We start from the raw sequence: 72,089 nt of genomic DNA, 5'->3' as shown, positions 1-72,089 counted from the left end.
ATACGTTACATAACAAAGACTTCCCAATCAAAGGTTACTACAGGTCAATAACCGATAATAACACATCGCACAAGAATTTTACAATCAAAACAACACGCTCGGTCAAGACACAAAGCAGCCCGTCGCGAGGCCCGGCACATTGATTGTGACATACACTCTCCCTTAGAATATTGTTGCAAACAATATAACAACACAATCAATAACAAAAAAACAACAGCAACAACAACAAAAGCACGTTATCCAACACAGTGGTATACAGCTGAGCAACTGTCAAGTTAATCAATGTTTATTCGACTCATATAATCGGCTACAATGTTGTCCTTGCCCGGAATGTCTTCAATGCGATAGTCGTACACTTGCAGTGCCAAAGCCCAACGCATTATCCGATCGTTTTGAAATTCGGCGTGGGAAAGGAAAGTTAATGGCTTATGATCCGTTTGCAAAACAAATGGTTTTCCCATCAGAAACAGACGGAATTTGTTAATGCCCCAAATTATTGCAAGGCATTCCTTTTCTATCGTTGAGTATTTCTGTTCGGCATTGGTCAGCTTCTTACTGGCATAGGTAACTGGATACAGTTTGTCATTGTGTCTCTGCATCATCACTGCTCCAATACCAACGTTTGATGCATCGGTTCGCACGATGAATTCCTTATCATGGTTGGGCAATTTCAGAATTGGTCTTTGCAGAAGACTTTCCTGTAGTATTCGATAAGTTTCCTCTTGTTCTTCTTTCCACATTACGTTGTTTGGCATCCCCTTCTTGGTTAGATCACTTAGAGGTGCAGCAATTGTAGCAAAAGATGGAATATGATCCCTGTAATAATTTAGCAAGCCAAAGAAAGAAAGCACCTCCTTTTTAGTCTTGGGAATTTTTGCATCACGAATTTTCTTTAGGTTATCTTCATTTGGCGTAATCCAATCATATCCTACTCTATGACCCAAAAATTCCACATCCTTGGTCGTAACAACGCATTTTGACGGGCGGGCTGTTAAATTAGCGACACGAAGGTGCCCAAACAGTTCGTCGAGTGTCCGCACATGTGTGTCCCAATCTTTAGTGTGTATAATCAAATCGTCAATGTAACTTTCCACATTATCCATTCCGGATAGAATCCTTTTGATTGTGCGCACTAACGTCGCCCCAGAGTTTTTCATACCAAACGGCATTCGAATGAACTCATAGATTGCATCTGATGCAACAAAAGCAGTCTTGGGAATATCCTTTTCTTCCACTGGGGTCTGTCAATAGCCCTTACTTAAATCAATTTTCGTGAAATATCTACCTTTACCCAAGCGTTGAAATAAACCTTCGGCCGTGGTCATCGGTTCTGGATGTCCGAATGTAATTTTATTAAGCTTTCGATAGTCGACGCAGATCCGATTGGATCCATCTTTCTTTTTCAAGATAACAATCGGTGAAGCATATGGGGATGTCGACCTTCGAATGATTCCTTGCTGTTCCATTTCTTCCATTTCTTTCTTCAAATTTCCTCGAACAGCGTATGACAAAGAATAAGGTTCAGAACGAATTGGTATATCATTGGTCGCGTTGATTTGATGGCTAGTGACTTTTTTTTTCAGGTAGATCTGAAAATAGCCCCTTATGTTTCCTCAGTAACTTATTAATTTCTTCCCTTCGTACGTCTGGTAGTTTGGATTCAATAACCACATCGTTGACATTCTCTCTTCTATGGCAATTTCCTAACTCTAGTAACTCATCATCATCGACACTATAATCTTCGTTATCTTGATGTTCCATTTAATCCCGCTAATGTTGCAATGGGCTCTGGCACTTGTAAAGAATCTTGGAACATCTGTTTCTTGCTTCTCACATCTTCATCTCGATCAAAGTACAGCTTCAAAAGATTAGCATGATACGATTTTAGCTTGTTACGAACAGAAACCGGAAAGTCATTTTCTCTGACCTTCTTTTTAATCTGGTAAGGGCCTTTCCATTGCATCAACAATTTGTTGTTGTCACTTGGCAGCAAAATCAGCACCTTATCCCCTTCCTTCAAGTTTTTCTTTGTCGTTTTCTGGTTAAAATAATTTTTATGTTTTATTTGGCTTTTCTCTAGCTCCTCCTTGGCAATCTACATAGCTTCTTCTAGACGTTCCTTAAGTTCCAAAACATATTGATAGCTAGTTTTTACTTCTGAAGAATCGGATTCATTGGTTCAGAATTCCCTTAGAATCTTCATTGGTCCTCTAACGGTCCTCCCATACAATAGCTCAAAAGGGTAGAATCCAGTTGATTCTTGGGGTACCTCTCTGTATGCGAACAGCAAGGGATTAACAAATCGGTGCCACTGTCCAGACTGTTCGCTGCAAAGCCTCCTTAACATTTTTTTTAGTGTTCCATAAAAACGTTCCACCAATCCATTACACATGGGATGGTATGGAGTAGTCCTGAGCGACTTAATGAAGAGTAAACGAGACACCTCTTTCATGCAATCAGAAACAAATTGTGTCTCTAAGTTGCTCAAGACCTCCTCAGGTATACCCAGCCTATTGTAAATATCAATCAAAGCCTCAGCTACAGTTTCAGTATCTATCCTTTTCAATGGTACAGCTTCTGGATACCTTGTGGCGTAGTCGACTAGGGTCAGAATGTAACGATGAACATCATCACTAACGGGAGCAATCGGTCCTATCAAATCGATTGCAACTCGTTTAAAAGGTAGATCAATTATCGGCATCTTCCCTAAAGGAGCTCTTCCAAAACTCCCCTTCGAAACTGTTTTCTGGCATATATCACAAGATCTACAGAAGCTGAAGCTAACAACGTCACTATGCACTCCTGGCCAAAAGACATTGGTATTGATTCGATCTTCCGTTTTCTTTACACGCATATGTCCACCAAAAATGGAGTCATGAGCAATCACCATCACTTGTTTTCTCAATTCTTTTGGCACTACAATTTGGCTCCATACTTCTCCAGTGTCAAATCTTTTACGTTTTCGACAAAGGATTTTTCTACACTTCTCATAGTGAACTTCAAAATTTCCTCTTTTAATTGGGTCTTTCATACTAACAAATTTCTTCAGAGTCAGGTCGTTTTTTTGAATCTCAGCCAATTTATTTCTCGTAACGGTTAATTTGGATTGTACCTCAGCTACCTTTAGAGGCTTTACATTATCTTCCCTCTTCCTTGCCTGTGCCCTCGTAACTGCGGCGGCAGATATACCCCACTCCGGATCAGGTTCACCAGGTGCCCTTGCTTCATCCACATTACCAATCACTAGATCAAGCAAAGGCCTTTCTAAACACAAGGATTCCACAATTCTGGTAAGGTAAGGAGTATCGATATGCACTCTTGCTAAATGTCCTTGAATTAGAGTGTGATCAATTGCCCTGGTACGATTCGTTTTACCAGTCAACTGATCCTCACTGACTAAGCTTCTTTTAATAATTATACCGTACATCCAGTGTCCTGTAAAACCTTTACCTCCTTATTTCCCACTTTCCCATCCACTATGGGCGAATTAGTGTCAATTTGTTTTACTTCACATATATCCTCCATTTTCTTTTGTGACCAACCACCACTCCCATCTGGCATCTCCTCTTCTGGCAATAGTCTTCGAATTTGCATAGCACATCCCACTTGGTGAGCTACAGTACCGGTCACGTTCCTCAACGGCTGATGTGTAGTTTGTGAACGCGGTTTGTCTCTGCATGCCTTCGTTTCATGCCCATATCTACTGCAAAAGTTGCACCACTTTCGTCCATCCCTAGATTTAATTCGACAATCAATAGACTTGTGACCTATCCCATTACATTTAAAGCAATGTATGTCGCTGGTAGAAAGGCTCTTGTGAAAACTACTTGTATGACCTTTATCGATATTACCGTACGTCGAAATGGTTCTTTATGCGCCAATTTCTTGCCATGAGCAACCAAGTAGGCTACTGTTCCGCCACACTGGCTATGTCTTCTAGAGTCTTTGGACTTCTCTCTATTAAATAAACAGAAAGACCTTTGAACACGATTCTGTAAATTGCTCCTTAACAATAAGGTTTGCCAACCCGTCCAATGATTGATCAGCCCCAGAAAGTTCAAACCATTTTAACAAAAGGTTTCTTAAACGTTCAATAAATTGACCTGGGCTTTCGTGTCGTTCAGGCCTTGCCTCACAGAATCTTTAACAGAATCCATGCTCGGTAAAATTGTATCGCTTTAACAGAGCTAACTTCAATCTTTTGTAGTCCATGGCCTCTTCTTGTGAAAGTCTTGAATATACATCAAGAGCTTGTCCCGATAACAACATGCTTAACTGGGTAGCCCATGTCGACTTTTCCAATTTGGCTATTACAGCATATCTTTCAAATCTTAACAATTAATTATCTAACTCATCTTTTTCATCAACAAATGATGGCAAATCTGGACGTCTAACTTGCGCCACAATAACATCTCGAACATCTCGAACATTGTCGTTAGTAGAATTAGATCGCTCACCAATGACCAGTTTTTGTTTTTCTAAATCAAGTTTTAACTTTTCCAATTCATATTGCGCTTTTCTTTCTTCAGCTTCTGCTTCGCGTTGTGCCCGTTTCTCTTCAGCTTTAAGTTCTGATTTCCTTACTTCATGTTCTGCTCTTCTTTCTTCTTTTTCATCAGCTTCTCGCTGAGCTTTTTGATCCATTATCTTGCGATACTCTTCCATCACAAACTGAGACTTCTCATTCAGTGGCGCCGCCAGACCTTCAACATTGGGAGGGTAAAATATTGACAGTGCAAGACAGTAGCGTAGTCAGGAATTTTGAAAGGAGGGGTGTTGAAGGCCGGTGGGTGAAGCCCGATGGCGTGTTCGCCGAAGGCGACACTTAGCGGCGGGGGCTCTGGGGGGCCTTCCCCAGAAATTTTTGAAAATTTCTTTTCAGTTTGGTGCATTCTGAGAGCATTTTCAACAAAATTGTGGGTATGAATATTCCTGTAAAATGGTGCTGTCCGGTGAATTTCGCTATAGTGATATATTTCGCTATAGAATTTCGCTATAGAATTTCGCTATAGTAATAGCATCTTCAGCTTATTCAAATATAATTATTATTACAGTACTAACAAGCTTCACTGAGTAAAAACAAGCTTCACTGAAAGTAAAAACAATCAATTAAAACGCCAACCACAGCCAGCTAAATCTGCTGATTTTACATCGATTCAACGTTGTAGGGCGTTGAGTCGATGTAAAAAATGCACGATCTTGCTCGCGGGGACGCAAATCTTCCAATTTAAAAGCAATAAGCAATGCAATATCCTTAGAAATAAAAGAAAAAATTTTTACTACAAGTGAAACGTATTTTAACGTCTAATAAACGTAGGAATATGTTTACTTTAGTTGCATTATTTCGTCATACTGCAGTTTTTGCATCTTAATATGTATATAATATGATTGCTCGCTCATTGTGTGTTTTAAACTTTATATTGCGCTTGAAATCTTCGTAGATAGGATAAAGAAACTTTAATAAAAAATCATTTAACACCGGTTCAATAGAATAAACTTTAACTAATATTAACAGGACTATAACATATACCAAGCTGTTGAAAACTCGACTGGGAAAGCAAAATGTGGCATCCTTAGCTTCTGAACACTCCAGCCAGAAATATTCATCAAACCACTGGTTACTTACTGAATTAATTTAGTAGACTTCGTTGAGTTAAATCTACATTATATCCTTGAAACATTGAATGACCCACTGCTGTATGCACTGCCACCACTCAAGAACCATGCAAGAGCAAATCTGCTGAACAGCCGGTAACAATTTTTACGTGACAGTCAGCAGGAGAAGTACGTGAATAGAATCACAAAATGGTAAAAAAAACAGCAGCAAGAAGAGCAAGTTTAAAATAAGAGAAAGTTTTTACCCCCCCCCCCCCCCCTTGCACCTTGAGTTGACTTTAGGTTGGGATCCAAATATTGAAAAAATAATAACAATATGTAATAATATAAAAAAATTAAAAAGATGATGCCAAAACATTCGGGGGGCAGATGCCCCGCCTGCCCCACCTCTGCCGGCGCCACTGTTCTCATTGCCACTCAGCCCCATTCGTTCAGCCGTGCTCCGTAAGTCTTCGATCAATCTCATTTTTGATCGTATCCGCCATCTGCTAGGATGGGTAGGCAATCCGTCTGGGTGGGACGCAGGCATCCAGTCACAGTACGCAATGCGTCGTTGATGGCGGTGTCCATCTGGTAGGTATGAGAACTACGACAACAGACCGGTGCGCAGTACTCAGCGGTGGAGTGAACAAGGGCTAGGGTAGCTGTGCAAAGAGTTTTAGCACCAGCTCCCCAACCGGAACCCGCCAATCGCCTCAAAAGTGCGACGCGTGTAGATAGTTTTTTGCGCAGTGATTCCAAGTGCCGGCGGTACGTGAGTGACCTGTCCAGGGTTATGCCGAGGTATGTAGATTCGGCACAGTAGGGCAGGCGTTCTCCATCAATGTTGATGATTATCTCAGACTGTGCCTCCCGGTTGTTAAGGTGGAAGGCCGCCGACACTGTCTTTGACTTGCTGAGCTGTAGCTTCCATTTCTGGAGGTATGCTGATAGTGTTTGCATGTCTTGGCTGAGGTTCCTCTCCACTGACTTCCAGTTTCCTGCTGAGTGCAGGAGTGCCAGGTCGTCTGCATAAGCATATTTTCTGGAGATGGTAGGGGGCAAGTCGTAGGTATATATGTTGAACAGGAGAGGAGCCAAGACTGAGCCCTGTGGGACGCCATTTTTAAGTCGGCGTAGTCTGCTTCGACGACCGCTACCGGTTGTGAGGGTAAAACTGAGGTTTTGCACAAGCTCCATCATCATATGGACCATGTGTCTGTCAGGGAGCAGACGGAGTAACTTGCAGGTAAGGCCGCTGTGCCATACGGTATCATAGGCAGCCGTGAGATCAACAAACACGGCGCCAGCCTTCTTCTTAGCAGAGAAGCTGTCCTCAATGTCTTGGGTCATAAGTGTGACCTGATCTACGGTTGATCGTCCGTGTCGGAAACCAGCTTGTTCACGGGGGAGCTGCGGATCTATTATTGGTTCGACACGGGCGTAGATGAGTCTCTCGAGGATCTTGAAGGGGATGCAGAGCAGTGAGATTGGACAGTAACTATTCGGGTCCCCTGGGGGCTTTTTCGGCTTAGGAACTGCAACCACAAGGGCTCTTCTCCAGATTCTGAGAATTCTCAGGTAGCGCAACAGCAGGAAAGGAAGTCTTTTAACCATGACTTTAAGGAGACAGCAGCATGGAGTATCAACTCCGGGCATAGGTGGTCAGGGCCCGGGGCTTTACCTGGCTTTATGTGCTGGAGAGCGGCGGAAAATTTTTCCGGGGTGAACTCACCCGAGATGTTGTCACAGAGGTCCGTCATTTCTTGTAAGACGGATCTATCTCATTCACGGTCTCTCGATTTGTATTTCCCGTTCTCCACAAGTTGTGAGGCAATGGAATTTGCTGAAACGCAACATTGTTGACGAGAGGCACGTGATCTGCCAGTTAGGTTGTTCAGTGTACTCCATGCTATGCGGCTGGAGTGCGTGAAGTCGATTGATTCAACGGCTTCTGTCCAGCGCTCTTTCCTCTTTGAGTCCAGCCTTGGCAGCAGAGCTGTGGCTGAGCTGTTGGTGTCATTGCCCTGGGGGGCGTGGAGAAAGTCGGAGTAGAGGCTTTCGCACTCCTTATCCCAGCACGGTATATAGGTCTTTCGTCGGCCGCGGGGATGGATTGTTTTGCCGCTGATGTTATTGCATCACAAAAGTCCTGGTAGGCTTCTTCCACGTTGTTGGTGTGAGGGGATGGGAGATACTGTGTGGCTTCATTGGTGAGGAGGCTATAGTACTCCCAGTTAGCCATTCTGAAGTTCCATCGCTTAACAAGCTTGCTCGGGACAGGCATTATGAGCGTTGGAGCCGTGGTAATCGAGGTTCGATGTTGGGATCTGGGGAACTTCTCTAGTACACGTCTGTCCGGTTGGCAATTATCGGGGTCATCACTTGCGAAAGCCAGATCGGGGTTTGTACCAGTGTTCCAGCGTCCGGAGAAGAAGCTCGCTGCACCCTTGGGATCGTGCAGTAGGGTGAGGTTGTTATTGGCTGACCATGAGGCCAGGCTTTCTCCGTCGGTGTTGGTGGTGTTGTAGCCCCAGTCAACGTGGTGGCAATTAAAATCGCCAGCATAGAGGCTCCATTGGGGGAACACTGGGATGGCTGTTGGTGTTAAGCGTGAGGGTGGTGGCTTATAGACATTGATGATGCGATAGCCTGATATGTCTATGTATTGTATAGCCACTCTATCTCCGATTGGGCACTGGACTGGTCTATTGGCGTCCAGCTCAGTTGCTCATGGACAAATGTGGCAAGGCCGTGTTTCCTGCTGATGGTTGCGCCTACGAGTGTGAAGTTGGGTAATACCAACTTATCTGCAGATGTGCAGTTGGTCTCCTGGAGGAGAATAACGAGGGCCTGATGTTTTGTGGCCAGATACTCGGTGATGCTGAGCTTGCTGGCCGTAATGCCCTCGGTGTTCAGCTGCAGTACGGTGGGTCGTCGGTACTTTTCGACAGAAGAGCTGCCGCGCCCTGAGAAGGGCGTTTCTCTATCTACCCTGCGCTGTACTCGGACCTGGTTTGCTCGAGTGTGACAAGCTTCGCTTCGCATATATATTTTTTTTCTTGAAGATATGGTACTGACAGGAGGGACCACGAGAAGGTGCTTGTTCTTACCCCCCTCTCTCTCTCTGCACATGGAAAAGCTTTTCTTAAAGCATACTTTGTATTGTGACTTTATTTCAAATCAGGACACTTAAACCCAACGTATTCGTTTTTGTCACTTGGAAACTTCGATGTAATGGCCGAATCGACGCATGACATCAGAGGCACACTGATTGATCTACCAAGATAACCCCAGATCCACCGAACAAACTGTCTGTAGGAAATGTGCTTATAGCATCTGTAGAAACAACTTTTGGTTATATGTACTCTTGTATCTCCAAAATCCTAATAAAATAAAAAGCATCAGTCAGCTACCAGAATTGCATAAAGTAGCAGTCACATTCATTGTGACAATATTCTAACTGTACCTTTCGCAACATGGCAGACATCACACACATGTTCAACTTCTGGCATGTGATCCCGCATACATGCAATGATTTGTGGATGGCGGTCAGTAACGAGAAGTTTCACCCGCACATCAAAGCCACATCTCTCAAAGAAATCCATACATTTAACTAGCCCAGCCTTTTCCATCGCATTGCTGCCACCACATACATTGCTCTGCAACAACATTAAACATATCAATTTTGCACAATCTGCTTTTATCTACTCTTAGCGGGAAACGCAATGGCCGCGAGTGTTGTATGTGCCGATTCGATAGGAGACGGCCATGGCCGCAAATTTTTCTTGACTTTGCAATGGGAAGCATGTACATTGTACAGCCAAATACAACTTGTATTGTTTCATTGAATTTCCTATAGGTTCTGCTTTCTTTCAGAAATAGCTAAGCATCAATAAATCATCATTACGTTGCTGGTTTCTGGCCGAAGTTGGCCTGTCTACGAGCAGTTTTGAGAAAAGTACCCATATTTCAAATCAGTCGCGTTTGTACATTGATTCAACGTCTGTATGTTCACACTGAAACGACCATTTATTAGGTTTTAATGAACTGAGAAACGAAGTAAATCTGCAAAACACAAGCCAATAATATAAAACGAACAAAGTAAGTTAGTCTCACACGATCAGAACTTAAAGTAACAAAAGTCCCTTTAACTGAACACTCCAAGAAAAGCTCTTATGAAAATAGGTTTGCTGAGATTGAATGAGCCGAGAGGCGCGAGCAGAGAAAACAATCAATGAAAAGCGCGCTGAGCAGAGAAACTATAACGTACAAACATACGTAAAATAAACGTAAATTTGTTATAAGATACACTGGCTTTTTAATGAGTCATGTAAAAGAAGCTGGATTTGCTATCTAAAGTATAAAATGTACTGGCTGAAATCCATACCTGAAGAAGTTGCAAATCCACTATTTTATTCAATCTTGTGTCCATGATTGTGTATGTGCCGTACTTCCCACAATGTCCAGGAGAATCGACCCTTCCATCTCCCGCTAACATGAGGTCAATACCATCACCTTCCACTTGTTGAAGTACAGTATTTTGCTCTTCTCGCCACATGCGATAAATAGCTCTTCCGTGATTTTGGTAGACCTAATATGTGCCATTTTGTCGAAAATGACTTTTTTGCATTTTTCTACGTTTAAAGACTTCATGCATCTCCTGACAAAAAATTGTGCCCTGTAGTATAGTTTTCGAGATAATTGGTGGGTAAAACCTAACATATTCTAATCTGTGCAAGAATAATTTTCTGAAACCTAACATATTCATCTACTCCAATCACGTAACAGGATATCGTCACGTGACAGCCATAATTTCAAAAGCAATTGCAGCAGGCTATTTCACAACATCTTACATCTCTTAGAGTTGCGTGAAGCGGATTTAAAAGCGTTTGATAAAGTAGATTGGGCGAAAATGTTGTCAAGCACTCAGTAAGCTTAATTATGTAGGCTAGCCTAAAAATGTCCATCCGAACACACTAGCTTTTCTTTTCATTAAATGCCGTATCATTTACGTCTCGCCGATCAGTTTGATTTTTCGTAGCCTACTGGTGTACTGATGGCTTAGTTGACTTTACGGTACGCTAAATCAGGGGTCCGCAAATAGTGGGTCGCGACCCAAATTTGGGTCGCGAGACCATTCACAGTGGGTCGCAAAACGGTTTAAAATTACCATAATATAACTTGTATGGCAAAAATAAATACATTCATATAGTTTTTGATGTGCTGAGTTTCGTACAATTTGGTAGGCTACAAGAAAATTTATACTTTCGATTGTAGTAGGCTACAGTAGTTAAGCCCACGGTTATATTTATAGCCTGGAAGACAGCTTGAGCCAGGGCATGAAAACTCTCTCAGCTTATCTCCCGAACTGGCGACTGAAACTTAGCGAAAACAAAACTTTGGCGGCAGCTTTCCACCTATACAATCGGGAAGCTGATCGTGAGCTACATGTTTAGAACAATGGAAAACCTCTGACCTTCTGCCCCGAACCAGAATACCTTGGGGTGACACTAGACAGATCGTACACATACCTGATACCTCCACCATTTGGTGTCACTGCGCAAGAAAATGACATCCCACGCTGCACTACTCAAGCGCCTGGCAGGCCACAGCTGGGGGGCGAGGGCTGACACTTTGCGTATAGCAGCCTTAGCCCTTGTCTACTCTTCAGCAGAGTAGGCTACTGTGCACCTGTTTGATGCTGCAGTGCACACTGCCATAACATCGGCACTGCCATAAACAGCGCCCTGCGCTCAGTTACCGGATGCCTGCGTCCCACACCATTGGATAATTTTGCCATTCTCGCTGGCATCCAACCTTCTGAGCTTCGTCGCGAAGAAGCCACTTTGTTTCTTGGCCGACGGGCACTAAAGCCTAACCATCTTCTCCACCACAAGATCTCTGCTTCCTCAAACCAGCACCCCAGTCGACTGAAGTCAAGACAACCATTCGTGCCAGCCGTTCAACTTCTGATCAACGCAGCAGATGAACTTCATCTCTGCGGCTACTTGAGCGGACTATAAATGGAATTCTGAAAGGAAGTCAAGTACCACCGGACTTCATTCGTTCATCCCTAACGCCGACACATGCCCCATCGGCCTGACACTACAAAGACAAGCATGCGTGCACCTCAACCGTCTTCGTAGGCTACGGGCGTCGGGTTTTTCCGGTCAACCATGCGCCATTGGGAAATTGGCCTCTTCCTCCTCCTGTGAATGTGGTGCCGAGGAACAGACTGCAGACCACATCATCAATAACTGTACCATCTTCAAGGCACCTAACGGAGTGGAAGGTCTGCGTGTCATGGATGATGAAACTAAATACTGGCTGCTCTCTAGTAGCCTTCCAGTGTAGTCCGGGAACATCTTGAGTCTGGGCTGGTAAAAGGATAGAGTAGACCCTCGGCCCCAGAGGCTTGCACGACGACGAAGCGCACGGTTAATAGGTCCACCCGCTTATTAAGCCCAATTTGGTCCATTCCGGAATTACTGAAGGTATAGTAGTGGTAGAAAATTGTCTCCCGCAACCAAAGTCGTCCGGTCCCGATGTAGCCTTAATAAGTGGGGACGACCGTATTGGAATTGATATTAATTTACAAAGTGTTTTGCTCAAAATTATATGCTTCCGAAACGTTTGGGTCGCGAAGACTTCGAACGATTGCTTTTTGGGTCGCACCAAAAAGTATTTGCGGACCCCTGCGCTAAATAACTTAGCTTGCATATGATTATTAAGATTTTAAAGTGCCTCTGACAGGTAAATAAATTCGCTAAATTTACGTAAGATACCAAAAAGATGACACTAACAAACTTCCCTGACCAGCAAATCGTAAAAAATATCAACAAGCTACTAAGTTACACGCTTGCAAACTTTGGTTGACATCGGCGAATCTGGCAATCATTCAATTGAGAAAATAAAAACGGCAACAACGCTGTGACGTCACAGTAAGTGGGAAGGATACATTCTTTCTCTGTGATGACTTGGTAAAGTATGGTACGGCTACTGCAAAACGTGAATGTGTGGGGCTCTGTTGGTCTAAAGCATGTGCAAATTAAGAATTACTGAAATGAAAAAGTGAACTTATTATTACTATCAGGTTTCGATCAAATAGGTTGAGTGTACGTTTATCAAACAGCATCTCAATTCAATTGAAATTGCAGTTTCATAGGGCTACAATTTTCATACTTTTTTATTTGTCCTAATCTGGCTATAGCCATTTGCAGTGTAACAACAGTATCTCACAAGCAGTACCTTTAATTTATGGTTGAGACAATGCCTACAAATTGCTGTTCATGTGACATTGTCAGTGACAAAGACCGTGTGCTTTCTTTTCCCACTTTCCCACAAAACAAGGTAGGCTACTGAGAAGAAAATGATCAAAGCTTTCTTCAAGTGTTCGAAAGTGGGATGGGCCATACAAAACTAGTCGTATATGTTCACTTTACTGAAGATGATTTTGTTAATAGCCTACCACTAAAGTAAAAATGCCTACAGGCATGTGTAGGAGTGTATAGCCTACTACAAGGTGATGCTCTCGGAAGCAACAATCGGATTGTGATGCCGTCATGCATTGTTTGGCGAATCCGAAACAATTTTCCAGATCCAGATGGCCATTACACAGGATTTCAATGGCCAACTGAAGGCACATTATGAGAGAGAAAGAGAACTTTTATTTATTTTTGAATAGTGATGATGAATTAAATATGAATGATGATTCGTACGATTTATTCATTTTTCACTTAAAGTATATTTTAGGTTTTGTAGGAACGTATCCAGTACAGTTTTATTAAACTGCAAAAAACAATAAATCTTCGAAAAAAGCAACCGCTTGTACCAACTCCGACCAAACTGTGATCCACCTATTACATCTAAGAAGAGTTTGTTTCATCCGTTGCTAACGACGTCCACTTAGGATGACGTAATACCACCAAAGTCGTCCCAGAGCAGTGAAATATGGAGTTTCGCCTGTGGTGGCGCTGCGGAGCAGTCGTTTGATTAAATTACGCCCTAACCAGTCGAGCTACGAGGTTAAGATTAAAAAGTTTGCTATGTGTAATTCTGCGCTAGGAAATGCTTTAAAAAGTTACTATACTTGGATCCAACCTGTCAGGGGCACTTTAAAGCAGAGGCTCGGGAATACGCTACTCAGTGTGTAAGTGTGTTTGGTCATTTTTAATCAACCGTCCCAGATGCTGTGCAGCCAATGAGCCAATGTAGTATGGTAGCCTTAAATCAGGGGTGACGAACCTTTTTGCGGTCGCGGGCCACTTTGTCAATTACACATGAGTTATAGGGCCACACAACTTAGCGGTTGTCAAAATTCTATGACGTCATAGATTGGAATCGACCAAAAATACAAGGTGAAGTTGGTGAATAGTGTTAACAACTTTGCCTTATAGCTTTCCTATTTTCTAACTTTAAACCTTGAAAGTTAGTGTTTAGGGTAAGAAAATAGCAAAGGAAAGGTGTACCAGTGAATGCATAAAACAGCTTTGAGATATCTTTTCTTTAATGCATGAGCGATTGTCAAATCGCTTTGCGGGCCTCACAAAACTTTGACGTGCTGCATGCGGCCCGCAGGTTCGTCACCTCTGCCTTAAATGAAGGCATGGTTTTAAGTAGGCTACCAGCAACTAACTTTGAGTCAGCGATAGCCTTTAACCTAGCAGGCTTTTGTGATATCAGCAAAGTCATCTAGAGATTACAGTGATGAAATGATACAGAGTTCTGGGAGTACTTTAGGTACCGGTACTTCAGTACCGGTACTTTAGGTTTGATTTAGGCTTACAAAGCCAACATAGTGTGGTCAAAGTCAACATTTAGCTTATATGAGGCTTTATCATACAAAAACATAACATTAAATAAGCCAATAAGGCGGTTAAAGTCAACATCGAGAGTATATATTAGGTTTTATCATACAAACCTAATACTTTTTTTATAACTAGTTATCTGGCAAAACCAAATATAAGCCATATTTTAATAAACAAACAAAAACCTGGCTCAAATTTCATTCTTAAAAATTTTGTTTGGTTGTCCTCTCCAGCCTTCCAAAAGTCAACTTCGAGTGTTTTACCTTGTTAATTTTACAGCTATAAACACAAAAAGTCGTTTATCTCGAAAACTTGAAAATGGGGATATTAGGTTGTGACAAATCACGGGAGAGCTGGTTGGACATATTTTTTAGACAGGTTATAGAAGGTAGTAGTTGAAATACTCTGAACATTCAGGTAGCAAGCATCCTCAGTGTTTTGACGTACGATAAGCCGTTACCAAAGATGGAACCCACAGCCAGAAGTAATACACTTCCTGCTGGGATCTGTCCCATCATTGGCTGATTTGACCAGACTCTGAAATAGTTGCACTCAGGCATAGAGCAAACTTCTGTTATGGTTATGCAATGCATGTCCCACAACCAGCAACAGTTGCATTTGTAGCAGTTTGGCAGACTGGACAAATCTTGAACAATTCCATCAGCTGTGTAACAACTAGCAAATCCAATGTAGCCTACTTCTTCTCGTCAATTGGAGAAGTGTTTGACGAGGAACTGGAAGATCTAAATACTGCAAGTGAACTATTTTAGATTATTTTAGAGCAACACCAATGTATTGGTGAGTTGGTGACAGCAAGAAATATAACTCAAACTGCACAAAAACTTCTTATCAATGACATTATTTAAAGAAAAGATTGAGCCATGAACCCTTCCGCTTACTGTATGTGTGTGTTTCCATACATCAGGATTCAGGAAGCATTTATAAAATATCTATAACAGATAACAGTATCATTGTTTACAAACTTACCCCGGCTTTTCACTACGTTCATTGGTAGACACCTCCGAAAATGTATATATTTATTGATAAATTTGGATCGTGCATTTCATTATCTTCAAAAGATATGTCTTGCAAAACCATTCTTGTTTTTTTGGGAGTGGAAGTAAGGTAATCTGATGGAATTAGTTCTCTTTCTTGCAAGTTACAGGTCACACCTACAGATTGTGTTGATACCAGGGCATTAGCCTGAGTTGCTGCAATAAACATATTTCAAATCAAGCAAAGCAACTTTTACAGTATTATTTGGCATCACTTCTCTTTCCAATGCTATTAAAATGTACACTACTGTTATTTCATAACATGTTATATTATAGAGTTAAAGTTTCTTACCTTTCGCCGCACTCATTGGCTTCAAGGCAGCTTGGCATCCTTTTGATGAACAAACACGGAAATCTAACACGTCATATTGTGTTGCAGCATCACAAGTAACCGTTTCTGTTTGGTATGATACATTAGAATACTGGGACAACTATAAACAGAAGAATGCACAATAGCACATTACAAACAGAACAACAGTAACAAATAAAACCCACATTCATACACTAAACATTCCTGCAATTGAGTGTGTTCAGCTTCTTGATTGTCAACACTAGTGCAAGCCAGTGGGTGCAACCTAATTCGTACCCTGAAAAGATCTAGAGAAAAAATAAAAAAGCCGAAGTCGCTGATCGGAGTTTCCTCAAACAAACAAACAAACAAACTGAAAAGATCGAGAGAAAAAATAGGTGGTCGATATATTCAGATCCTGGGTATTTCAGCATCACGTAGTGGGCTTCGATTGATTTTTGACGATAGCCAGTTATGCCATTCAATGTAAGGGTTTTATCCTTTCTGTCGTCAAAGTAAAGGCCTTCAACTATTGTGCCGAGCGAACTGGGCGCGAAGTGACTCGTCTCTAAACGGAGCAGTTTTCGTGCACGAACGAGCTTGTTTTTGTCGACTATCATCGTCGGATTGAAATCATCCTTTGTGTCTAGTAATGTTGCGGTTGCGAGGGCAGCTGCTGCTAGACTCGGAATTCCATACCTTTCCGCCTCACGCGCAACTTTATGCAGATCGAAAGTACATTGCTTCTGCTCTTCTTCGAGTTCATCTCTGCCGATCGAGCACTCTGAAAGGAAGTGCCTTCTGGGAGTTTCTTCTGTATTGTCGTCATCCGAGTCGTGAGTAGCCTACATTCTTCGCGTTTTTCGGCTCATTTTCTCGCTTCTCTCTCGAAAGCAGTTGCTCCTTCTGCTCGTCCGCCTTCTCAGATTTCACTGCCTCCCAATCCAATGAAACCAATGCGTGCTCCGCGTTGGTCCTTAACGAAATCAACCTCACGTGAGTGCAGCAACTTGTCGTCAACAACGTCGAAAAGAGTGTGGAGGCAAAGACTGGCCTTCACTGAAGTTTTCCATTCAGCCTTCTTTCTCGCCGTGAGAATTTTATTCTTCATCTTAACCATGGCCCATTCCTTCAGAATCTTCTTAACACGTAATGATCGGTTATAGGCAAATTGTTCGTAAACAATTGTTCGTAAACTGTTGTTCGTAAAATAAAATCCGTAAAACAATTCTTCGTAAAGCATTTCTTCGTATACATCAAATTTCAACTGCATGCACTAAAAAATGCTTTAGGAAGAGTTGTTTTACGAAGAATTAATTTTACGAACAATTGTTTTACGAACAATTGCTTACGAACAATTGTTTTACGAACAACTGTTTACGAAAAAACGTCGGACACCTAATGATCGCCACTGTGGCGAAATCGTAGATATTTGTTTAGTCGCCAATGCTTCCGCCAATTAGCGCAGCTCCATTTCCTTCTTGTAATCTCCGGTGTCCTCTTTCTTCATGATTTTCGTCTTTCACTGGGCCGTAGCTTCGGAGAAGGTCACCACTAGTGGGGGGGAGTTTATATCCCAGAAATTGCGTAATTTACTGCTTATTTGGACTGTGTTGTGCACAGGCCCGGGTTTAGGGGGAGAAAAGAATGCGGTTGCCCTGGACCCCCTTTTGAAGGGCCTTCCGACTTGAAAAAATGTGACTTTGTGTGATAATTATTTTCTCTCAGCCTTTGAAATTTCTGCAAGATTTTTCAAGGTTAATTTTGACTCACAAGGTGGCGACTGAGCTTGGCGTAAAGGCATTATCAACGGTGTGGGTGATTTTCAAGTTACCTTGTAAAGTTTTACGCGCCCGCGCAAAAAAAACTTTTTTGCACGGGCTCTCCGATCTAAGAGTGCCCTGCCTCCATCAGTTAAACTAGCCCCTGGTTGTGCACCGTCTTCCTGGCGTTCAATTAAAATGTGGTTTTCGACTTCGCCATGTACTCGACGAACCTCCAAAGAAACTCGAGTTGCTAAGCGATCTGTTTCCGAAGGCCCTCCCTACTGTACATTGATTGTGACAGTTGTCTTGCGCAATCTTAAAATTTACCGAAACGCAAAACTTACTATCTCCATCTAGCGGTTGCTGTTTTGAACTTTTATTTGTCACATAGCGCTAGAGTATTACTTCTCGATTCCATTGATGTTTCACTGGTCATTATAGCCTCACCAGAAGAGAATTTATAGCAAAGTTAGTGCAGAAGGTCAGAAAGTTTTCAATTTGATTTGGGAAAAGTTTTTGGGCCTAGGTCAAACATTTGCTGATTGTTGAGATCTGAAAAGCGATTTTTGTCTAATTTTTAGTGCCGAAATAGTGCTAGCAATTGTCTTACCTGTGCCATTTCAGTTTTTAAGTTTAAAGGGCCATTCAAGTCCATTTTCAAAAGTAAGCGGAGAGTTAAAATGCATAAACTAGATATTACTAGATATTCAAGAACATGTTTTACTTGTTTTTATGAAAAAAAAACTTTTTGTTCAAACGCAATCTTGAAAAAAGTATCGATTTTTCAATTCGAACACACGCCGTATGAAGCAATGTCGAAATAAAAATGTTCCTCGGGTGACGTCATACGCGTACTGCTGCTGGGCAAATATTTTGCTTGTTTGAGGTAAGGCATGCGTTTGCAGCAGTGGATAAGATTATTTCAAGTTACTGTACAATTGAAGTTCAAATTTAGTTTATTGTAGGCTTGGTGATAGCTTATATCATTTTACAGACTAGGCCTACACTAAACTTTTTAGTGGACGTTTAACTAAACATTTTGGGCTAGACCTTGCATTGTTTGCAGGAAACAAACAAATGCCATTACCTTCCATCAGTGCCACAGTACCGTATACTGTATAGTTTTGATGGTATTTAACAACAAGAGGTTCCGACAATCAAGGGTTGCAGAGATTTGCATTTATTTTTTACTTCATGATTAGTCAGTGCTACATCCTGTGCTGTGTGCACGATAGGCCTACCTACCAGTCTCAGTATTTACTAATGTATTTCAATTTGTGATTGTGTATTGCCTAGACAATTAAGTAGGCCTATCTAAATATGCATTCTTTCCCATTACTGTGTGAGTAGACTAAGCTAAACCTGTTACAATTCGGTACTCATCATGCCAAATCGGTGTGTTGTATATGACTGTTCAGTGTTCATCTGGCAGTTCTTCTACTGATAAAATTTCTTTGTTCCATTTTCCAAAAAATCGTACCATAAAAAAGAAATGGAACAAGTTTGTAAACACCACAAGAGTGTGGCCAGGATCAACAGAGCCAGCACAATATGTCGACCCATTTCAAGGAAACAGATTTTCAAAATCTTTTTTAATTTGACATTGGTCATGCCACACGTCTCAATTTAAACCGTAATGCATGCCCTTCAAATTTTCCAAACAAAAACATTTCAACAACTTTGCAACCGTTGGATTCAAAGTCCAGTGGAGAGACAGCTCCACAGCAAAATTCCACTTTATCGATGCGACCGGCTGCTAGGAAGCGTCAAGTTCTTGAGGTAATTTTAAGCTAACAATTATATTACTACATGTTTGTTATAAAATACCGTACATAAGTAGCGAAGAAGCATCCTTGAGAAATGGTTTTCCATAAATTTACAATATGTATGCTGCTTGCTGGTATAGCGATTCCCAGCTACATGCAGTTTTAAAACGTCCCATGTATAATTCACCAAGTGCATTAACAAAAAAAGTCCTTCATATATATATTGTTGTTTTCTTTTTCAGTTACTGGCAAGGGATGCACCCAAATTCGTACCTTGAACAATTCCTACCCTGAAAAGGTCGAGAGAAAAAATGTAAAAAAAGCCGAAGTCGCTGATCGGAGTTTCCGCAAACAAACAAAAACTCTTAGGATCATTACCGGAAATTTAAAAATGTTTGTGAAAACTCCAATCAACCCTAAGCTAACCCTACCATTTTTAAAATGTTTGCGGAAACTGCGATCAGCGACTTCGGCTTTTTTTACATTTTTTCTCTCGACTTTTTCAGGGTAGGAATTGTTCAAGGTACGAATTTCGGTGCATCCCTAGCCAGTAACTGAAAAAGAAAACAACAATATATTATGAAGGACTTTTTTTGTTAATGCACTTGGTGAATTATACATGGGACGTTTTAAAACTGCATGTAGCTGGAAATCACTATAACGTTAACGATACTCTGGGACAAACTTTCGCTTGCATGATTTTCGTAAATGTTCTGAGTGGATTTAGGATTTCCATTGACCTATCGTCTTAGGTTTCCACACAAGCTTTACATGCAATATGTGGAGCCCATGATTTGTCCTGATCACCCAGGCGCATTTTAAAGTATGCAAGATATCGTGGCCGTGGCCGAGGCCGAGTGGTTAGCGCGTTAGTGGTTATCTGCATGTTCGACTCCAGCCACCCGCGCTTGCTGTTGTTTCTCTGGGCAAGAAACTTTACGATAATTGCGTCTACCCAGTGATCGATTTCGAGTAATGGGTAGTACCAAATTTAAGTCATAAGAAGAGTAGACAACCGGAAACAGACATTGCCGTCGGCTGCAGCGTGGGTCAGGTGTCTGTCGGAAGGCGTACACCGATGCATAGCGCTCAAGTCCGCTTTCCCGCAATGCAGGATAAAGATAAACAAAACAAACAAACATGCTTGTTTCACAAAACTTGTTATGGTTTGCCTTTGGTTAGGAACAGTATAACTGCTACATAACAAAAAACATCCGGGTTATTTTCACACTTTCTCCTTGAAGATGCCATCCTGCTACTTATTCACACCACAAACAGAATTAACACCTTGCTATAATATGAAAAAATCTGAATATATGAAAATTCAAATAAGAATGAGTTATAGACAAGTTTCACATAAGCTTTAACTTCTACGTTCAGCAGTAGCTATGGCGAACTCTTCACAAAACGTAAAAGATAAAACCGATGTTATATATCAACAAGTGGAGTGGTACTAAACACTCAGGCGAAAGTGAATGTAACCCTGCCTGTGAGGGGTGATTTATGGACAGTTCTTAAAAGGTACATAAGTTGGATGGTCTACCACAGATAGATGGTCCACTAGCCAGATGGTCTAGATGACCTTTTCGACCAGTGGACTATCTAGCTAGGGGGCCTTCTGAGTAGGGTACCTTCTGAAGATAGGTCGGTCACTCCAATGATCATGGTGTCATCATACCTCTCTAAATGTTACAAAATAAAATCATTTCCATGATTTTGACAAATTTTCCAATACTGTTGGCTGATAAGGTCTTTATAAAACGGTAACAGTAAGAGAAAATTCAGCTAAAAAGCCAATAACATAAGAAAAAATATCATGCAAAAATCTCAAAAACCTGATGTGATGGGTAAAATCTGGTGTGATTTCTGAAATCAACAGCCTCAATACACCCCAAATCACATCTTACATTGCAGACACAATTGTTTTTATCTTTTTTGTTGGCCTGTGTTATTATTCGCATTTGTACCTCTAGCGTCCCATTTCTTGTGTTTCGAATCCATCTTCTTGGTTGAATGTATTGTCCTAAAACTTCTGGCCTTTTATATATTTCATCTTTTTTGACATATTGTCCATAATTTAATATTAAATTGTTGTATTGGGAAATTTTTTTTTCAAATTTAATACTTGTTTTATTTTTCATTTGGAGCGCTTACGTCATTAAACAACTATCCAATCCAAAGAACGAAAAATTAAAGCCAAATCAATCTGTAAAATGAAAAACCAAAGCAATCGAAATAAACTTTTTTTCAGTGCAGTGAAGAGATCTCTAAGATCGAAACAGTTGGCCTCTGTCTGCAGTTAGTATTTAGTATAAAGCCTTATTAGGCGCTTTTCAATCATCAAAAAGAGTTTTATAGTCACTTAATTTTCCCTTTGTGTGGAGCTGGCCTACATGTGCTTGAGAGGTTGCTAATCTTTGGTTTTCATTTGTTGATTAGTAATCATCTTTGTGGATCAAGCACAGATCAAGCACATTCCACAGCTTGATATGAGTCCTGGCCCCAGTATGGCAATCAAGATTATTGTGACCCACATCCACTATACCATATTTTTAAGCTCGCGTTTTTGTAGTCAGGAGTTACAAAATCATGGGGTGCCCGGTTTATGCCGTTTATAATACCTATTCATCTTTGTGGATCCTTTTCCTGCTTTATGAGCCAATCCGATAGATGTTTAAATAATAGACTCCTCTTTTTCTTTCCATTTTAATCCTGAAAAATAACTAATCGTTTGGCACTTTGGGTTTCACGTAGTTTTTTGGAAAAAAAATTATTAGATAATTTTAAAAACATGCAAGAGATGTTGTTAACAGAGCAGTGTTAAATTGTTCAATATTGACCTAATAAAATAAACCATAGAAATCGTTTTTTCAGATGCCTCAACTATGTTGGAGTACCGAACTCAGTCAACTGCAGCAATCCTAGCTCTTCTATTCTGATAAATGAAATGTGTCATCTCAAACCAAAGTGCGATATCCGATTGGACTACAGGATATTAGGAGGTGCTTGTCCTGGAGAGCGTAAATATCTCAACATTACGTACAGATGCCTTTCGCAAAGTGGTGAATATGATTTTTGATAATAATGAGGCCTTGTTGCTATAATTATTATTACCATTTCTTGTTGCTATAGAGACGTCAGATATAAGCTATACAGCCCTAGCAATTAAATATTTTAAATTTAAGTTGCAGCATAGACATTACAATGCAGCTTTAAATTGCACAGGCCAGCTGTTCATAGCTGACGTCTGTAAAGTCAGCGACATCGACTTCACTTACTACTTGTAAATAGCCTTGTAAATAAAAATATAGCCTACAGCTTACACTACAGCCTTGTAAATAAAATTTTTAAATATTATCTCTTAACCCTTTCGCTGCTATAGGTATGTCTAGTTCCTGTGCTAAGCCCTTTTTTAGGAAAAAATATGCATTTTCAAATGAATGTGCAAAAAGTACTACAAGAGCTTTTTTGAAAATTTCTTTTGTGTATTCGTTTTTAAAAAAGGTTGGACTAATAAAAACAGGCAAAATTTTAGAGTTTTGCGCAGTTAGATTGTCACGTGACGTCATGGCAGCCATTTTGGATTTTTTCATTTTTGTGAAATTGTGAAGAAAACGTTTTTTTTTGTAATGAAATGTAGTTAGAAAGTCTTTTTTCTTACTAAATATGGATAAAGATACACAAAACGAAAAAAATCAATTACTGAATAACATTTAAAAAATGAAACTGGTAAAAAAAGTAATAAATTAGAAAAAAAAAATTTAGAAAAAAGTATGCATTTCATAATGAATGTGAAAAAAATAAGCTCTTATTAAAGCTTTTTGAAAATTTTTTTTTGTTTTAGATTTAAAAAAAGGTTGAACTAATAAAAAAAAGGAAAATTTTAAAATTTTACACAGATAGATTGTCACGTGACTTCGTGGCAGCCATTTTAGGTGCTTCAATTTTTAGAAAAACTGTAAAAAAAAGTTTTTTTCTAGTAAAATGTTGTTGGAATGTCTTGTTGTTTACTGAAAATGGATAAAAATAAACAAAACGGACAAAAAGAACCATAGGATACCATGTAAAAAATGAAAGATAGCCTACATTGAAAAATAGTTATAGTTTGTAGGCTACATAGTGATTGTAGTCTTCTATCACATAGGCTAATGCTTTTCAATAAATGTTTTTGCTTTCTTTCACAGTACAAACTTCAGGCTGTTGAGTTTGGTGAGAGCAAAATTTAGACATTTACTCGTAGGCTATACGTCTAATGAATCTCTGTTTTTTTCATCAGGTGCAGCCAGGCCCGGATTTAGGGAGGGGGCAGAGGGTGTAGGTTAGGGTGGAGTGAAAAAAACTTTTTTTTTAAATTCAAAAAAAGGGGGGTCTAGATCCCTGACAAATTGGCAAAAAACAACAACAAAACTGGTTTCGGGGAGTTGCACCTCCTATTGGCCGTGCTACCCCCCATTTTATGGGGGAGTACCCCCAAATTTCTCAAATCGGCTGTAACTTTGGAACTGCTGGTGCTAGGAACATGAGTTTGGTATCAAATGATGCAGAATCATCATATTTCTATCTGCTCTAAGAGGACTTTTTGCCTTAATCTCACTAGAAAAAAAGTTATGACAAAAAATGTATATTTTACCATGTTTTGGACAAAAACGGTAGCGCAGGCACAAGGTAATGGGTAAATGTGTACTGCATATGCACTATGCAGGTTACAGATAACTTGGATACTTTGGCTTATTTTATTTGCAATAAATATACAGCATAGTATGCATAATATATGGTATGATACACATGACATAAAGAATACAAGGGTTAATTGAGAGCATGTTGGCAGTGGCAACCATGGTCTAACGGTACAGTAGTGTGACTGCGGACTGGTAATACAAAATAGTGCTCATGTCATGTATACACACACTTGCAAGTAACAACTTTACTGCATGAGGTGGGGGTTACTAACTGGACACCTGTTCAAAGTGTAGGTGCATAAAACATGACATATAGAGCATATACTGTAATTGGTGATGGGTAGACTGTGATCTGCCAAGAAATCATTGTCAAGGAAATACCAGCACACAGATTGATATGATCCATACTGCTGCACGTGCTAGGCCACCAGTACTACGTTGAGACTTCAACCAAAATGGTGAACATGTCAATCTTGTGGGAATTCCTTCTTGCTGTTGAATTCTTTCATAAGTTGATGAGGTTGCACCTTCTGACGAATCAGCCAATACCTTCATCCAAAAGCTACAACAGATTCTTGCTTCAGTCACAAGCTTGACATGATGCTCCACCACTTGGATGTGGCAAGGATAATCGAGCCGCAGAGGTTAGCCAATGACATTGTCAAGCTGTTGATCTGTTAGCGATCTCATGATAGGTGGCTCAGACTTATGAACTAAGCCAAGCTTCACAAGTTGGTGGTATGATTTTGCTTTAGTAGCTATGGCACAAGTAATCTGCGTATTGCAGGTGGCACCGCTGGTGAAATTTCCTTTCTCAGCTTTTGATTTTCATCTTCTGCTTGTTGTGAGCAGCCAACATTATTCTTGCTTTGCTTTTTCTGTTCTTGTGAACGTAACGGATGGATTTGTTGGACTGCTTCTCTTTATAATTGGCAGTCTTCATCACCTAGCATACCAACAATGACATTTTCAGGGTGATAAAAAATGCATTGCGTTCCAAAACCTTCCAGAAATCTCTTTTACTTCTTGGTTTGGGAAGGACAGATTTCTTTGCAACATGTTGAAGAAGTTTTTTGACTCATCAGATAATGAATTGTGGTGTTTTATTTTAAACTAAGATGTGAAGCAAACCTTGGTGCAGTACTCAGACAAGATCATGAAACTTTTTAAAGGGTTGATCGCAGATGTGTATTTACTAAGTAGCCTACAAGCAAGTGTTTGCCACCTTGAATGACATAATTACCCGACTGACAAAAATTGCAAGTCTTCATCAACATGCCCAAGCAGAAGAGCTCAACATATTCTGTAGCCATAATACTAGTCAGAACTAAGGTTATCGATCACACTGTTGGGCAACACAGAAAATTTGGAATTGATTTGATTTGGACAATTTTCTATGCAGAAACGCTGGCTCCCAATTCCTTTCCTATGATTCCAGAAAAAGATGAAGGGTTATTTGTTGTCCCATCTAAGTTTGTAAATATATGTCGCAGAGGGAGATCGTTGCAATGCAGAAAGCCAATAACCCACTGCACTTGTCTTTTGAATTGCTCTTTCAGATGACGAAGTGCTCCATGTTCAATTGTTCATTTCCAGTCATTGCAGCAGTACTATCGTTTCCAACGAGTGCGAGCTTGTCATGAAGTTCAGTATCTGCAATTTCCTGCAGCACACTTTTGCTACAGATAAGCCAGTAGGCTACCATCCATTGCACATGCAGCAGTATGGATCATATCAAACCTGTGTGCTGGTATTTCCTTGACAATGATTTCATGGCAGATCACAGTCTACCCATCACCAATTACGTCTACCAACTACAGTATATGCTCTATATGTCATGTTTTATGCACCTACACTTTGAACAGGTGTCCAGTTAGTAACCCCCACCTCATGCAGTAAAGTTATTACTTGCAAGTGTTTGTATACATGACATGAGCACTATTTTGTATTACCAGTCAGCAGTCACACTACTGTACCGTTAGACCATGGTTGTCACTGCCAACATGCTCTCAATTAACCCTTGTATTCTATATGTCATGTGTATCATACCATATATTATGCATACTATGCTGTATATTTATTGCAAATTCAATAAGCAAAAGTATCCAAGTTATCTGTAACCTGCATAGTGCATATGCAGTACACATTTACCCATTACCTTGTGCCTGCGCTACCGTTTTTGTCCAAAACATGGTAAAATATACATTTTTTGCCATAACTTTTTTTCTAGTGAGATTAAGGCAAAAAGTCCTCTTAGAGCAGATCGAAATATGATGATTCTGCATCATTTGATACCAAACTCATGTTCCTAGCACCAGCAGTTCCAAAGTTACAGCCGATTTGAGAAATTTGGGGGTACTCCCCCATAAAATGGGGGGTAGCACGGCCAATAGGGGGTGCAACTCCCCGAAACCAGTTTTGTTGTTGTTTTTTGCCAATTTGTCAGGGATCTAGACCCCCCTTTTTTTGAATTTCAAAAAAAAGTTTTTTTCACTCCACCCTAGTGTAGGTGCCCCGGGCCCCCCTTTTGAAGGGACCCCCGACGTAGAAAAAAATGTAATTTTGTGTTATTATTTTTTTTTCGGCCTTTGAAGTTTCAGCAAATTGCTGTGCAGTGCTGGATTACTGCTACTGTACACGTAGAGGTGGTTTTTCGCGCCGACGGAGCTAAAAAAATTTTTGCACGGGGCCCCCCCGATCTAAAAGTGCCTCCGGCTCCCCATCAGCTAAAGCCGGCCCTGGGTGCAGCTACAGAATAATCCAATTTTATGTGGTAAACCCTAAAACAATCTTTATCTGCATGCAGGCCTGGCTGGCTTGGACAGTCAGGGCAAACTTGGGCGGACCATAAATGCGGCTACTTGGGCGGACCATAAATGGCATTCTGAATGGAAGTCAAGCGCCACCAGACTCTATTCGTTCAGCCCCGACGCCGACACACGCCCCATCGGCCTAAGGCTACCAAGACAGGCATGGGTGCGCCTCAACCGTCTTCGAACTGGCGTCGGGCTTTTCCGCTCAACCATGCACCAACGGGGAATGGCCTCTTCCTCCTCCTGTGACTGTGGTGCCGAGGAACAAACCGCAGACCACATCATCAATGACTGTTCCATCTTCAAGCCATCTAATGGAGTGGAAGGTCTGCGTGTCATGGATGATGAAACCAAAGACTGGCTGCTCTCTAGTAGCCTTCCAGTGTAGTCCGGGAACATCGTAAATCTGGGGTGGTAAAAGAATAGACCCTCGGCCCCAGAGGCTCACACGACGACCACCCTCTTCATCATAATCAGGAGACACATCCATGGATCTATCGTCAAGATGTAAATCATAAAAATCATTCAAATCACATTCCCAATCACTCCCCGGGCTGTCATTGTCAACATGCGGAAACGAAACTTCTCTATCAGCAATATCAAAATTGTCCCCGTTGTCTGTGTCAGCAAAAATCTGACCTACCGCTTCCTCCGTATTGAATCGACTACCTCGCACATTGTTCCCCGACATTTTAAAGTTTGACGTTTTTAAACAGCTACAAATAACTTCTAGTGCATAGAAACAAGCCAAGCTGGCGCGTGCAAGTCAATAACTAGCTTTAACAAGGTTTTAACTGACTACCCGGTATTACCGGGTACACGCATTTCACCGACATGTTGCTATACCCGGTAACACCGGGTACACGCACTGAAAGGGTTTTAAACCAAAATAGTTGTTGTCACAGTTAACAAACTAAGATTAAACAAACTAGTTAGCAAACTACACGCAACACAGCAGACAACTAAAAGCAGGGAAGAGATTTGCAGTCAGAGTCGTTTGCTGCCTTTGTTTTGGTGTTAATAAATGTCTCGTCGAGACATAGCCACGTGTTTTGGTGAGGTATCAAACCGACGTTGAGCAGACATTCTCACCAATCAGCCAGTTATCAACTATCAGTATTCATGATCAACGTTTCAACAGCCCAAACAACAATATGGAAAAATTTTTCACTGTATGCAACAGTTAAACACGTGTAACATTTTTTAAAGTCTCCTAATAAATTCTAGAGAACCAGTTGTTAAGAGAGGATTGAAGCTGATGTGAAGGGATGTAACTTGGTTGGAAGTAGCCTATTAAACTTAAGATGAGGCCACATTCAGTCATGGATTTAGGTAGAGGTAAATGAGGCAGTCTCCTCGCCTCCCCTTTCTTAGAAGAAACCCGGAACCTCAGTTTACAGCTTTTAAGTTTATAGGTCCGGCTTACAGGTATTCAGGCTATTATAACTTTTGCATAGCAAAGTCTTTCTTTTGAAATAACCTTTAACAGAACGCTTAATTAAACCAAAAACTAAGCTAAATTGAAGTTTTGATGCCAAATATGCAATAGAATTGCTAAATTTTTCCAAATTGTTTGACAACATGCAAATTTGTCTCTTATATCATTTAGAAATATTCAATAACACATTTAATTAGAAGCAAATGAAGCAGTTAATATGATCTTACATTAAAAAGGTCCAGTCATTTCGCACGTTTGCTATTTTATGACATAAATGAGTTTAGGTAGAAAGTCCTACTCTGTTTTGTTGAAGTTGATTCAAGAGAATTCTCACATTTTTTTCACGAAATACATGAACTGAACGATGATAAAAGGTCTAAAAGTATGTAAATTGATAAGCGGTTTCAAAAAACGTTTAACAAAGAACTTTTTCTCAAATAAGTGAGTTAGGCTAATTGAACAACTTCTGCAACCTGCTGTAAATTGTAGAAAAACACATTTTTTTCAATGTTTAATACTCTTGTTTATCGAAGCTTGGCATTTTGCATGTTACTCACTAAATGTGTTTTTTTAACAAATAAGAAATGAGAAGCTTTGACCTCTCAGGGAGATTCAGTTAAAACAAAGAAAACTGAGACAATGCTTGTGACGCCTTATACAACACTAATGCAGCTATCTATAAAAAGTGTTGCAGTCAAATTACAACAACAAAGAATCAGTAGCCTAGTAAACGGAATCTCATTGACAAAACTGTAAATTTAAATACTGTACTTGGCTTTAAATGTAAATATGCTCAAGCAGGCGTCACCAAACTAATTCCCGTAATCTAAATCTGGCTTACTAGGTTAATCTTTCGTCTTTCACACTGTGGTACAACTAATGCGCTAAAACGAAAATATCCATCTGAAGTTGCCACCAAACAATTACTGAAGCTTACAAAGACGATGAAAAATCTTGAGAAAAAAAATTATTGGAAAACAAATTTATTAATGGGTTAATAAATTAAGAAGATATGAAGAGAAATAATGAATTATAGTGAAAGTATGAAAGTGACAAAACAAAAGTTGTATTCCGAAATTTCACGGCAGAATTGATGAAAGCGTCCACCGTGTCTGAAGTCTTTATTGGGTGTCTGAAGCCTACAAATATCAACAAACTTTATCTGCATGTTGGTATTGCATCACCACATACAGAAAGAGATGTGAACAGTCAAGCTGAAAGATTAATACAAACATGTGATTTTTTGTTGTCGTATCCAGGCTTACACCTGGTGGTTGAAGATTTAGATTAAGTGGACGGGAAGGCAAGGAAGCCAATCTTCATGTCCACCTTCAGTCATGCCTTTAAGTGTCCTGCCCAAGACACAGCTGTATGCTCATGAGCGGTGTCGAACCGGCGCCCTTTCGATTGCCGTTCCAACGCTTTCACCACTCGGCAATGCAGCCGACGACATGTGATGAAAAACACTCTCTCTATGGACAAGTTGCTGCACAGATCAGGATTAAATCAAGAAAAAGCTTTCTAACACACGTTCAGCTTCAACCAAACCTCAACCAAAGAAGAAACAAGGCTAGAGCAATGGAAACAACAATGCAAAAGTGACCTGAAGTGTTGTCGTCCCATCGACGACTATATATGGGCGGACATGCTAACGAGCAACGTCCGTTACAGACCCATCATATGTCGAAATGAAGATTTCACCATCAAAGTCTTTCGCCCCAAGAGCAAACACCCCTTAGACAAAGTGGAAAACATTGAATCGACTCCTAACCGGTGTTGGCCGTACTAAATCTGCAATGGGAAAGTGGGGTTTTAACACGGGCCCAGTTATATGTATCTGTGGCACCAAGAACCAAACAGCGGACCATCTTCTTGTGTGTCCTTAGCTTACTACCCAATACAATAAGAAGGACTTTTCAATCTACAACTTCGTCGCAGTGTATCCTGTGGTGTATCAACCGAATTTTGAAGACTCAATGGAAGACGGAATAATTTCAGAAAATAGGCTAAGAAGTCCACCCTTTTAGATATTTCGCTTCGCTTGTGCAAGCATGCGAAAGATCAAAGGAGTGAATAACAAACAGGATGTAAACGCCAAACTGTATGGAAAGGTATCACAAGGGTTGTATGTGAATGTGTGGCTACAGAGTTAAAAGCAGAAATAAATAAGAAACTTAAAAGCGATAGTTGAACCGATAATTTTTATGAAACGAAAGAATTGGAAATGAAAACAATGCAAGATGATGAAATTCAGAAAAACAGTCTTTCTACAAGACAATAGGCAATTTAAGCCAATAGCTAAGAAACATCGTGGAAATCGTTATGCTTTTAATGAGTACACCTACATGAATGTTTTTTTTTTCAGCTTATCTGTGGTTGTTCTGGATAACAAACTAGTATTTGTATCTTGTCTGATGTCTATTTTTTAGTTTCTCACTTTCAGTAAATAAAGAATGCAAGTAATTTACATTGCTCGAGCTAGCGCATTAATAGAATGGTTTTGCATTTACCATTACACTGGTCTACAAAAACTTTTTTTGCTGCAGAACCATGGATAGGGGATAAAGCTGGATATTCAACTTCAGATTTCTTTCTTCTAAAAATCTTATATTTTTGTCGTGCAAGAACAACTGTTCTTGGTGGCAGTATTTTACTTGGGCCATAACATTGACAAAGCAGAAGTTATTACCTTCCTTTTACCGTTAAAGGGATACTAAAGGAAAAACCTGACTTGGTGATTTTACACGTTTTTTGTGTTTAACTTGCTACCATAAAACGATTTTCAATAAAATTTTGCCCCATTGCGGTCTGATCAGCATTCCGCGCTTGCTTTTGTCAGAGCTTTCAAAACGGGAATGGGCGTGAGCAGCGAAGCGTGCGACTGTACAGTCTATGTCACTACTCACTATAGACTAGCAATTAGCTGATCGAGCAATAGTTGTTACTGCAGGCGATTTAACTGTAGGTTATGTAATGTATGTACGTAGGCCTACATCAAAACATCAGATTTCAACATCAAAACATCAGGCAGTTTGCTCAAAACATCAGATCTGATAATAAAACATCAGATGTGGTAACGTAGCTTTTGTTATTGCTTTCGATAGTGACGTATTCTCGAGCTGTGTTTCTACTTTTTGGTCATTGTAAAAAAATTAAAAATAAATGAAACATTGGACTTTGGGCCTTGCCAGTGCCATTGAAAAGAATTTTTTTTTGGTAATTTTTTTTTAAATGTATTCTTGAATGTTCAGTTTAAGTATTTTAATGCTTAATTCCGGTTTGAAAATTTCATTTAGTATGCCTTTAAGCCACAACAAAACCTTGTTTTTGAGGGACTTTTCAATTTTCTTCCAGAGGTCGTAGAATGTACTATTGTATCCTATCAGGGCTAAACTTGAAATTCAAATTAACCCCTCCTTACTTTTAATGCACTGATTTTTTTGATGATAGCTAAAGCTTAAAACTATCGTTTTTATGAAGGATTAGGATCGTCAACTGAAGAGAGTACAACTTCGACTGATCAGAGCTCGACCTCATGGAGCATTTCCACCACGAGTAAAATGCAAATCACCACAATTACCTCCAACAGTGAAAATGTTTATTTCAGTTGATCAGTTGTGTACGGTGACCACTTTACGGATTTCACATTTTTAGAAAGTTTTAAACACATGCTTCATTTGCACAGTGACTATTTATATCATATCACATCAGTTGATTGTGATATGATATGAGCAGCTATTAAGCAAACTGCAAACCGCGTGTGTGTTTAAAGCCTGTTGCAAAAAGTGAAGACCCATAAAAAATGAATTTTCGTACGCCACTGAAGTTAATATGTCAAGCGTAACCTTTTCATTTAGTAAAAATATTTTTTATGCATTACTAAAATATAAGTAAGCAATAACACAGGTAGAATGATAAAGCTTTGGTAAAGAGTTTGCTTTGTTGAACCATAGAGAAATTATTTAGAGAAAATATTTCTCTATGGTTCAATAACACAGGATTTGACAAAATAGATCCTACAAATCGAAAGGTTTTAGCTTTCGTAAACCTCTCATTGAGAAATCTTGATTGGCTAGATTGTGAAATAAATGTTTCATCTGAAAACAAGAATAATTTATCCCAACATAGCAAAGATACTTCTCAAACTGAACACTGGGCCTACAATTCTGTATCTTAACATTAAACTTAAGCGTGACTGGCACATGTTGTAGGGGAGACCGGGGATAGTTCGGACGCGGGGATAGCTCGGATAAGGCATTTGACGTCACAGTAGAGTATTGTTAAATCACGTTTACCAAAGCTTTGTGGCTCCATTACAAATCAGGATAAAGTTTGCAAGTAGGTCTGGTTTTCTTAGAAAGTTGAGGCCGAAAAAGTAATTTTATCAGTGATATCAAGATTTTAAAATTGTACGTGTAAGGTCATAATTCCGTTGCAGTTAACCAAAACAAACTTTTTATTGATTGAGGTTGTAGTTAGAAAGCAATACTCAGATAAGCAAGTGATGATTTTGACCAGCAGTTAATCAGGCAGCCATATTTTCTTCATTTACCTGTAGTCACGTGGTCGGGAATACTTCGGACACAATGGCCGAAGCATCCCCGTGGAAAAAATCAAACTTAAACAAAATCTTATTTTCAAATCTTTTGAATATTTTATTGGATTTTAAAGACATAATGGTTCGAACATATAAAAGAAAAACAAATATTCTGTATTAACTGTCAAATGAACTCAAAACGTTTGCATAAAATTGCTGTCCGAGATGACCCCAGGCATGTCCGAAATTACCCCGGTACCGGGGTGACTTCGGACATTTGAGGACCGTAGAAATTATGCTTTTTATAAGCATTTTCGGTTTTCTGAAACAAACGATACTCCTTCCCTTTTTTGGTAAAGCTTTAAGGTTTACAACAAAATAACATTTACAAATTTGCCGTGTAATTTAAAAAAAATATAGGCTGTTTTCAAAAAATCGTCCGAGCTATCCCCGGTCTCCCCTACCAATGAGCGACGAACACGTCACAATCAAAAACAAGCAAAGCAACGATGTTAGATTGAAACAAGAACGACAACGACAATTTAATTGAATGAATTTTTTTGCTCTACATTTTTGTGGCTTATGGTTCAGCGTTTTGTTATTTTGCAGATGCATGGATTGCAGTGGGAATTGTGGCGGGATTTATCATGTCACTGTTGGTGATTGGATTATGCTTCAGAGAAAAGCTGATAAAGTTAAAAGGAAATATCTTTGGTGTAAATCGTCAACTAGAGGATAATAGTCAAAGGAATCAATTAAAAAATATATCAATTTCCAATACTGTCATCTCTCCTAACTCATCTCTTGTCAACGGAAGCATCCTTGATGGAAGTCATCATTATGAAAACGATTTAAACCTGAAAAATGTGCTTGCAAACAACATCGTCGTTTATGAGGAAATCTCAACTGATAAACCAAATGACGCCAATGCAGCAAGACAACAAGCAAGCTACATGAATGTGGACGACTCCAGAGTGGCAGCTAACGTTGGAGAGAAATATGAATTTATTGCACTTGATGGCGCATATATTGATTTTTCATAAACTAAATCAAAACACATGTTAAAAAAAAAGTTTCTTGCTGATAGAAGCAAAAAGAAGGAAAAGAATAAAACATGAAGAAAAACTTTTTCCTCTGCTTAACGACGTGTCTCGTTTCCTTTTCCACAGGTCCCGATGATTTAGCTGCTATAAAATTTTGCAAATTTATAAAGTATAAGTAGCTTGCATTTTTATTTTGCATACCGGTAGGATACTCAATTCAGTACTTGAAAAGTTTTATTTGCGTGAGTGACAAAATAATTGCATTGTGTGAAGTCATTAAAATGCTTATCATTGTTACGTTTTGATTTTCGTTCGCATTAAACTATTTAATATTGTACCTCAGACATACAAAACAAATTTAACACAGGAGTGGGCAAACTACGGCCCGCGGGCCGCATGCGGCCCGCCGGCACTAGCAGAAACTCCTACTCATCACTTATTGTTTTAATTAAAACTGGTAACAACAGGTTTTGTCACTTTCCTTTGCTGAAAGAAGCAAACATTTCTGCTAAACTTGCAGCAAAGTATAAAGTTCAGTTGGATACCTTGGCTATCGAATTCGGCAGAAGGTTCCAAAGGTCCTGGAACCGCAGTTTAATATGCTCAGCTCTCCATTCACTACAGAAGTTTATTCGGTTCCTGAGGATTTACAGCTGGAACTGCTGGAACTGCTGGACTTGCAAGCAAATAATGACTTGAAAGAGAAGTTTAAGTCAAATTCACTGCCTGACTTTTACAAGTCATTGTCTGACGATTTGATTCCAAACTTAAAAAACTTTGCTGCTAAGTTTTTGACACTGTTTGGATCCACATACATATGCGAACAAGCATTTTCTTGTTTAAAAATAAACAAGTCGAAGAACAGGTCTTTGCTGACAGACACCAACTTGCATGATGTTATGAGGATATCTACCAGCAAACTTGCTCCCAATTTGCAGAAGATTGTGAAAAACTGTGAACAGTTGCACAAGTCTCATTAACTTTTGTGATGATGATTGCATAGCTTTAAACGTAACTGAGTGTGAAATACAAAAATTGTGTTTAATATGAATATGCGTTTATTTACACACCGGGTAAATTTTCCTACTTTGTAATGAGAGTGTGCGGCCCCCCGGCTGCAACATTTTTTCAAATGTGGCCCTCAATACAAAAAGTTTGCCCACCCCTAGTTTAACACATTTTATTTTTCAACTGAATGCAAGTGATTGCATTGAATCTCTAATTTTAACCTTTTCCTTTCTTGCATTGCAGATGTAAATCAAGCTATTTGTGATGAGAATACAGTGCTGCGGTAAAACGTTCGGAAGTACATTTTAATTATGTTGTAGTCTATATTTTCTTTTGGTGATCGTTAACTCGAAGTTGAAGGGACCGACCAAATTGCTTGGAGTTATCCGTAGTTTGCAAAAAACAAACAAGTTTGAATGACGCAACAACAAGTAGCCTACTATGCAGTTTACTGGTACACACGCATGAATTACACAGGTAAATAACAACAGTAGTTCGTCTCAGTGCTTTCACGTATTCAATCGCCATCTCAGCTTGAAGCAGATTGCGCATCAACATGGGTTGTCTGTTTCCATGAGTCACGGTTTTAGCTAGCTCGCCCAGTGTCGTCAAATTGAGTTCGATCTATGCCTGGATGTTGTCATGCCATCGACTTAGTGGTCTGCCTCTTTTTCTCTTGCCGTTAACTTTACCTTTTATGCAGATTTGGCTGACTCTCTATTTTGATCATGTAGCAAAGTCAAACAGTTTTAGAATTTTTGATTTTATTGCTGCAATTGGGTGTAGCTTCGTTAAGTCCATAGGTCTTCTATTTTCATGTGGTCAAGTAGCCTTTTGTAAGTCATGCTTTTCTGGATGAGATTTTGGAAAGTTGTGAGTTTTTTCATTGTTGTGGAGTCCAAGTTACGCATCCTAGACTGTAGTGTATAGGATGACTGGTTTAACGTACTGTAAATGTTGAAAATTTTTGATTTTGGTTTGATTGGGAATCTATTGGAGGTCAAAATCTTTTTTTTATTTTCAGTACCTTGATTTTCTTCAAAATAATGTATTGATCAAGTTTCTTTAATATAATAGACAAAAGTTTCAGCAGAATTAAATTGCATTTGTAAAATCTCGTATCCCCATGCACTGATCAAGTGTTCTTGTTACTGTTGGTATTGATCTAGCTTCTGGCTTGATGTCATCATCGTCATCACTTCCAGCAGCGTCAGCTATCTTGTGTTTTCTCTGTTCTTGCCTCAAGAATGTCAACGGTGGCATGATCTTCGTATGTCCCGTTAAAAATCACGCTGACATTTGAAGCGCATTTGTCTGGTGAGCTCAGCAATGGGGATGTCATCTTCATCACATGTATTCGCTGTGACTTCAATGCCAGAAGTCATCGATATGAAATTGGCATACCTGAGGCAATTGCTTATTGTTTTCGCCTCAATCGATATCTATGCTCTATCAAACATGTACACAGGGGCGCCGGAACGATTTTTGACTGGGGAGAGGGGCAAGATTACGAAAAAAGGGCACTTTAGTTTACTGAAAGGCCAATTTTTTTTCAAGTTTTCAGATAAGATATAGCGACAATGCTAATCTATCAGCTCACTTTGTATTGAGTAATCTTCATCGTGTGTCACACCGCCGTAGCCCAGAGCATCACGCAGGCTCTTGCTCTATCGTTGAACTATCTTATTGAGTAATGATAGCCTTCAAGTGTCCGGTATACAAAAAAGGGCATCATGCTATGTTATAATGATGTAACCTACTGTCAAGCCTTAAAGCAGCATGCGGCCATGGCCGCTAAGTAGTGCTTGAATGACCGCCGGTTCTACCTCCTCAATCGGCCAAGTTTTGCCGCCGGTTTCTTCTAGCCAATTATTTAATTTCGCAATAGAATGATCGTGGATTAACTGTCGAAAATATGTAGTATCAAAGAGTGACCCAAAATTAGGTCAGCGCGTCATAATCGCCACTGTTGCATTGTGCGGGAATATTTGTTATTGATGGAATATATCCATCTGCGATCACCAGCGCTGTAAGTCTTGTTTGTAGTTCCCAACGTTTATTTTAACAAAGTTATAATCCGAAGTGCTAATTTACATCGGCTGGCAATATTGTCGCTTTTATGTCGATTCGGTGTTGTCAGACATTGAATCGTTGTTAAAAAGGAGAACTAGGTTAGTTGACATCAGAGGGGAAAACATTTTTTGATCATATTTAGCAAAAATTATGCTTCTTTTAGTAATGTCCTTCACATCATTGAAATACTTATTTTATTACCTTGCCCTCATCGTCAACACATGTCGAACGTTGTTTTTCGTTGCTAAACAGAATTCTAGGGGAGTGGCAAACTTCTTTAAAATCAGCCCCATTGGAGACACTCGTGCGAGTGTCGTTAGATGGTCCGCAGTACTGGATTACAATCCCAATAAAGATAAAGGAGTTATTGCGTGGTGCAACGATTCTATTTTAGGACGTCGCCCAGGCCCAGACTTCAACAACGCTAAGTGATCATTTTAGCATTGTTGCAAGTTTAATTCTATTTACTTGTGCTATCGTTATTTTAGTTTGTACTTTGGCCTCCAAGCACGCAGATTTGGCCGCCGAGAAGGAGCTCCCGGTAGGCCACGATAGCTGCCGAAAACAAAACTAGTTTTAAGGCCTGTAATGTGTTGCAAAATTTTGTGCCGTAAATATTATTTTGAGGCAAAAATGAAAGGTTATAATTAGGCTAAAAGCGAATAGCAGAAATTGTTACATTGCAAAATGTACAGTAGCTTCCATGACTTTAAAAGGGCATCATTGCCCCCCTGCCCCTCCATCTGCAGAAATATTGAGGACAGCGGGGCATCCGCCCCCACGCTTCCGGCGCCCCTGCATGTACAACCCTTCCAAAGCATTGTCATTTTTCAGTAATTTTGGGATAAATAGCGCTGCATATGCTCTGGGGACACAAAAAAAGCTTCGAGTTAACCAAAGTTTTGAGATAGAATGTCGCGTTAGGGATAGTTTTTAGCATGTATTTTGTAGTCGCGTTGCAGGTAGACCTACCAGTCAACCTCTTTTGAAATAGAGGGAGTTTCGAGTTATCGAGCTTTGACTATATACTTTGTTTTGTATGTCTACGGTACAACAAAGCGAACTCTCTACAAAAGCCTATTGATGGAAACAATTCCTTAATTCACGTTGGATAAAGTTACTCATCGTTTTATAATTCTATTCGTACTCCGTGACCTCAGAAACTAAGCTTTTCTGACCGCGTACTATTTTCCTTCTTGTTGAACTTGGTGTCATTGTTTTTCCAGTGAGTTGACAAATAAAAAGTTTAATCTAGGTATGCCATCGGGATTGCAATGTTTTTTGGTAGTCCGTCATTCAGCCAAGTTTGTGTTGCATCATGGCGTCACGTATCCATGATATCACAATGCGGCTCAGAAACCTGATAATAATACCAGGACAACTGGGATGGATGTTAATTAATTTCAAATAGGTTAGTGGAGTAAATCTCGTTTAGTACTGTACTCCACACAAAGCAGAGAAGCAAAGAGTTGCAACTGTTCAAGTACGTTTGCACTGACTCAGCTTCCTATTTAATACTTGGAGATCATTCTCTATCAATTCGATCCTTGTGCTTGATGCAAATACCATTGCCATCATTATCCCTGTCAACCATGATCTTCAACTTCTGTAAAAAAAGCGAAAAATTAAATTAAACAAGTTTTCACACTTGGAATACGTTGAATACTGTTTGAATACTTTATTGACGTTGAATCAACATTAAAATAATGAGCCTTATTTTGGTAATTGTCAGTTACCATAGCCTAACTAGGCTACAATCACCAGATGATGCAAGATATTTCAAGATTTCTGACGAACAATTTGAGTTTAGAATCACATTGAGTTTGATAAATCATTTATCGGGGCGGCTCGCTATAGTGTGTGCGTGCTGCAGCACCATCACAGAAGTTTTCTCAAAAAGTTTCTGATATATTAGCGTTTCTTCTTCCCAAAATAAATTTTATCTTCTCAATTCTCAGAATTGCTGGCTGTTATAAGTGTAAATTATATTTGGAAACTCTGCGTGTTTAAGAAAATATTTTGCAGATGGGTACAATTAAAGAAACACTCGATTGTGAAGTCGAAAAGCTGCGAGTTTTCCTGAATTGCCAATACGAACAAATAGCAAAAGCTTGTGTTGCGTTTAGACAATACATGTGAGCAGGGTGCTGTCCCTTGTGGAACGGCGAGTGTTACGAAATAAACCAATGAGTAGTTTACATTTTCGCTGATTTGTATTATGGGAGTCTCATTAACAAAAGAACGCAAATAAAGAGGCACTAGAAGAACTGATACTTTTTAGGATAGATCTATATCCCATCCTTGGTGAAAACTGCTTAAATTTAATATGTCATGCAATAAGCAACGTATCTACATCCAAAATGTAAAGAATGTAAAGTGACATAGGCCACGGGAGAATTTTTTGCCAAGTAGGGAATAAAGAAAAAACAAGCGTTTTCTCTTTCACCGTTTACAAAGTGTTATTCACATTTGTTTGTTGATCGTTCCCTTCAAAATATTACACATTTGCAAAAGTCGTAAATAACCCAAGTCTTATCTTAAACTTTTGTCATAATTTATAACTGAAAATACGCTCAGAATGAACCAAATCAAATTTAACTTTTCACAAATTTCTGGGGCAACTTTCACCTGTTGTATTCGTCTTTGGGGAACACGTGCCCGGGCATCGCCGTCTGCAGCACCCCTATTTCTACAACTCACCAGCCGCTATTGGATAGGTGTTACGTTAGATAACGTTAATGCAACGTAAACAACTCTCACATTGTTTTCCAACCCATTCAGGGCTTCCTGCAACCTGGCTCGTTCCTCCAAGTTCGGGTATCTCCACTCTCGACCACCAGCATCAAGGCATTTCAACATCACAAGCAATTCCTCAACTTTATCTAATACGTCGATGACGTCATCGACGCTTGAAAGGAGGTTGTCATGGAGATTCATCTGAATAATCTAAACATCAATAGATAAACCAACAATTAAGGAATGATTGTTGTTTGTGACTTTTTGTTTGTTTATGAAAATTTAACAAGAATTATCAGAAAATGATAAAAATTCAACTTAAATTGGAAACTCAATAAAACCTGAGATATCAGATTAAAACTTAGAAGATGGAAGAACTGTAAACAACTTAATGCAACTTAACGACTGGTATCAATGTAATCATGCATCAACGTAATTAAACGTTGGTTATAAAAGTTAAACGTGACTTACCGATCCAGGCATCGATTTGATCGCCTCAACCCATGGACGGAATTGATTGGAAGTCATGTAGCAATAGTACAAATTAAGGATTGCAACTCGCGCTGGCATGGACTTGAGGAATGATGTGACTGCGTGAATGTCAGTTTGAGTGTCAGAGGAGTCCATCCATATCAATCCTCCATCAAAATATCTTCCTGCAGTCACAATAACTTCCTCGTCGTTGCTTTCCTTGACTATTTTGCTGATGGCTATGATAGAGCGTTTATTGTGATCTAATAACATAAAGAAATAGAATCAATCAATACTATATTAGCTCCGCTAACCAACCTGTAGTCCAAAACAGGAAGGGGTCATTAAACTACGGCCCGCAAGCCAGATTCTGCCAACGAGGTTTATCCATCCAGCGTGATAAACGGTGCAAAAGTGATATATGCCATGAACAAAAGTTCTATCTCAAGTTAATGCTTTTTAAAGTGTTCAAATATTTAAATTGCAGTTTTTTTGTTCTTGGCCTTTTCTTTATATTGTAGGCTACATTTTTTTTAAATAGCAGTTTCTGAAAAATTAATATGTGTGACTCTTGGAAGATAAGCTGAGTACGCAGCCAGGTCGGGCTTTAAAACTTTGACAGTATCAGTGTTTGGAAAACCAGAATATGAAGAACTACTTGCTATGCCCAAGGCTACTTTTGGCCGATGAATCCGTATCTGGGTTTAGTTTTTTCCTACTGCCAGTAGTTTTTTTTTTGGATATTTGCAATATTACGTTGTGCAATGTTACCGTACGCAACACAATTCACTTGGTTCACATACAAACGACCTGTTTTAGCTGCAGATTTGCTGTGGTAGCCTAGTAGTGGTTTGCACTAACTCAGGCCCGTAGCCAGACATTTTCAAGGGGGGGTTCCCAAATCCAAAAATATGGACCTTTTGAAGTTTTGATAACACTTTCTTCTTGGCGTGTCCACAAGTAAGCAATCAAAACATAGGAAGCGGCAGTACATAATAATTATATAGACCAACAAACTTCAAATTGTCAACATTACAAAAACGAAATATATAAATAGGCTACATTTTGCAATATAACAATTTCTGTTATTCGCTTTTAGCCTAAATTGTCTACGATGTGCGAGGTTCTTAACGAGGGATCTGCAAATAGTGGGTCGCAACCCAAATTTGGGTCGCGAGACCATCCACAGTGGGTCGCAAAAGAGTTTAAACTTACTATAAATATAACTTGTATGCCAAAAATAAATACAATCATATAGGCCTACTCTTTGACGTGCTGGGTTTCGTACAATTTTGTACAAGAAAACTTCTACTTTCCAAAGTAGTACAGTAGGCCTAGTCCCCGCTTATTAAGCCCACAGTTATAAAGCCTAGAAGACACCTTGAGCCAGGGCATGAAAACTCTCTTAGCTTATCTTCAGAATTGGCGGTTGAAACTCAGCGAAACCAAAAGTGTGGCAGCAGCTTTCCACCTAAACAATCGGGGAGCTGATCGCAAGCTACTGTACAAGTACATGTTCAGAACAATGGAAAACCTCTGTCCTTCTGCCCCAAACCAAAAATTCTTGGGGTGTCACTAGACAGATCGCTCACCTACCACCACCATGTCACTGCGCAAGAAACTGACAAACCGCGCTGGGCTAATCAAACGCTTGGCTGGATCCAGCTGGGGGACGAGAGCTGACACTTTGCTTATAGCAGCCTTAGCCCTTGTCTACTCTTCAGCAGAGTAGCCTACTGTAAACCTGTTTGGTGCTGCAGTGCTCACTACCACAACATCGACATTGCCATAAACAGCGCCCTACGCACAGTGACCGGATGCCTGCGCCACACACCATTGAACAATCTCCCCATTCTCGCTGGCATCCAGCCTGCTGAGCTTCATCGCAAAGAAGCCACTGTGTCTCTCGGCCGACGGGCACCGGAGCCTATAACCATCTTCTCCACCACAAGATCTCTGCTCCCCGAAACGAGCACCCCAGTCGACTGAAATCAAGACACCCAATCGTGCCAGCTGCTCAACTTCTGATCAACGAAGCTGATGAACAAAACATCTCTACGGCTACTTAATTGGGCGGACCATAAATCGAATTCTGAACGGAAGTCAAGTACCACCAGAATCCATTCGATCATTTCCTACACCGACACGTGCTCCATAGGCCTGACATTACAAAGACAGGCATGGGTGCGCCTCAACAGTCTTCGTGCGGGCGTCGGGCTTTTCCGCTCAAGCATGCACCAATGGTGAATGGCCGCTTCCTGTGAATGTGGTGTCGAGGAACAGACTGCAGACCACATCATCAATGACTGCCCATCTTCAAGCCACCTAACGGAGTGGAAGGTCTGCGTGTCATGGATGATGAAACCAAAGGCTGGCTGCTCTCTAGTAGCCTTCCAGTGTAGTCCGGGAACATCGTGAATTTGGGGTGGTAAAAGGATAGACCCTCGGCCCCAGAGGCTTACACGACGACGACGAAGCTCACAGTTAATAGATCTACTCGCTTATTAAGCCCAATTTGGTCCATTCCTGAATTACTGAAAGTATAGAGTGGTAGAAAATTTTCCACTCTCAATAAGTCCAAAATTGTCCGGTCCCCATGTGAGCTTAATAAGCGGGGACGACCGTATTGAAATTGATATTAAATTGCAAAGTATTTTGCGCAAAATTATATGTTTCTGAAACGTTTGGGCCGCGAAGATTTCGAAAGATTGTTTTTTGGGTCGCGCCAACAAGTATTTACGGACCCTTGTTCTAAACAAGCAGCAAAGATATATCATTCGGAAATACACAAACTTTTGTGTATTTATCGAACAATCGTGCTCATCTCGGTCAATGCTGAACGCAGTTTTAGCGCCATGAGGCGAGTAAAAAGATTGCTTTGCACCACAATGACAGACGACAGACAACCGAATGTTTGCGACTATTCACAAACTGGTGATGGACACCATTGACATTGCAACACAAGGCATTATGACGCAGCAATAATCAAAGTTTAATACTTTACTATTGTACAATCTTCCATTTATCTTAGGTAGATGATCCTATGTAGCCTACACTACACCTTTTCCAAAATGTGGACCTTTTCGGCTCAAGGGGGGGTTCCCGGGAACCCCGAGAACCCCCCCTGGCTACGGGCCTGCACTAACTTTTGGAATACAGTCACATAGTCATGTGCATGTCTTGGTTCGACAGTTTATGAGAACGGAACGAGCGACAAAAAAGTGACAAAAGATTCCAGGCAGGGCGGGGAGCGTGGAAGAAAATAACAGCAGTCATGTGCAATAGAAAGGTGCCAGAAAAGCTGAAGGAAAAATATTCTAAAACTAGCACTGTTGTACGTATGGGACGCAGGCGGTAGCCCTAACGAAAACACAGAAAAGAAAAATGCAAGCTGCAGAAATGAAAATGTTGCAATGGTCTTTGGGATTGACAAAGTAGGACAGAGTAAGAAATGAAATCATCTGAAAATGAATGCAAGCCAGAGAGCTGGAAAACAAGCTGAGAGAGATACGCCTTGAATGGTTGGGTCGTGTCGTAAGGAGAGATGAAGATTATGTCAGAAAAAAAATAAAACAATTGGAAGGTAAAAGAAAACAAGGAAACTGAAAAGAAAATGGAGAGATTGCGTGACAGCAGATATGGAGGTAGTGGTCTTAACAGAGGAAGATGCTGCTGACAGACTGCTGTGAAGGACTGCAAACTGCATCGACGACCCCACTTAAAGTGAGAATAATGAAGTCAAAAGAGGAAATCATGTGCTACGACGAATGGTACTCGAGTCAGTGTGTCGTTGTTTTTTTATATGGCTGTTTTCTTCGGCTTGATGGCTGCTGTCTTTTTTGCTGTCAGTTGAGTTTATGTGTTGTCAAGCATTATCACTGTGAAATTTGTCGAATCAGCTCTGTCCAATTATGAAAATGGCCTCTTTGATGCGCAATTGTGCCGCATGGTTCTTTCTGGTAATGATCGTAAATTCAAAGTTGGCAAGGCACAGTTATTGACGATTAAAGACCGAACTTTTATCACAGCTAATGTGTTCTTTCAGGCGGGAGTGGAGTGGGTGGATCGTGCTGCCTATGTAGCTTTCCTTGCAGTTTTTGTATATGATCTTGTAGACACAATTCTTGGTGATAGGCTACGTACACATGTCTTTTCGTAGTGGGCAGTCTTGTACCAGGCAAGGATCGGATTTTGGTCCTTTTTAAAGGACGTTTTGAGGGGTTCGTAAGCGTCTAAAGAGGCGGACTGACATATTAAGGTTTTTGAAGACTTTCTTTATTTTACTCTCCGCATAGTCTCTGATAAAAAGGATATTTAAAGTGCATTGGATTATGCTGTATGGTGTTAAGGGGCTTTGTTTATTTTGCTGGTATCGCCGTCGTCCGTGTGGTTGCTTGAGGGAGTCCTTGGGGGTATCTGTTGTCCTGTTGATTTACAGTATATTGTATTGCAGAAAATTTGTTCATTTTCGGACTCATTGGGTCAAAATACATCTCAAAACATCTAAATATCAAAAAACTGTTGCCCAGTATTATCTTCTCGTAAGCCTACAGGTGACCAATAACCATATAGTTGTCAGTAGCAGAGATACTATAAGTGAGGTAGCTGACAAAGATTTAATAACTTGTGGTCAGCCAGATCAGGTTTTGAACTCATCTGTTACAGTTTAAGGTAGCATCTCAACAATCACGTTGACCAAAAACTTAATTTAACAGAGTTAAGGTTATATGATTGATATCACCTTGATACGATATTGGTGGAATATTTGATACATGACTTCACCAAAATAAAAATTTGTTTTGATCAATTAAAAACTGTTTTTTACTTGCAGCAACTTTCTGGGTTATTTTATACAGTTCTGAAATGAACATCTTCTTCTTCTGCAACTTTTCATCTGAAATAAATTGTATCTTGAATTAAAGCTGCTAGAAGTGCTACAACCGCGACTTGGAATCGTCTCTTTTACAGGCTGATAGGCAACCAACAGGCTAGGTATAATTGTAATAGACAACAATATGCCAATAGAATCAAATAAGCATGCTCGTGGTAGGCTAAGTGTTTTTGCTGTTGGTTTTGGTAGGTCGTGCTTAGAATCCCAGTCGGGCCATGCCGCACAGTTTAAAAGCGGTACCGGTACCTATTGCGTTTTTTTATAGCCTAATAGACTGTAGACATAAAAACATCTCAGCAAGTATAAAGAAATATATAGTAGCCTAAACAAATCATGTTATTGTTACAAATCTATCTTTGGTTTGCTGGTGTTTAGTTTGATGAAACACTTTGTTACATACGGTTTGTTTAAGTTTACATATTAGCCTATGTTAATTAGGATTCACCAAATATGCATGCTTAAGTGTGCAAACACACAAGTTTCTTGTTTTTTAGCTCAATTAATTATTATGGCAAGTTTGAAGTAGGCCTAAGTTGTGAATTGTGATGTTATATGCTTTCATTCGTTTTACAAAAAAAAAGATAGTCACTCTAATCTAAATATCATTCTCTCCTGGTATGGACTTGCCCGACTGACTTGTGTCAAGCTCAACAGAATTCGAACACAAGTCGCCCGCTTCCATTCTAACATGCACGAGTTGAGATTGGCTCCCTCATCGACCAGCAAATGCGGCGCGAAAAAACAAACTGCTGACAATTTCGTTCTTAAATTGAGTGGAGAAAATTTTCACTTAAAGACGTTGTGAAGATGGAGTTTGCTGCAAAATATTAGTGCGTGTGCTGTTGTGGTGGATTCTGTTGAAAACCTCTTAATTTCAAATTTTTTATTGCTTTCTTATTCAGGAAAATGTTAATATTAGAGTTTATTCTTACTGGGTAAAAGTTGTGAAGAAGGAGTTTGCTTGAAAGGAGTTGGTGTTGAAGTGGATTCAATTGAATGTGACTGGCTGGTTGCACAACTCGAAGAAGCTTAGCGAATAATTAGGGAAGGTTATATGATTGCAATACTCTAAACTTTTCAAACACATCTTCCATTCATATTTAAAGCTTAGTTTTATTGAGAATGGAAACAGTTTAGCAACATACAAATTAATTAATTTAGTGATATAACAATTATATTCCAAGTGCTGTTTTAAATAATTAAAAAAAATCATCAATTTCAATGCTTCCTTAATTACATCCAACTTTCTACTCTGCTGCATAAAATAAGTGTGTTTTGAATGAGCAGTGAGTAAGATTTCGGTGATTGAATTTATGATTTTTTATGTCGCTATAGACCAGGGGTGACGAACCTTTTTGCGGTCGCGAGCCACTTTGTCAATTACACATGAGTTATCGGGCCACACAACTTTTTAATCGTAACCTACTATGAAATCTTTTAAAAGCGAGTCAAGATATTATTCATGAAGAGTAACAAACGGCAGATGAAAGTAATAAATCCCACACTGTGGAAATTATCTTACGCAGAATCGAAACATACAACAGTAAAAATAAAAACAAATCAACTTGAGCAAAAAGGATAGAGCAACAGTACTTGCACTGATAATGAAGACAGTTTAATTTGGAAGCGTTTGCTTTCATATGAGTATGATTTCTTCTTTTTTTGGCTCTATCTTTTTTGCTCAAGTTGACTAAATGTTTCGACCATTATGCTCCGAAACAACAAATCAGTTAATGAAATTTCTTTTTCAAACAACAAACAAAAGCCCGTGTGAATCATACAGCTGAAGCTATCTAATGCAGCATTGAAGCATAAAATATTAAAAAATAACATTGAAGCTTTGAATTTTTTTGCTTAGTGGGATTTTTGAAAAGTTTTTTGCTTGACTAAGCGTTCAATATTAGGTCGAACAGACGATGTGGCAACTCTCAACTAGGGTTGGGACTTCGGGATCAAATTTGAAATCCCGGGATTTTTACTCCTTAATCCCGGGATTTCTCGGGATTAGCAAAGTAGGAAAATACACATGCAAGCCACATTTATTTATTGTAATACTGACGTTTTATTTTATGACCAAGCTGAGCCTGCGGTTGATCAATGTAGGAAGGTTTCTTGAGATACCCAAAAAGGTGAACCAGTTCGGCATTCCGACGCTCGTCGATTCGAAACCTAAAGCTTTTCTTCGTCCTTGCTAATTTCCAAATTTAGTTATTAGTCTCTTTGTACTGAAGCTTTCAAAACGGCTTGACAGAAGTTACATTTTGCTTTTTCTGTAGATTTACAATACAAAATGTTTTACCACACCTCGGATTTTCTCTTTGAACTTACATCTTTAAAATTCGACATTCTGAGCTAAATTTTAATTTCTCCTTTGTAAAAAGATAGGGCAGAATTAGCAGAAACCGTCCTAATAGCACCATGGCGCAACCGTCTTTCTAACTAAGATACTCAATTGCACTTATGCTACGACTGAAGCGATTGCGTAGTTCGTTGTTATGTCATGGTTGGTATTTTTATCACACTAATGTGGAGTGTTTAAGACAACCAGCTGATATTGTAAAGCTGCTTTGAAACCAAAATAATATGAGCGTCAAGCGATATAGCGCTACATCAGCTTTTGTAGATGTTTTCTGGAAATCCCTAGATTTTAATAAAATTAATCCCGGGATCGGGATCAGAAAAACGGGTTAAAATCGGATTCCGGGATCGTGATTTCCCGGGATCCCAACCCTACTCTCAACTGCATACTAAGATTTTCATCTGTCAGCCTCGACCTGTGACGACTTTTGTAAAGTGCATTTTAGCTTTGAGATGTCTTTTGTCTTTAATGCATGAGCGATTGTCAAATTGTTTTGCGGGCCGCACAAACTTCTTTGCCGGGCCGCAGGTTCGTCACCTCTGCTATAGACCGATAGGTGTCATGTGTCCAAAGTCTCTCTCCATACACTGAATAGAACTATGGCTACTCAAAACTTTGTCCAGGAATATAAGAAATCATTTTGTCGTCATAAAAATACATGTTTTAGATAGGCTTAAGCCCTACTTCAATAAAACAGTGAGTGTTCAATAATTAGATCTAGCTTTCAACAGGCACAGAACAAATTTACTCATTTAGTTTCAAGAATATTACTAAGGGTTTAGCGAATAATGTTACTTGAAGCAATTTGTGAAGACGGAGATGTTGATTGAGATGATGGTGACGCGAACGTTTCCGCAGATTCATCTGAAGTAAGTAGGTTGATTTCACAACTTGATATATCTATAAATAGAAATAAAATATTGCTGTTAACGTAATGACAACCTTAACGATCTTAGTTACATGATCTTCGTTCTTTGAAGCTGCTGTTTGGCTCAATGGGCCTCAAAATGTAGAGTGTCACCGCTATAAACTCCAGCAGACACGCAAACACTGAACAAGCATTGATCTAATTAAAGTAACAAAGCCAAGACATAAACTGCACAACGACTGATTCTTGAATAAGTTACTAACATAACTGCATGAAGTGACAATGATTTTTGCATACGCAATCTGATGTTCACTTCAGACAAGTGAAAAGACCTCCAAATAATGCATCAATAGTGATAAAATAATCCTTATAACAAAACAATAATAACACACATAACTATAGGAGAATAACCGTAGTTAATCTTTAAAAGATTAACTATAGGAGAAAGGAAACTGTTCAACGGCAAGCTAATATAGCAGTTCTGAAATAACATATACTGACAAAGATGTCCACTCCAGTAATGTGAACAGACTTTTATGATAAGATAGTGTTGCGTCAATGTCGGCTGCATAGCCGAGTGGTGAGAGCGCTGAAACGGCAATCAAAAGGGCGCCGGTTCGACACCGCTCATGAGCATGCAGCTGTGTCTTTGGCAGGACACTTAAATCGTCTAAATCTAATCTAAATCTTCAACCACCAGGTGTAAGCCTGGATACGACAATGCCATATTCAAGGCAAGGTGGTAGGCTATAGAGTGATAGAAAATGATGGAATTGATTTATTTTTGTAATGTGACGTGTGTTTTTGTATTGTTTGGGTTTTGTTGTGCAAATGCGATATTCAAGGTAAAGTTGTAGGGTGATAAGTCATCAAATAAAAAGATTTCACAAAAATTAGCCAAAAATAATGATGTACCGTACCAAATAGCTTAAAACTAGAGTGCCCAGCTTTTCATTCTATCCAGAATGCCCGAAGTATAGTCATTTTGACTACCAACGCGTTAGCGTTTAAAGTTAATGCATAGTTAATATTTCAGTTTGAAATTAAGTCTACCTAGATAACACACATGTAGCCTACTGTGTAGCATATTTTAGAGATAGATTTTATCTCATGTTATTCCGTGTAGATGTTTTACCATACTTCTTTAATTAAATAGCCTATTATCTTAATCTCAAGTTGAAAATGATCTAAGATTTATTTTTGTGTGTATTGCAAAACAACTCTTGGCAGCATTCCCAATAAAGCGATACCCAAGCGATACAAATGAAATACGCTATCTTATAGTTGGCTATAGTGGTGGTCCTTGCAGTAGTGGTACAGGAGATACCTGGGCCGAGGGACTACCACTGTAGTCAGTCTATGTAGGCTTACACTTTGAACACACACGTCGGATAACTGGGGTCCACCTGCCGCAAATTGATCGTTGGATTTGAAGCATGTAACAACAGAACGGTTGTTAGTTACTGTAATATTCTTTATTCTGGCAGTATCTTCTTTGTTTGGCCCTCTCAACTTGTTATGCTGTATCAGTTATTAGTCCAAGTCTTTTTTCCACCAAAGGAAAAGCAAGTTCTCTCACCAGTATCAGCAGATAAACTCTTTTTGATATTTTTGTGCCGTTTAATTTGCTGTAGCCAACAAAACCCAAGCATTTATTGCTGTCGATACTATTCTGAAAAGAATGAACAGACCAACGTGTTTTGCAATGTAGGCTACTTCCTAACCATTTGATCGATGACATCTACTTTGTACGTTGTTTTTCTTTGCTTTTTCTTGGTAGGCGCAAAAGGGTAAGTGAAGCTTCAAGGGACTTGTAAATCTTTGTAGCATATAGTTTATCTCTCATGTTTTTGGCAGTGGAAGGAATTTCTCTTTCATTTTTGATTATCGTTCACAAAAGACCTATCCGTTGATTTGTCAAAAGTCTCGCTGGTTTGATTGAAGTAAAGTAGTTATAGGTGGTTACGTTTATGGCCGAAGTAATTCCATCAAGAACCGTTCCGAAACACGCTCATCTGTTCTTCGGGACGCAAATTTTTCGATGTATGGAAACCAATGTTGTACGTTGACACCGTTGTTGACGCTGAGGCGAAAGCGCCGTCAGTTTATTTTTTAGTTGACAGAAGTGATAGCGCCGTCAAATATTTTGCCGATTTTAAGCGTTATGCGCTATACGTCATTTGTTGTAGTCATGGAAAATCTCGTTTTACAATTCACAATGTATTCTGGCCAGCGCGACTCATCTAAATTACCGGCTTTCGCGTTGGTTGGAATGCTCCCCTGGAATAGCCTACAAGCGGAAAAAGTTCGCCAAATGGCGATCATTCATATCATTAGCAGTACTTATCGAGAACGAGGGATCAGAGAGAAAAAGCGAAAAATCAATGAATATCATCGCAGAGGTTGAAGATAAGCTACTTTATTTCAAAAGCTCTATGCCCCTGAAGATTTATTAAACCACTACAGCACGCTTGGAACAGTGTTACCTTTCTGAGTAAACATTTTCAAGACTTGTTTTTGAAATACAACACACCAATACCATCCAGCGCTGCTGTGGAACGCATGCTTTCACTTGGAAAGGACATTATGCGTCCCAAACGCAGCACATTTTCAGACAAACATTTTGAAATGCTTGTGTTTCTATAAGGAAATAACTGATAAGCTAAGCAGCTAATTACAATACAGTCTCAAAACATGATACCTACTCTTTATTTATAGCTATTGTTAACCTAAACTTGGTTAGGCGAAATGCTTCCGTTTTGTGAGACGCTGGCTAAAATAGCGCAAGAAATTAGCGCTGACTCCGTCAATTTCTGAGCTGACGCAGTACTTTACGCCGTGAAGTTTTTTGGCAATATGCGCTGACGCCGTCAATTTATTTCATTGACGCGTACAACACTCATGGAAACCCATTTACAAGTTACAACATATTTGTTGTATAATGTCTATATCTACAGGTAACTAATTCCATTGTCCGTGTTTGTCTGTGTCACAATCGTTGTGCAAGGTCTCGCGACGGGCTGCTTTGTATCTTGACTGAACGTGCTGTTTTGATTGTGGAATTCTTGAGCGATATGTTATTATCGGTTACTGCCCTGTAGTAACCTCTGATTGCGAAATCTTTATTATGTGACGTATTTCCAGATCATTCTACTGCTACGTGCAAATTTGGAAGCTTCTTTAACTTGCTTGTTTACGCGTAGTGTAACTTGACAGAACAATGAGTTCTTATGATGTAACATTACGTAACCTTCTCGAAGTTACTAGACCGAACAACCTGCTATAAATAGTGGTGTAATTTGTAATATGATTATTATGAGTTGTAGATTGTTGTTGTTGTAGTAGTTGGTAATAAATGCAGAGATTATTGCTGATTGAGAGTTGAAGTAGTTGAATACAAGTAGGTGAGAGTTGGTGCTGATATACATTGAGATCGAAATTAGAGTTACATGAGAAGGTGTGTTTAGCCGTTCGTTAAAGTCCTTAAAGAATTTTCATAATCATTTCACTAGTAGCACTATTCGACATTTAATTGACTGCCTTTCGGTAATATCCCATTAAACTACGTGATTGAACCTTTCCAAGTCTTTTTCCTGGTAAGAGATGGAAAGAAATCGTGACAGTCTGGTTTAGACGACATAAACTGGGTAAAGGGACGTGTAGTTTTGTCAGAAAAAAGCTGCTGATCAAATGTACTAAAATCAGCAGGCTTGTTGCATGCTGTGCTATTTGAGGTGGGTCGTCGGGTTGACGGTGGGTCGTCGGTACTTTTCGACAGTGCGAGCACTGCCGTGCCCTGAAAAGGGCATTTTCCTACCCACCCTGCGCTGAACAGTCTCATTAGCTCTTGTTTGACAAGCTTCGTTTCGCATACGTATTTTGTATAATTTCGTATGTTACTGACGGGGGGGACCACGTGAAGGTGCTTGTCTTCCTCCCCGTCTTAATCAGCGTCTACATAAAAAATTTGAGCATGCAATGCATGAACGATATAAAACTTACCGTAATCTACTAAACCGTACTATCGAGGCTGCTAAACGTAAATATTATCACAACACCCTAACAGAAAACAAAAACGATTCCAACAAAATATGGAAAAGTATTTATGAATTATCCAGTATCAAAAAGAAAAAAACAACAATGCCCTCTAAAGTAATTACTACAAATGGCAAACCTCTGACGTCTCCAAAAGACATAGCAGAGGAACTAAATAATTTTTTTGTTAACATCGGGCCAAACATGGCAAAAACAATTAAACAATCAAAAGACCAGCGTAATATAACTTCGTCTCCAGACAGTGTCAAAAACTCTCTTTTTCTTGATCCCGCAAGTCCAGAAGAAATATATAAGTTAATCTCTAATTTGAAAGACAAAAAGTCAACAAGGAAATCTGACTGTGAAACTAAATTTATAAAATATGCCAGCCCTGTGATCTCTTTCTTCCTAAGTAAACTATTTAATTTGTGCGTCACTACTGGAGTGTTCCCTGATGCCTTAAAAATTGCTGAGGTTATTCCGGTTTATAAAAAAGGTGATCCTCATAATTCCACCAACTATCGACCAATATCACTGCTATCTCCATTTAGTAAAATATTTGAAAAGCTTCTTCACACTAGAATTTACACATATCTAGAAAAATTCCACCTTTTGAGTGCTCAACAATTTGGATTTCGTCAAAATACATCCACTGCAATGGCAATAAGCACGCTGTATGACGATCTGTTAAACAATGTGAACAAAAATTTCTATACCTGTTGCATATTCCTTGACTTGTCAAAGGCATTCGATACAGTTGACCACAACATACTGACAAATAAACTTCAACATTGCTACGGAATACGTGGCACTGCTCTTGAGCTGATGAAAAGTTATCTTACTAATCGATACCAATATACCAAAGTGTCTAATTCTGCTTCAAGCTTGCAAAAAATCCTTTGTGGAGTCCCTCAGGGTTCAACATTGGGACCCCTTCTCTTCCTAATGTATATTAACGATCTTCCTTTAATGTCTAAATTTTCTACCGTGCTTTTTGCGGATGACACATATCTAGCATTACGTGGTGAAGACTTGGAATCTTTACAAACAGAAACCAATACTGAACTACAAAAAATTGATGCTTGGCTACGAAGAAACAAACTCTCTTTAAACTACTCTAAAACAAGCTACATTTTAATAAACAAAGTACCTAAGCGTACTGTTGAAACTAATTTCAGGTTGTGTATAAACCAAACAGTGATTGAAAGAATGAAAACAGTTAAGTACCTGGGAATCCATGTCGATGAAAATCTAACCTGGTCCTCACACATTAAACATTTGTCGCTGCAGTTGGCTCGATATTCCGGAATTTTTTATCGCCTTCGTAACTATGTGTTAGAGGAAACATTGCTTATGTTATATTATAGTCTAGTATATAGTCGTGTTCAATACGGTATTACTATATGGGGTACTGCAGGTAAAACACTAATCAAGGAAGTTGACGTAAGACACAATAATATTATTCGCGCAATCACTAGAAGTACAAAATTCAGTCACGTCACTAGCTTATACAAATCTTTGAATATTTTACAACGTGAAGATATTTACAAACTCGAAATTGCAAAATTTATGCATAAAGTTTCCAATAATAATCTACCGCCTGTATTGCAAGATCGTTTTATAAAACTTGATAATATTCACTCGCACAACACTCGACAACTAAATAAAATGAAGTATTTTCTTCCACAAATAAACAAATCCGTGGCACACAATCTTCTGACACATCGGGGTACTAAATTGTGGAGTGAATTGGATGAATGTATTAAAAGCAAACACCTTGCTTTGTTTAAAAAACTTTATAAAATTACCTTGTTAAGTTCTTATTAAATCGTTAAAATCGTTCAGTTAAATTATTTTATCTCATGTAACCTCGTATTTGTGTTCTTAAACGATATGATTCATTATATGCTCATGTTTTCCCAGCTGGTCTTGATTCAATATTCTACAAAACCTTATATATTCAATTCGATTTCGAAGCTACTGTTCCATCCATCATTATATTTTATTGATACAGTTATAATGTCTGATGCTGCAATGTAAGATGACTGATGACAGGCAGCACCTTGACTGGTTAACCGCAAGGTTGTTCGGTGCTGCCAGACCTTTCTATTGCCATATTTTGATTTGTATGTAATTGTGTTTCTTTATATCGAGTCGTATTAGAAAGGCAAATAAACAATATCTCTCTCTCTCTCTCTCTATTTGCAATAAATCTGTTAAAAATCGAAAACAGTGCAAATTAAAAGTTTTTAGTGTATCAGACCAATCGGATTTACAATCGAAAAGAAAAAAGAGAGGCTTCTTTATTTGCTTTTTAAGTGTTCTTTGGCCAAATCAAACCCCAATTCTATACCAATACTAATTTAAGTTGCTTCTAGGAAACATTTCCAGTGATCCCCTTCTTAACTCATTTTTCCAGAGTAGGCCTACTATTTTATATTTAAATTCTGTTATCTTGTCAGAACATGTCAGTATGTTTTCACCTTTGCTTTGCATTTTAATGTTGAGTTCATTCAAGTGTTCAAATATGTCGGCCATGTATACAAGTTTGGCAATCCAATAATTACACTGGTCTACAAAAAAAGAATTTTTTTTTGCTCCATGAACTTTGAAGACTGATTTAGAGTAATTTTGGGGTGCTGAATCCAAATCTGACCTCAGATTTATCCTATCACGTCAGGTTTGTAAAACATGATAACAACAAATTGCTACTTTCGTCAAAAGTGGAAGATTCGGCGTTGCGTTTACTACCAACATATGCAGTGCTGTAACGAAAGGTTAGTGTTAGACAGGCCAAAACAGCCTAAATATGGTTACTGAACAAGCATTGCCATAGGCCTGCTTAAATCTTTGTGGTTTCATGCAAAACATTGACGGGGGAGGGGGTCAGTTACACTTATAGCCTCCTTTTTAGCTTGTTATTACTGCCTTGTTAATAATGTTGCTTAGAAAACAAATTGGTATCAAAATTATAATTGGTAGGTGTATTTCAGCTACTTATGCACCACATGGCCTGGATTTCTGGATCTTGCACAATGTGTATGTGCAATAAACGCAACGTCAAACCTTCCACTTTTGACAAAAGTAACAATATGCTGTTATCATATCTCACAAACCTGACGTGATAGCATAAATCTGAGGTCAGATTCGAATTCAGCACCCCAAAATTACTCTAAATCAGTTTTCAAAGTTCACAAAGCAAAAATCGTGTAGACCAGTGTTATCTTTAAAATGTTTATACAAATCATGGTTGTTCTGATTTAATAAGAATTCACTTATTTCATACCGTAGCTCGAAAAGTTTTGCGAGAACTTTTCCTCGAGAAAACCAACGCACAGAAGTCTGAAATAGCAGTGATTGATGTTCTGATCCAATTTCTTCCCATAGCCACATTCGTGAATTCAAAGCTCTTGCTTTAATAAAGTTGACAATTTGGATGCAGTCGTTCATCGTTTCTGTCAGCTCTGTCGGCAAAATTTTAATCATCAAGGTTTTCCTATGAAAGCAGCAGTACGTAAGTTGAATGGTTGGATTTAGACGTTTTACCCATGCAGTAAAATCTCTTTCTTCGCCCACCATTGCTGAAGCACCATCCGTGCAAACGTTGATGTAGTTATTCCAATGGATACCATGGGCTGTAAAAAACTCGTTGGTCTCTCTAAAAATTTCCTGGCCAGTCGTTCGTTCTGAAAGTTCTTTGCAAAATAAATACTCTTAGTTAGTTATGGAGTCACCATTGACAAAACGTAGGCCTACTACACATAAAAGCTGTGCTGTTTTGTTAATATCTGTTGTTTCATCAATCTGAAGAGAAAACTTTCTAGACGTTTTATTTTATTAATTAGAACTTCAAGTAGACTATGTCACTGAACATACCATCATCTCTTCTTTTAAAAGTTTCTGCAGACAATGACACCTTCCGTAGCTCTTCAACAAGCCAACTTTTTTACAAACTACCAGTAGCGCACCCAGAAAAAAATTGGGGGAGGGGGTGCTAATTTAGAAATGTTGGCCGAGTGATTTGTGACAATAGTGACAGTAGGCCAATACCCAATGGGCATTGCCCATCCCTTTGATTAATATTTAAAGGCACTCACGGCCCACAACCCACCGGTTGCCGATACATCAGGATTCGTTCTCTCAATCAGATTAGAAGTTGGCCTAGTGAACCCCATGCTATTAGAATCATCAGCATTCTCATCTCTACGTCCACTCTCGCAATCTTCTATAGATCTCGACTTTTTCGTCATGTATGACAAAATAGAATTAGCTTTCCGTTTGCCAACACAAATAAGTGCGAAAGCAACAACTAGCACGAAAACAGTTTGAAACAAAACACCAATTTTGTAAACAGTAAATTTGATGTGGACATTTTCCTACTTACAAAACATTCAAAATTAGTTCGTATTTTCAATTAAAGTTCCAGACACCTACGTCTCTCTGCTCAAATGTTGTATACAGATTTACATATCCGTGTGATTCGGCATTGACGTACGGTACATCGGTATGTCTACCAGACATTTGACCACGAGAGTACGGAAGCATCTGAACTTTAAGGAGTTAAAGAAAAGTGCCATCAAAGACCATATCATGGAGTATTCTTTTTGCACACATCAAAAATTGTCTGCTGACTCAATTAAAATTTTATGCAAAGGCAAATCCCAATTTAATACCAAAATTCAGGAACCATTGTTAATGCTACAACCCAAATTTAAGCAAACAATTATTTGCTGGAGGCGAGTCCATTCTCCTCAACATTTACTTGATGTAGGCCTAGGTATCATGTTCCCAGTGGTGCAAATTTTTTATAGTTATTTATGCAGTTGCCTTTTCCTAATGTAAATTTACTTTCGAGAAGTTGAAATTTTTTGCATTTTTTAATTATTTTCAGATTCCTGATGAGGGCTTAAAGTTAAGCCGAAAACAATGAACTATTAAAACTATTTGTAAATATGTAAAATGTATATTGTTATAATGTTTAGCACTGTTGTATTGTTGTGTCTTATTCATATCTAACCCGTAAGCAAAAGGTATAAATGGGGAACATACAAAAGTCAAAAACTTCATTTTTTGTAGCGAGTTTGGGGAGGTCTTGAGCTCCCTTAGCCCCATGCTGGATGCGCTACTGCAAACTACCAACACTTTTGAAATGATTGCCGCATGAACGCAGACTACGCACAAACCTTCGTTTTTAGATTTAACGAATATAATTATCACTTATCAATAAGTGAAAACACTTCTTTCAAGTAGATCTTCAACTGCGCTTCAATATTAGCGACTTTGACTTGAGTTATAAAAAAAGTAAAGAGCTTTTTGAAGATGGGGTTGCTATAAAAATCGATAATCATATTGTAACAATAATTGCATAAAATCATTGCAATTTATGAATTATTGTTGTTTTTCTTAAACCATATTGCTTCGAAAGCTTGGTTGGTAGGAAATAATGGCATTGATTTTGAAGTATAGATGCTGTTGAAACTTTATGGATAATTTTGAAGTATGAGCTGTCAGTGAAATTATGATATGATTTAATGGTGTTTTATGTCAGAAAATTTCATTTTGTTGACGCAAAGCAACAAACGTGCAATCGATATTTTGTGAGCAGAAGCGCACCTAGGAGAGTACACTCTTCGGACTCTCAAAAAAAAGCTTCATCCTTATTCCCAGGTGGGATTTTGTCTTTTTATATTCTTGCAATAATTGTTTGGAAAACCAACTATAGTGACATCCACAAATATTTTTTTGATTGGTTAGGTCCAGACAAAATCAATAAATAATGTAGTTTCTGCACACAAGAATTTGAAATATTACACACACACAAGAAAAAAAAGTTAGTTGATTACCAAAACATAAAATTACTGTACCTTCATTCATGTATTGGTCCAGAAGTAGCCCAGACAAAAATTGCACCACGACAGACCAGTGACTCTCCAATAAGTTGTTTCGAATAAATGATGTAAAATCTGGTAATGACATTTTTCGACAAATATACAAAGCACTGAAGTACTCTTGAAAGGTTTGGTGGCTAAAATATAACCGTTGCTGCCCTTCCAATAGTCCACATTCTCTGTTTGCACCTAATAAAGTGACGACAAGATCTTGGACTTTTTGGCTGGAAAGATTTTCTGTTTCAAGATCTTCGGTTGTGATTAATACAGTTCCTTTTTTTGTTGCTTTATACGCAATTTTTGACAATTTGATGACAATTTCATCAGATAAAGAGATTACGTTTCCTGAAGCTTTAAGATTTTGCAATACGGAATGAAATATTCTGGTCATTGTTGAGACATCTGCAGTTTTGAATGATGAACAAAGAGAAGCCCTCAAGTAGAGTTGAAGCATCAGAGGATTGTAGCACATGGACTTTAAATGAGGAATTTTCACTGAAAGTTCATTCCAAAGAAATTCGGATTGTTGTTGGTCGTTTACCAAGGCGTCGAACAATGTTTTCATGTTTTCAGAATTTAGATCGTGAATGAAGTAAGTGCGTTTGGGTCGGCATGGTTTAGGTATATTAAGCATGGCATGTGGTCGAGAAGTGAATATCAAGTGACTGTGCTGAAGAAATCTTCCCAAACAAAGATTGGATGTAAGCTCCCAATAGTTGAGTGGAGTGTTGTAGGTGGAGTCTTTCACATTTTCTTCCAGATTCCAGTTCACCTGATCAAATCCATCCAAAATGATAAAGCAATTTTCCGGATTGGTTGTCATCCATTCAAACACGGAATTTTGTTCTTCTTTATTTAAGTTGTAGTTGCAATCTCCCAATAGAAACTCTTGTAATGTCATTTGTTTGCTGCAATCATTAATGTCCATAAATAGTTTCCTTAAAACGATAGCTTCTTTTCTACAAAGACGTCTTGCCAGGCGTTTCGATAAGGTTGTTTTTCCAGACCCAGGATATCCAATAATTGACACAAATCTGTTGTTTTGAATATCAGAAATTAATTGATCGATTGTTACTGCTCGGTCAGAGGTGGTTAACGTAATTCCTTTATTTTTTACGTTGTACTTGTCGTCGTTAGGAATGAACCTTCCTTGATAAAAATCAACTCGAAACATTTCACAATAAACTTCTGTAAATCCCTCTGGAGAAATGTCAAAATTGGAGAGGTCAACATCATACTTTGGGTGATAATGTTTGCGAGTTGCATTTTGCAGTTTGTTGAATCCTTTTTTTGAACCTTGAAAGCAAAATAAAAAAATGCTCAAAAATTTTCTTGAAAACGGCAACTGGTTTTGCTGCCGTATTCAGACTGGGCTCTCAAGGGATTCCCTGAGTTGGGGGTGGGCATAAAGTGCCCACGGTTTTTGAACGTTTATTACGCCTTTGATATGCATGCTGTCAGTTAGATATTTTACCAGTTGAAAGAAAATTTATCTGACTTTCCAAAAAATTCAAACGTGTCTTCGAATCATGTGTATATCTATAGCTATAATAGATTTATTAGACAGGAGTCAAATCGCCAAAATTAGATGTAAATTATAATAAAGAAACAAGGCTTTAACTTGCTCTGCTTGAGATAATGACGTCATGGTAGCCTATTCCTACGGTAATCACACTTTGCGCTCTGTCTCTCACACTAACAACCACAACGGCTCATCAACTGCCGAAAATCTATTTATTCTGTAGTTATCCAACCGGCAAAAGTGCGACATTATTATATCGACTCAACGTTTGACCACAGTGCTTAGACGTGAAAATTGTTTATTTGACTTCAGTTTGTTTGGAAAGATGCGAAGATCGGAAACAAGTGTTGCTAGACATGTAGGCAGATTTGGCTAGAAGCTGCAAAAAATATATTCTTACACAGCTAACAATTGTAAGACGTAATAATCATTCAAATGCATATTCTTTTCAGCAATTTATAAATACTGTTTTTGGTAAGCTACGTCGTACTGGTACTAACAAACGATTTTGTTTGTAGTTTCTCCCTGTAAATACGTGCGTAACTTTTCGTGTAGCTGTTGTTTCATCATTTTCTCTCGTCGATATCGACGTACAATATTAGAACCTGCAAACTATGTCGTTTATATACGATACATAAAATAGCGAAATTTGATCTCTCGATAAGTCTATAATATTCTTTCCACATACGTGGCACCCAAGCTGGAAATAATTCACATTCACACCGATTGAGCGTAACAAGGGCGATTTTCTAGCTGAAAAGCAACGGTGAATGTAAATAACCTTCAATAAACGTGGATTCAATGCAGTTAATTACATTATAAGATATCGTCATATGATTAAGTATTTCTCATTGCAATACTCGTATTGTGCAGTCAATAGCGTTTCTGCTTCAATAATATTTTAGTGAAGATTCACATGTAAAAGTTATTTTTGCGTCTATCATTTGTGCGTCTACTCAACGTCCTTAGTTGTTGAATCAATGTAAAAATGGCCGATTGGTCAGCGGAGAACCAGCACATGGAAATGGTTTTATTTCTGTTTGTTTCAATCGCAGCAACGTTTTTACATCGATTTTACGTCGTATGACGTTGGATCTGCGTAACAATGGTGGGATTTGAAAACAGGAAAATACGATCAAATGCAAGTGAAATGAGACGACGTTGATTCTATCCAATACCGTATTACAGCGAGCGAGTTATATCGATTGAACATCTGCGTTACATCAAAATCATTGAACAATAACCACGGTTTGTTTTGTATGTTTGCTAGTGGCATGATAGAGTCGGTTTACGATGATGCGTAGCGGCCGCCCATGCTGTGAAATCTTTTATTTGGCATCACAACACTCGACTAAATTAATTTTGCTGGTTGTTCTCGCGCGCCAATGTAAACCAGCTTATCCTTATGCATGGTTTTTAAACGAGCAAAACTGGTCCTTTTTACATTGATTCATCGTTTGCAGACGTTGAATCAATGTAAAAAGGACCAGCTTTGCTGACTGGGTTGTGTACCGTAACCGTTGCGGCTGAGGGTGAACTTCTTTGAGGCTTCAGAAAAAAATGCGCCACTGTTACATTATTACAATGTTGCTTCAAATAAGAAGGCTCCGTTACCAATATACTGTATATGCATTTTAGAGTGAAAAACGAAACAAATCACGCTGTTACTCAATTTACACGCTGTTACTCAATTTACACGCTGATACACAGCTCGTACAATCTGTCATATTTATGGTGATTCAACGTCTACGTCAACGTAGAACTAATACCAAACTTACCCAGTTTTCGAGCTGGGTATAAATTGCTCATGGTCGAGAACAATGGCGCATTGTATCCAAACCTCCATACGAGGAAGGAACAAAATGATGATGATGATGATAAATTGCGACGGTTTGCCGATGTTTAGAACAATTCAATTATCGAAATCAGGAATTGTTTATTTACCACGTTTCTGCAAAAACAGATCCGAAACAAAAACGTAGTGCAAAAATATAAAGTTACAGACTTTTCGCATTCTATACCCACGAGTTACGTCATTTTACATCGGTTCAACCATGATGATAATAAATCAAAGCTGAAACAGCAATGTGCTGTTCTAACACTTATCTATTGAAACATAACAATAAGCGATGTCCACTTGTGCAGTCATTGGAGGCAGCCAATTTTACGATAAATCAAACTCGTCTAACGTTGATTCGATATAAGAATCCTATAGTATAGGCCAGTGGTTCTCAAACTTTTTTTGATGCGACGCCTCTGGAGAAGTTTTCTGGACTTGCGACGCACCAGCAAATAAAAGTAAAATGAAGACGTGTTTTTTGATACTACAACAAAAATCAATGCATATTATTTAGCGTGACGTGTGGGTCGTTTTTTTTTACATAGTTCGTTGAATCTTGGGAGAATTTTTGAAATTGCCACCCGCATTTCTCTTTCAGTGTTTATTCGTGATCGATATTTGCTTTTTATCACCGCCAAGACAGAAAATTCTGCTTCATATAAATACGACGTGGCGAATGGGATAATAATTTGTAGTGATTTCTTCATCAAAGGTGAATAATCGTCATTTATTCAAATCCAAAATTTGCCGGATTTTCTGAATTAAACATCCTTTTCAGGAAATTGTCAAAGGAAAGGTCAATGTAGGCTTCTTTTTCTTGTGCTGTAAAAGGCGATGAAGTAGGTTGGACGAAAGGATCACGATTCACGTATCCGTTCGTAGTTTAATAAATTTTCCAGAAAGTATTTTGCAAATTTCGACTCGAGCTTGGACAAATGTTGCCCAAATATGCTTCGCAAATTTGAAGGCAGCGCCATACTTTTCTTTTCAAGAAAATCGGACAAGAAAGAGAAGTATCGAGAGCTTCCAGACAGGTTTGCGAAATCTTCCTTCCACAATAGCAGCTTTTTAACGAATGCTGCAATTCTATCTGAAACGTCAAGCATATTTTTATCCGGCCTTTGTATAGGAATGTTCAGTTTGGCGAAGATATCACACAAGTAAGCCATTTTCAATAAAAAATCGTTCTGAGCTGAACCAGTGGCGTAGCCAGAAAAAATTTTTGGGGGGGGCCAAATATTTGATGAATTGAAGAGAACGACAAAATGTTTGATTTAAGACATCGCCACCTGATGTGCAGTGGCGCATCCTGGTGGGTTAAGCAAGGGAAGCAATAAAGCTGGTGGGGGTTAGAGCGTGCCGAAGGCACGCGTATTCTAGGGGGTCCGGGGGCATGCTCCCCTGGAAAATTTTTGCAAAATAACCCTTAAATAATGGATTATAACGCTTTCTGGAAACAATTTCAGGGTAATATTTGTATGAAACTTATTAGCAGATAAACAGCTATTAACTTATTAAAGGTAGCTCTTATCTACACACAAACGGGCAAAAACTGCGGCTAAACTTAGAGAACACAAAAAACTCAGCTACACAAAAACCCTACAGAGTAAGCGATTCTGAAATTGCTTCCACAGATTAGTTAAAAGAAGCGTAAATCGCGTAAACTTTGCGCGATTTACGATTTGCAAAATTTATTGGTGTCTTTTTGTGTGTCTAAAACAAGTCCTGGGGGGTGTTAATAGCCAGATGTCTTGGAAAACAATATAAATTTATACAAATTATATTATATTTTCAACAAAGGGTTCAACTTCGGAATCCAAACTTTGAAAATTTGGGGGGGGCCATGGCCCCGTTCGCCCCTCCCTGGCTACGCCTATGAGCTGAACAATCTGCAAGTGGATTATTTTCTTGCTGCAAAAAAGCCTGTAGTTTGTCTAACAATTCGTAAAAGCGTTCAAAAGATTTTCCAAGCGAAAGCCACCTTGGATGAACAATAAAAGAGCAAACTTTGATGCGCTGCATTCATTTCGCCACAAAGTTTTTCAAAAACTCTGACTTGAGTGGGCGTCCTCAAAATGTTAACCTCGTTTTTATAAGATAAACTGAGTTCAGCCACGAAACGGAACTATTTTGCGACGCCCTTGGAAAATTGAAACGACGCACCAGGGCGTCGCGACGCACAGTTTGAGAACTACTGGATAGGCGATCGTGTGCAAGCATTCCCTCATCGTAAACTTGTCGATTATTAAATCGATTCAACAGCTGATGATATTGAATCGGTGAAAACATGGCACTTGCTGCCATCAGGCTTGTACGAGGTTAGGGATATATTATTCATAGCATTATATATCATTCCCCAATTAGTAAAGTGATGCATTTGACTTGTGTTAGACAACTTATCTAGTTCGAAATTCCTTCATATACATATGCGAATTCATTTTCAAAATACATTTCATCAACATATTGTTGTTTTTTTTTCTGTCGATATCTGCTTCATTTCGCCAATTTCACATTAGAGGGACATCTAAAGACTAAAAACTGATAGACAAGGCAACCAAACTTTGAAGTAGGTTATTCCAAGAAGAATATATCCGTTGCGTGAAATAAATGGTTTTGTTTCGGTCACAGACAGAAGTAACTGTATGCAATTTACACCAGACGCAAATCATCATGCAGTGTCTTTTTTACAACTAATCAAATTACACGCGCGATAAACTCATTAGGCGACTCGGCTTGGCGCCTTTGAATAAACGATCGATGATCTGTCACTCTTTTTATAAAAGAAACCAACCAAGCGCAATCTGCTCTCACTCCAGGAGCAAATCAATGAAATATTTCAAGGTTCATGCTAAAAACAGTAGAATATCTCCCAAACCCAATCAGGTATAGCCACGAAACTTTAAATACGTTTAGCCAAGTAATATTTAAGAAAAGTCAAGAAATTTCAGCTTATTAGCACGTATGCCCATTAAAATACATTTGTTTGAAATTGGTGTGGGCACATTATGCCCAACCCCAGTCTTAATACGGTTCCTAACTTGACTGGACACTAATTGATTTATTTATTAATTCATAGGTGTAGGGGAAGGTTAATTTTTTGGGGAGTGAAAGCATTCTTGACCAAATATATAATCAACTGCCCGAGGGAACCGTTTCAGGTTAACCATTTAACAAAATTATAAATTTATGTTATTAAATTGTTATTGTAAATCTACATCTATTTACAATTATTTTACTTTTGCTTTACAAAAATTAGTTTCATACCGTATGCTTTCAATAAAATATTTCAATTTTTTATGAAGGATCAAACAAAATATTTGTGATTTTCTGAAACCATCATTTTCAGAAACAGAACGCAATTCTTATAATTAATTAAACATAAAAAAAACCTTCATCTCCAGATGGAACACTACTTTGCTCTGGTAACTTGTAGATCGTTGTATGATATTGGTTATATTGCCGGTTGTCAAATTGTAGGATCATTTGTTGCCGATGGACAGGGATATTGCTCGAAGCTTGATCTGTAAAAAATCGAAACATAAATATTATTTTAAAATTCAGATTTCTTCCTCAGATTTAATATTATGGAAGTCTCCGAATGAGTTTTTGCTTTATTTCAGTAAAATACTCTATAGGCTATCAACATATTTCACAACACAAAAGCTATAAATATTAAAATGCTCAACATATTATAAAAAAACTCTCAAGCAAACTTACCACGATTGGTTGGCAATCCACTTTCGGCCATGTTGGTTCCGAACGTAGCTAATAGAATTACTAATTAAAACTTATTAGTTGATGCTGCCAAGCCCAATTGCAAGCGATTATAATGCCACTACCTCGTCAAATATAAACATGACAAATCAAGATATTATAGCGGTATGTTGAGGGCAAACCAAAACATGCGCTTGATTTAAATAATAGTTTTGTTTGCAGTATATACTAGCTATATTAACCTCCATACTCCCTAGCCACAAAGTTTATCACACAAAGTATACATAAATAGCTTTAAATCAAATATAGTTATTAGTCTCTAAACCAGTGGTTCCCAACCTGGGGTCCGCGGACACCTTGGGGGTCCGTGAGAAAGCATTTGGGGGTCCGTGATTACCTTGATGAATTTTGGAAAAAAAAAACGAAAAGCGATCTTTTTACTTTCATTTCTTTCTTTAAATGCAAGAAATTGTTTGGTAAAAATTTGGTCTTTGTGCGTTATGTTCATGGTGAAAGACTGAAAGAAGAGTTTTTGTTTTGTGAGCCTCTTTTGGAAACTACCAAGGCAAGTGATATATTTGGAAAGATGAAAGAATTTTTTGTAAAACAAAATTTTGATTGGAAAAAGAAACTTTGTTCTATATGCATGGATGGAGCACCAGCTATGCTCGGGAACAATCCGGATTTGCTGCTTTAGTAAAAAACGAAGCTCCTTGCGTGGTTGTTACCCATTACTTTTTGCACAGGTACGCCTTAGCAGCAAAAACTTTACCAGCAAGTCTCAAAGAAATTCTGACGAATTGCGTGAAAGTCGTTAATTTCATCAAAAGCAGAGCTGTAAACCACCGTACTTTTAAAGCGCTCTGTCAAGAAGTAGGGTCAGATTACGAAGTACTTTTGTATCATTCTGAGGTACGTTGGTTATCTAGAGGAGAAGTTTTAAAACGACTGTAGCAGCTAAAAAATGAGGTATCAACTCAACTCAAAATTGTTTGAGAGTAAAAGTTTTCTATACGGCATGGCCTACTTAGCCGATATTTTCGGTCATATTAACAATGTTAATCGTGGCATTCAAGGACCAGGTGTGACAATAATTGATGCAGCAGAAAAACTGAAAGCGTTTTTAGCCAAGTTGCCGGTTTGAAAACGCAGATTGCAAGCAGGTAATTACGCTAACTTTCCAATGTTAGAAGATCTTATCTTGATGGATGAAACTCAAAGAGAATGTACTCTTTCGATCGCTATGAGAGAAAAATTTTACGCACACTTGGAAACCCCGCAAATCTCGTTTCAACGTTATTTTAATTAAGAACACCCTGCCGCACGAAGTTGAAACATGGATTCGAAATCCTTTTCTTTTTTACTTGAACAACATTAGCGATGACGATCTCAGTAAAGATGACCTAATTGATTTGAGATCAAAAGAGTTATTACGCATTGAATTTCATTCAAAAACTGTGGAAGAATTTTGGTGCTTACAACTGCAAACCCACCCATTCTTGGCAAAGCAAGCGATTATTGTTTTGTTACCATTCATAACCACTTACCTTTGCGAGGCAGGATTCTCAGCTCTTGTTACAATAAAAACTAAACATGAAATCGCCTGGACGTTGAAGATGACATGCATGTTGCATTGTCAAAAACTCAACCACAGTTCAGTCGTTTAGTTCAGTAAAGGCAACAACAGCCCTCTCATTAAATTTGTTTACGTTAAAAAGTTTCGACATGGCACTTTGGGTCACCTTAATATTCAAATACTGCTGACATTTGTGAATTTGACATTTTGTCATTTGTGGCAAGAATACGGTGCGATACTGATGAGCCCAGCCTCATGGGCGAAACACGTGTCTATCGCTGTTAATTCTTGATACAAATCGGCTGCCGAGAAACATACTGCTGACATTTCTTGAACAATTCATTCATTTTCTTATTTGAGCAACTGTTTAACCTGATATTTGCCGCAGGAGTCATAGCAGCAATGCAATATGACACAGTACAGTAGTTGAGTAGCATAATTATTGCAATAGTCAATAGTTTGTTAATTGAGTTTCAGGCAAAATTTAGGTAGGGGTCCGCAGAATTAATAATTTGTCTAAAGGGGTCCGTGACAACAAAAAGGTTGGGAACCACTGCTCTAAACCCTTGACAGCCTGTTTCACCTAAAAGGAGGATCATCAGAAGGGCCTTATGTATTTATCAACTACCAACCTAATCAAACTATCAATTTAAACTAGCGATTCTGACTGCAAACAAGAGTAGCAGATTGGCTTCGTCAGGCTTGAAGCTCACACTTTGGCACCACATGTGCTGTATCTACAGGCCGCCATGCTTCATAACCACAATTTGCTTCAAATATGTTATAAATTGTTGGGAATTCATTAACGCTTGACTAATTTATCTCCACTACTGAAGCCAGAAGCAGAATCTAAAGCTTTATTTTGCTTGTTTTGGTTTGACAATCACCAGATTCGAAGTTAGGCTTACAAACTTGTTGACTGCATGAAACGCTCAGCAACTCACGTTTTATGGCGGAAGTCAATTAAGGCGTGATCCGAAAAAAAGCAAACATTTAGTCTATAACAAGTGATTTAGTTTATTATGTTTACGTCGATCCACTGTTAAAATATGCTGAATCGATGTAAAAAGGCATTATTACTCTTAGGAAGCTGTGTTTTGACGTGACAAGATTTAACTGGTTTTCTTACCTTTATCAGCAAATTGCCTTTCCACATTCAAAGGGATAAAAAATAATGGACATATAAATCTAAATGCGTGTTTTATCGCCTTCTACACTACCTACAAGAATCAACTAACCATACAAGAGACAAACTTCTTACATAGGTTAATCACAAATCCGAGTGCTTTTAAATTCTAATATCAATACAATAATTCTAATCAAAAAATAAAGAGCCCAAAATGTAGATAGCCTACTAACTTCATGCTCAGCAAACAAACGTTTTGAAATACTGTCTTCTTCTTCTTCAGTGCTATAAGTATATTTATAGCACTGACGATGAAGACAGTATAGTTTTCGAAACGTTTGTTTACTGAACATGAGATTAGTACCTACCATGTATCTACATTTTGGGCTCTTTAATTTTTGATTAGAGTAACCAGGCGTTCTAACCGTTTTGTTTCTAAATTTAATAATTTTATATGAATTTAGAAGATTAACAAAGTAAAGTTGCCAATCCTTAATTTAAATGCTTAGTATTACAATTTATTTCATACTTGAGTCCTTAGAAGTTTTTAATATAGCTGTATAGCTGTTTTTATTTTGCAAATATCACATTGCATTGCAAATACTTATAGTTGTTAATATAGCTGTTTTTAATATATAATTTGCTTATCGTACTTCGGGAAAAAAACAAAACAATAATATAAAAAAAAACAGACAAAAACCAGGGATTTCCTGACAGAAACGTATACAAAACTTTATTCAGTTGATTGGGGGTTCATTGAATAGTTGTTTCTACAAATTATGTTCAATCGTGAAAGGTTTATTTTTTATGACAATTTTTAATTTGAAAAAAATTAATTAAAAAATATAAAAATTGCAGTAAAGACATTGGCATGGTCGTCATAACCGACGCTGCTTTCAATGAACCAGATGCTCAGCTCGCAAATCCAACAATCTCCAATTCTCACGAACGCTTCCAATATCGTGCAGTGTCTAAAATTACAAGTTACAAATTACAAGTGCAGTAAAGTAGCCTAACGGTCTGTTATTGCAGCAGACACATAAAAATAGATATTTGAGCAAGATATGACTCAAGTTGGGCCACATGAAATAAGAAATAGTGAAATATAGTTATCACACGCTGAGAAAATTACCGAAGCATTCCAATTTCCAATGTTAATAAAAAGGTAAAGGTTGGGTCCCATACTTGATTCAAGCTTTGGGGGATGAGAAGATAAGGTTCTCATTGTACTAAGCCTTCGGCACTAACGAGAGTAGGGTGGCCAGTTCCTTTCTCTCGGCCGCCTTTCCTTCAGCAACTACGCCCACCCAATTTATTACACCCTGGGTAGAGGTGAGCGGTGTTTGTCAACAACCAAAAGCTAAATCAAAAAAAAAAATCGTACTTGGCTAAATTTATCACCACATACCAATTTCGGTTAAAAACATTTCACATATTAGCACAGATTTTGTTCTTTTCTGTAAAGTAGAGCGCACAAGTTGATCTACTGTAATAATGTAGCCGCATTGCAAATACTTTGCAACATTGAAAACAGAGCAGAAAAAAAATCATTTGCAGTAAATTGCAAAAATGCAAAAATTTATAACTTAGAGAAAGCAGTAACTTTAGCAAAACCTTTCAAGATCGTGCAATTCGTTGAATTGCAATAGTTGCCTTGCTGAAAGTTTAAAAAGGAACTAACGGGCTTTGCTTTGACACAATAGAACCGTGCTTCCTTTTTGCTGAACACACCTTTTAAAAGCCATACGAAATTGAACCAACGAGTGCTAAACATTTCCAAAAAGTTCAGTCAGCAATCTTGATGCGATTGTCCTGTTTGCTGTAATGCCACGCTTTTTGTTCTATATAAAATTAAAGCAAATTTTCTGCATTCCAGTGCAGAAAACTTGAAGAATATCTTACGTTCTTAGTAAGCTCACAAAAAAAATGTTTCAGTTTCAAGAGCGTTTCACCTGTTTGCATACTGCTATAGACTTTCATTCTGAGCAAAGATGTAGCTATGACTTGATAGATCTGTGCTTGCTAATTAGTTAAAGTTATATTGTTTTTGAAATTGGTCAACACTCAGGAAGCCTATGAGATGTAGGCACTAGCGTACGCAGGGGGGGGGGGCCATTGGGCCATGGCCCCCCCCTTTAAGATGTTGTGTGACGTCACGATATTGAGAATGATGCTTTCAGTCTCTTTATGCTTGGAAATGATGCTTTCAGTCTAAAAAAAACTTGCCTAATTGTAAACAAAACTGAATTAAAAGAGCGAGTTTTGCCAATACCAAACATTCAAACATCTCAGCTAGGAATTAGCAACAAGAAAACGTAGAGACTTAGCTTTATTTCCGAAAAGTGCCGAAGAAAACATGATCTTATCCTTTTGCTATGCCACCTGACACCACCATTTTACAGGAATATTCATACCCACATTTTTGTTGAAAATGCTCTCAGAATGCACCAAATTCAAAGTAATTTTTCAAAATTTTCTGGGGGAGACCCCTCAGACCCCCCGCCGCTGGGTGTCGTCTTTGGCGAAAACGCCGTCGGGCTTCACCCGCTGGTCGTCAAACCCACCCTTCCAAATTTCCTGGCTACGCTACCGTTAATGGCCCCCCCCTTGAGAAAATCCTGCGTACGCCACTGAATGTAGGATTTGGGAAAGTTTGACGAAAATGTGGGCAATAATTTTAGGATGTTTGCATAATCAAGATTATGCTCTGCTCTACAATCAAACCAATTGCATGTAAAGTTGGCATATTTATCTAAAAATGTGCATGTTTTAGTTTGAAAGATTTTAGAAATAGTTTTCAGCGTATTGAGATTTTGAGCAGATATAGGCTATGCTAAAATGTTGAAGTTTCCAACTGCAATTTGTTCGAAAATTTCAAAACAATGTAATTGTAATGTACGGTATTTAAAAATTTTGATAGTGTAATTGTAATATAATTGAACCGAAAACTACCCAATTGATCCAACTCTGCAGTCACCAAAGTACATGTCATCTCAATCATTTTAATAGGTATTTGTGCTGTTTTAATTTAAATTTAAATATATATGTTTTTTAAACAAATAATACTATTGATACTACAAAAAGTGCTCAACGCCAAGCAAAGCAAATTACATCAAATATAGTTACTAGTTTTTAAAACCTTTACAATCTGTTTCAATTATTCACCATTTTATATCTTTTCAGGTATTACCGATTTATTGCTTTTTGCATATTTTTCAGGACCTTCTGATGACTCCCCTTTTAGGGTAAAACAGGCTGTAGAGTGTAGAGGTTTTAGAAAGTAGAAACTATATTTGATGTAAATGTTTTTCGAATAACTTGTACAATAATCACTCCTAAAGCATATCATTTGCTTGTCTGCACACCGTTTCGGCCTCTTCAGTGCAGTAGGTACACTGGTATGGCCATACAGATATATACCTCCATGTGACTTTTTCCTATTTCATGTGAGTTAAAAAAATAGTACTACAGCCAACCTTGCCAAAGTGGTCAAACTGCAAGCAGTGAGCTTTGCGCAATAGCCCACATAGCAAAGTGCCTCTAGTAAAGAGTTTTTATGTTTTATGTTGCTTTGTTTTTTTTATTTTGCTGTTATGTGTTATGTTAAGTACCGGTATTTTGTCTTATGTTTCTAAATTTCCATGTTTTGTTTATATGTTTGGGTAGCAGCTGACTTTGGTGACCTTTTGGGCTTTCGGTGCCATTCTTGTGAAAATTATTTGTGTTTATTATGTTTTGTATATTTTTGTTTATTCGCCAGCAGACAAAAATAAACTGAACTGAAACTTTTAGGAGTAAGTGTATGTCATCTAATATATTGTTTGCTCCTATAGTGCAGTCATTTAAAAGTCCAAATATATGAACGAAAAAACAGCAAAATCAAGTGGTAAAATTAAACTACGAGGTGTGTGATCAACGCATTCGTACAACATATCTTTATTTAGTGGCACTTTGTAGATAGAATAGTGGTGAGGTGATTCAGCAGTGGATAAAGTGTTGACTTGCCGATAATGCAAACCTGGCTCGACACTCGGTTTAAGTTGATTGTTGATAAACACCGTTCATCTCTACCCAGGGGTGTAATAAATTTGGTGGGCGTAGTTGCTGAAGGAAGGCAACTGAGAGAAAGGAACAGGCCACCTTACTCCAGTTAGTGCCGAAGGCCAAGTGTAATGAGAAGGTTATCTTCTT

The 72,089-nt window shown here is 38.7% G+C and overlaps 1 protein-coding gene across 1 annotated transcript; it reads right to left on the bottom strand.

Moving 5' to 3' along the window:
* Positions 1 to 37,987: 37,987 nt before the first annotated feature.
* Positions 37,988 to 65,230, bottom strand: LOC145788394 (uncharacterized). The gene is made up of 8 exons (XM_082600164.1): positions 65,200 to 65,230; positions 64,872 to 65,003; positions 58,097 to 59,416; positions 48,125 to 48,229; positions 44,905 to 44,973; positions 40,080 to 40,342; positions 39,633 to 39,818; positions 37,988 to 38,478 (listed from the first exon to the last, which is right to left on the bottom strand). The coding sequence occupies exons 1-8, from the start codon at positions 65,228 to 65,230 to the stop codon at positions 38,398 to 38,400; spliced, it is 2,187 nt and encodes a 728-aa protein (XP_082456290.1). The 3' UTR covers positions 37,988 to 38,397.
* Between the last annotated feature and the right edge of the window lie 6,859 nt (positions 65,231 to 72,089).

This window comes from Aplidium turbinatum, chromosome 2 (assembly GCF_918807975.1).
Source record: "Aplidium turbinatum chromosome 2, kaAplTurb1.1, whole genome shotgun sequence".
Taxonomy (NCBI): Eukaryota; Metazoa; Chordata; class Ascidiacea; order Aplousobranchia; family Polyclinidae; genus Aplidium; species Aplidium turbinatum.
Note: the sequence above shows the minus strand (reverse complement) of the source record. Positions and strands in the feature narration are given on the sequence as shown.

Coding starts and splice junctions, on each gene's coding strand:
- LOC145788394 (XM_082600164.1), bottom strand. CDS start 65,230: ATGGCCGAAAGTGGATTGCCAACCAATCGTG. Junction 65,004..65,199: donor TGGATTGCCAACCAATCGTG/GTAAGTTTGCTT, acceptor GATTTTTTACAG/ATCAAGCTTCGAGCAATATC. Junction 40,343..44,904: donor AACCCAGAAAGTTGCTGCAA/GTAAAAAACAGT, acceptor TTATGTTATTAG/ATCACAATAAACGCTCTATC.